General features: G+C 47.3%; 1 protein-coding gene across 1 annotated transcript; it reads right to left on the minus strand.

The window, feature by feature from the left end:
* Nucleotides 1-12,051: 12,051 nt before the first annotated feature.
* On the minus strand, nt 12,052-60,309 carry LOC144668504 (polyunsaturated fatty acid 5-lipoxygenase-like). The gene is made up of 14 exons (XM_078530541.1): nt 60,139-60,309; nt 53,855-54,053; nt 49,173-49,254; nt 46,855-46,977; nt 42,022-42,128; nt 40,519-40,691; nt 38,872-39,018; nt 35,148-35,351; nt 32,831-32,917; nt 32,388-32,566; nt 24,761-24,882; nt 16,880-16,980; nt 15,801-15,971; nt 12,052-12,694 (listed from the first exon to the last, which is right to left on the minus strand). The coding sequence occupies exons 1-14, from the start codon at nt 60,286-60,288 to the stop codon at nt 12,515-12,517; spliced, it is 2,025 nt and encodes a 674-aa protein (XP_078386667.1). The 5' UTR covers nt 60,289-60,309; the 3' UTR covers nt 12,052-12,514.
* Between the last annotated feature and the right edge of the window lie 4,766 nt (nt 60,310-65,075).

Below are 65,075 nucleotides of genomic sequence, written 5' to 3' on the forward strand. Positions count from 1 at the left end.
GTGTGAGAGTTGGCTCTCAGCCTCTGCAAGGTAGAGGTCAGTGCGCCAGACAACAACAGCACCACCCTTGTCAGCGGGTTTGATGACAAAATCAGGGTTGGACCTGAGAGAACGGAGTGCAGCAAGTTCAGAGAGAGACAGATTAGAATGGGTGAGAGGAGCAGAGAAATTGAGACGGCTAATGTCACGCTGACAGTTCTCAATGAAAAGATCAAGAGAAGGTAAGAATCCAGAGGGAGGGGTCCAGGTGGAGGGAGAATATTGGAGGTGGGTAAAAGGATCCGTTGAACGGGGAGAGGACACCTGCCCAAAGAGTGAGCACAGAGACAAAGACGGCGGAAGAAGAGTTCAGCATCGTGCCGAGCCCGAAATTCATTGAGATGAGGACGTAAGGGTATGAAACTGAGTCCTGTGCTGAGCACTGAACGTTCAGCATCGGAGAGGGGAAGGTCAAGGGGTATAGTGAAAAAATGGAGAAGGAATGGGTTGAGAGGGAATGGAAGGGGAGAAAGGATGCAGAGGGGCATTGGTACCAATAAGTTGTGGGAACTTGCATTCCTTAACACCTGAAACGTAGAGAAAAAGTTACTTATTAAAGTGCTGGATGAGATAAAGAATAAAATGAAACCTGGGGCAAGTCCGGCTCTACGGTAGGGTGAGTCGGTGCTGCTGGAGGGTGAGGTCGAGTGTGTTCATATGGCAGTGCATGGCACTGAGTGTGGATCTCAGAATGCGACGGGAACAGCAGTCCGAGGAATGCCGTATGTCCCGGAGATACCTGTAATCCTGGGCGGAATCAAATCATAATGGATGGAACTTCAGTTGGAATCCGTGTGGGGTAAGTCCGAGCTGGAGACAGTTGTGAGGAAGGAGATGTGGCTGTGAAAGTGAATTTTGGACAACAGCTTATCAAACATTGGGAAGGATTTGCAAAAACCATTTGCAACATGGGCTAACATGAAGTGCAGGAGGGGAAGTTGGCTGGTCAGTAGTTTGGTGGGAATAGGGCCAAGGGAGCAGGAGGTGGGTCCCAAGGACAAGATGAGCTCAGAGAGGGCATGAGGGGAGATAGGAGAGAAACCAGAGAAAGCTGTGAGTTCAGTCCTAGGGCAGGGATCGAGGATCATTAAAGAAAGTTTTTGGAGGTGGCGAGTGGCAGGTAGGGACACAGCAGAGACAGCTGGTCTGATTGTCTCAATCTTAGTGACTAAAAGGCCCATGAGCTCCACATACTTGTTGTTCGATGTGAGGGTGTGGGGGACAGGAGAAAGGGGGTTTAAGACATGAAATTTAAACATCCATGTCAATACATCTCTAGTTAAAGTTTCATGTCGATGGCCTCTCTTCAGAACTGATGTCACCGACTTAGAATGTTAACTGTTTCTCTCTCCACAGATGCTGCCAGACCTGCTGAGTATTTCCAGCATTTTTGCTTTTAATTTCAGATTTCCAGCATCTGCAGTCTTTTATTTTTATCCAATTTCTGCCCTCGTGTATTCAGAATGTCACGTGCCAGGGGGTTTTATCAGAGCCACCCTATCAATTGAGGGACATTACTGACCTTACCCATTGGTTTAGAAAGCACAGGGATGATTGAGGGTTTTATAATATTGAACAAATCCTCCAAGAAGTCGATGTGTAAGTCTCTCAAATCCAGCTGTCCAAAAACTGGATTTATCTGAAAACTGGATATTTGAAAAATGTGCCATGCATCAATTTTAATGAAGTTAAATAAGAAATACTTACCAGTTTAGCTAGGCCTTCCATCGGTACAGTGTGATGGCTGGCTGGTTATCCACTTGTGAGCCAGTCTATTCCTGCGCTCCCAACGACCCTTGACCCTACACGACCCAGGTTGACCTGAACTGCCAACCCAAAATCCGGCAAGATCTGAATTCCGGTACGGCCTTAGTCCCAAGGTTACTGGTTTGGAGACACGGTACCTATAAAAGGGAACTCTTGTGCAGCAATCCAGAACAACAGGATGTAAACTTAAAATTATATTGAGGTCAGTTAGCAGGGAAATCAGGAGATACTACCTCACACAAAAGGTCGTGGAAATCTGGAACTCTCACCTCCAACAGGCTGTGGATGCTGCAGGACAATTAGAGCTTTCAATATTGAGATTGATACATTTTTGATAGGTCAAAAAATCAAGGGATATGAGGCAAAGTGGGCAAATGGAGTTAAGATGCAGATCAACCATGATTGAATTGTGGTTTAGGCTTGAGGGGCTGAATGGCCTCCTCCTGTTCCTATGTAATTTCTGCTGTATTTATGCTGGAAGAGTTGAGGGAGTTTCACCCAGTGCTCTAAACTTTGCGATATTTATAAACAGTGATGTGTAAATTCACCCACATTCCCCCTGAAACAATGCCATTTGTGAAAGAAATTTGAAAGCAGCCATTTAAAGTATTGTGTTCTGTTTTATTAGTTATCAACAGCTATCCACGCTTCTTGTATAGGTAACTTCTGCCTTCTGTCATACTTTTGTGTGAACTTTTCCTATTATCATTTCCAATGTCCTCATTAATAATGGAAATTATCCATGTAAACAAACTATAATTGCACCATCTCACCTGTAGTGGTACTGCTTCATCAATGACCTTCCTTCCATCATAAGGTCAGAAGTGGGGATGTTCGCTGATGATTGCACAACGTTCAGCACCATTCGCGACTCCTCAGATACTGAAACAGTCCATGTCCAAATTCAGCAAGACCTCGATAACATTCAGACTTGGGCTGACAAGTGGCAAGTAACATTCGTGCCACACAAGTGCCAGGCAATGACCATCTCCAACAAGGGAGAATCTATCCATCACCCCTTGACGTTCAATGGCATTACCATCGCTGAATCCCCCACTATCAACATCCTGGGGGTTACCATTGACCATAAACTGAACTGGACTAGCCATATAAATACTGTGGATACAAGAGCAGGTCAGAGGCTAGGAATCAAGTGGCGAGTAATTCACCTCCTGACTCCCCAAAGTCTGTCCACAATCTACAATGCGCCAGTCAGGAGTGTGATGGAATACTCCCCACTTGCCTGGATGAGTGCAGCTCCCACAACACTCAAGAAACCTAACACCATCCAGGACAAAGCAGCCCACTTGATTGGCACCACATCCACAAACATTCAGTCGCTCCACCACTGACACACAGTAGCAGCAGTGTGTACCATCTGCATGATGCACTGTAGGAACTCACCAAGGCTTGAGTATTGCTGAAAAAAGAGACATGTCAAAGCTTTTCGTCTTGCACTCATCAGGGCACTTTGTAAGAATACCATTGTAAGGGGAAAACAACAATTTATACTGCATGAGGAGAGAATGCTGATTGGTTGGCAAGTGGACTCTGATTGATAGAGACGTTGCAATGGAGAATGTACCAGTGATGGTGACTGACAGCTAACTGCCAAGCATTGGTTGAAATTTAAATCAGGCAGCTTGATTGGTCAAGCCATTGCCCTGAGAAATGAGTCAGCAAATGGCTGTCACTTATTTTGTTTAGCTGAAACAGGTGCAATGCGTGTACATGTTTTTTCTGCCTGCAAAGAACAGGGCCCTGTGTATTAATATATGTAGCTTCCAGTACACACACACGCACCACATTGCGAGCCCAACTGACAATTTTAAATTGGCTGTCAGTGTAATTCTTAGCACCCTGAGGATTATTTAGCAAATGTTGTTCAATCGCGGAATCACATCTAATATTGGACACTGTTTTGAGTTTTACAAGCAGGGGCTGGTTGGGTCCGGTCTGTACCCTGCCCATTATGAACAGCGGCTGGGACATGCTGTTTCATACAATCTGCCAGTGTTTGGAACTTCCGGCTACATACCTAGCATCACACCGGCACTGAAATTCATATACCACGTTACTCATTTGTGTGATAGGCCGAACATCTTTTTGGCTTGACAGCAGCATCCTGTTAACTCGTGTTGCTACTGCATAGTAGCAACGTGAAACTGATAGCTTCACTGGTTGCTCAAATTTTTGCAATACCTTGCCTTCCCAGGGTAATCTGAAGTAGACTAGGCACTTTTCAGGGCCGAAATTGATGGTCTTAGGCCCGTCCATGAGTTTGCGCGATATACAGCGCGAAATGATCTGATCAGGGTAGCCATTGTCCTGCAGAATGCTTTTGATGCGTCCTGTTTCAGCATCAAGCTTGCATGGCAAGCAAATGGCTCGGGCCCTATTTACACGATTGCCGACAAGACCAATCTCAAAGCGTGTGGAACTGTAAGAATCCAAATGTGTATATTGACCATTGAAGGTAGGCTTGCAGTAGACCGTGGTAGAGAATCCCCTGGCAGATTTCTCAACTAGTGCGTCAAGGAAGGGGAGTTCATTTGACTGCTCCATTTGAGAGCAGGATGGAGCCCATTAAGACGTAAAGAAATTGTTACATGCAGCTGCGGATCTAAATATAGCAAATGTATCAGCCACAAATCGGAAATATGCAAGGAGTAGGAAAGTTAGGTCTAATTCCATTAAAGGTACGTTTTTCATGGAACCCAACAAAGATGTTTGGAGAGCTTGGCCTAGAGGGGATTCCATGGCAACACTATCTATTTGGAGATACATGGCATCATTAAAACTGAACTCAATTGTGCGAGTTGCTGCGTTCATAAGTTCAATGAATATTGATTAATGCAATGGTAGCAGGTCTCGATCACGATGATATAGTGCTGCAGCACAAATATCTATGGCTTCCTTAAGTGACGTTTTAGGGAATAGGCTAGCAATGTCAAATGAGCACATGGACACAACATTGATATCGATATGCAAGTCCTGTAATGTCTTTGCGAATGTGAAGGAATCCTTCACTGTGTATGTGGAAAACCTGCTCAAAACTGGTTGTAACAAATCACCCAACCGTTTGACCAAATCTTGTTGTGCAGAACTGGTCATAGATAAGATAGAGCATGAAGAACAAAGAACAAAGAAAAGTACAGCACAGGAACAGGCCCTTCGGCCCTCCAAGCCTGCGCCGATCATATTGCCCGTCAACTAAAACGTTTTGCACTTCCGGGGTCTGTATCCCTCTATTCCCATCCTATTCATGTATTGGTCAAGCTGTCTCTTAAACACCACTATCGTACCTGCTTCCACCACCTCCTCTGGCACCGAATTCCAGACACTCACTACCCTCTGCGTAAAAAACTTGCCCTGCACATCTCCTCTAAAGTTTTCTCCTCTCACCTTAAATCTATGTCCCCTAGCAATTGACTCTTCCACCCTGGGAAAAAGCTTCTGACTATCTACTCTGTCCATGCCACTCATAATTTTGTAGACTTCTATCAAATCGCCCCTCAATCTCTGTCGCTCTAGTGAGAACAATCCGAGTTTCTCCAACCTCTCCTCATAGCTAATAACCTCCAGACCAGGCAGCATCCTGGTAAACCTCCTCTGCACCCTCTCCAATGCCTCCATATCCTTCTGGTAATGTGGCGACCAGAATTGCACGCAATATTCCAAGTGTGGCCTAACCAAGGTTCTATACAGCTGCAGCATGACTTCCCAGCTTTTATACTCAATACCCCTGCCAATGAAGGCAAGCATGCCATATGCCTTCCTGACTACCTTATCCACCTGCGTTGCCACTTTCAGTGACCTGTGGACCTGTACACCCAGATCCCTCTGCCTGTCGATGCACTTAAGGGTTCTGCCATTTACTGTATAATTCCTGCCTGTATTAGACCTTCCAAAATGCATTACCTCACATTTGTCCGGATTAAACTCCATCTGCCATTTCTCCGCCCATATCTCCAACCGATCTATATCCCGTTGTATCCTTTGACAATCCTCTTCACTACCTGCAACTCCTCCAACCTTAGTGTCGTCTGCAAACTTACTAATTAGCCCAGTTACATTTTCCTCCAAATCATTTATGTATACTACAAACAGCAAAGGTCCCAGCACTGATCCCTGCGGAACACCACTAGTCACTGCTCTCCATTCAGAAAAGCACCCTTCCACTGCTACCCTCTGTCTTCTATGACCAAGCCAATTCTGTAGCCATTTTGCCAGCTCACCTCTGATCCCGTGTGACTTTACCTTCTGTACCAGTCTGCCATGAGGGACCTTGTCAAAGGCCTTACTGAAATCCATGTAGATAACATCCACTGCCCTTCCATCGTCGATCCCCTAAAGGGACATCATTTTTGTGTGTCTTGGGCAGCCCATACATACGCAGACAGGGTGAACCTTGAGGACGAACCCTGTTATATATAACATGCAGCAGCTCATCACTCTTACACAAGTCCAGCAAGCATTTTTTTTTAACTTACTTTCGAGCAAGGTCATGTTGAGCAGCAGGTCCAATGGATACGAATTTGGACCTGCCATTAAGAATGACGTGCATTTTGTTGATATAGTCACACTTGTTAAGGGTGATTATTCCTGTCCCTTTGTCAGGTTTACTGATGTGTATGTCCAGCCTGGTCTTAAGGCCTCCCAATGCTGTAAGACATTCACATTACATGTGAAAATCAGGCAGATCATTCAGAATCCCACAATATGTGTGCACTAGATCAGCTAGACATGCTTTCAAAGATTCAGCACCTTCAGTGGATGCTGTTCTGAGACGGGATAGTTGGGAGTAGAGGAGTTCAAACTCAGCAAGTACCTCTTCCCGTTTGATTTGGGATAAAGGCACACACCAAAATTGAAACCATGCACAACAACAAACTCCTCGATTTCTGAGAGTACTGAGGCTCCTCTGACAGCACCTTCCAAACCTGTGACCTCTCCATTAACATGGGAACACCATCACCTGCAAGTTCCCCCTCCTATCAATGATTTCAAAAGGAAATTGAGAGAAATAAAGATGCAAGGCCAAGAGGATCGAGCAGGGGAAAGGCCTGACTGGACAGCTCTGCAGTGAGCTGGCATGGATTCAAGGGGCTGAATGGCCTCCTTCTATACCATAATGACTCTATGAATAAAAAAAATGCTTTGGTGTTGCATCTCCTGCTGCTCAGCCTGAACAGAACAGAAACTCTATCACTTCAACCAACTCCGCTTCCCACACCACAGCCAGTTTTGCTATTTAACAATAAATTATATAAAAATAAAAACAGAATGTATGACTTTAAAATAGGAATTGAGTCAAGTAACCAAATCCAATTACCTGAACTCCCCTATTCCTCTGTTATCTGTAAAGCACACTTGGTTTTCACTCGCTGGGTGCATTCTGATGGTCACTGGTAAGGATTATATTAACATCCACACTTAATGTCCAGGAGATTAACTTCCTGTCGATATCTATAAGGGGAATTGGTTCTCTGCCCCTGACCACAATTCACTGCCTAATATATTTTGTCTATTTTACATCAGCTCTCCGGACTCTCACTGTCCAGCCTGAATGCGACTGCCCCGCTCCTTATTCACTGACTCCCTCTTTCTATTCACGGGTTTTTAATCCTCCTTTTTGGCCGTTTGGAAATCCCTTTCAGCTCTCTGACCCCGGCTGTGCCTCCTGGTTCTGTTTGAATTCCCACCTGCCCTGTTAGCCCCAGCCTTCTCCTGCTTCTCAGGGCCACAGGAGGTTTCCTCATTTTAAAGTGAATTCTGAGTGTCATTCAATGACTATTAGAAAGTGGTAACGAAAGCAGATGAACCTGCTCTGTCAGGGATGAAGAACATCTTCATTTTCCTTTCGTTTAATGGACTCCATAAGGTCTGGTGCTAAGTTTCTGCTAAACTGCTCTTTCACACCCTGCTGGTAATGAAAGCTTCCTTCCTGTGTCAACTCTCGAGACTCTTGTGTGAAACCAGTCAAAGGAAGGTTTATATTTCTCATGTCCCTTTTGCACGGCCTTAGGGTGTCCCAAAGAGCAGCCTCCTGTTCCATTCCTCACCTACAAAGGACGGCTCAGCTGGCCTGGTCGTGTCGCCTGGCTCCCATAAACACGGCCCACCCATCCGGTCCTGCAGGGGGCTCCTCCCGAACACAGGGGAAGAGGGCGAGCCAGGGTGAGTTGGTGCCAGGCCAGCAGTTGGTACCTCCAGCTGGTCAACCGAGGCTGGAGTGACATGAGAACACTGACTGTGACGGGAGAGAATGCAGAGCTTTGTCCTCCACACGCATCTCCAGACGTCAGAGTTATTGAGCCTAAGATCTTACTTAATAAAGACGTACTTTTACAATGTAGTGAAGCAGCCAAGCTCCCACTGAAAAATGTGGCGGTGATCAGATTATTTGTTTTAATAATTTAGTTTGAGGGACAATTGCAACAATGTCTTAGCTGATCTTTGTCACCATGAACCAGTAGAAAAAAAACCATTAAAAATTTGACATGGTCATCCCACATAGGGGGTGGAATCTTGACCCAGCAACAGGGTCTCAGTCACTGACGAGAGAACCAGAAGGTACAATGTGTCAGCTGACAGGTCAGAAACAGGCCTGACCCCCAGGGGGAGACGCCCCAGGGTCAGGACCCCAGGGTCCGGACCCCAGGGGGAGACGCCCCAGGGTCAGGACCGCAGGGGCAGACGCCCCAGGATCAGGACCCTAGGAGGAGAAGCCCCAGCTGCCCAGAGTTGCCGGCCAGTCAGAGGCCAGCAGCTCTTTTGAACGGAGGCTCTACTGGGGAGGCAGTGTCTGCACCCGAGGCCCAGGACCCAGGCCTGAGACGAGCGATAGCAGGAGGGAGTTCACAGGGTCATGGGGGAGGAGCTGGAGGACAGTTGGGGGCAAGAGCAGGGGTATGGCTCTCAATGGCCCCCCCTCCCACATCCCGATGCTGAGTGCCTTTGAACCAGGGACCCCGACTCACCCAGGAGTGGGTAATCAAACCCGCTTTGTTTGGTCATACTCTGCATGTGGTGAGCCCGCCGTGGACTTAACCAGGCTGGAAGTGGGCAGGTGGCGGAGTCCCACCTCCGGCACCCTCCCACCTTAAAAATTGCTCATCCCCCCCACCCCCCCGTCCAGCCTCAAACTCATCCCGGGAGAGGGCACAAGATTCTGCCCAGAAGATGCTGGAGTAAAGGGCTGGGAAATGAAGCAATGAGAAACGTGTTCATTCCTGTGAGGTTTTGATTCCGATTCACAACAAGGCAGTTGTGCTATCTCACCCCACCCCACCCCCTCCCCATTCCCTGTGAGTGTGTGAGCTGACAGGACCCAGCAATCAGAAATAACACTTCATTTCCCTATGATTTAAGAAGCACATTACATGAAGCAGAAAATATAAAGGCATCTTTTAATAAAGAATTATATGTTTTAGGAGCTTGCAATATCACAAAGAATTATCAAAAGTGTTGCACTATGATTCGTAAGGGTGAGAAACAAAGGCTTCAAGTTTATTACAGAGATACCAGTCCAGTAGCTGCATCACTGGAGTTCGCACTACCTGGTTCAAGGGTTCACAGAGATGAGCTTCCTCTTGTTGCATCAGAAGATGTTAAACTGTTTTTTGTGTCATTAACTGACTCCTTGTGATAAATACTGGGCAGTAGCCAGACCAGAGTCGAGAGTTCCCTGTGCTGACTTATCGCTGTGTTACAGGACATCAGGCGATGAGATGAATTGCAATCTTCATCATTGAAGCTCCCACTGGAAAGAGGCAGAGGGTCCCTCTGTACATTCCCACTCCGCAAGGAGAACCGAGGAGATTGTAGATGCTCCTTCAAAAACTCTCCCAATTCCAGGATTGTTCCCTCAGATTGGAAAATTGCCAATGCCACTGCATTCTCTAAGGGTAGGAGATAAACTGGGGAATTATGACCCTATTAGTCTAGCGCTTGTTGTGGGCAGTTTTATTTTAATTTTGTAATCAGAATCAAAACATTTACAGTCATCAACAACTTGCCACACAAAGGATACTGGAAACCTGGGACTCTCTCCCCTAAAGCACTGTGGCTGATGGGGGGTCAGTTGGATCTTTCAAGGCAAGGCAGGCAGCCCCAGGATGGTTTAAGAAGCATATCTTGGTTGGCTAGATGGCAAGTGGTTTGTCCAGTGTCTGATTTTTAATATGATAGAATTCCCTCATCTTGCGATATCTATCAGTGAGGGCAAACACAGCAGTGTCATGGGAAGACCATCACCCCCAAGTCTCCCTCCAGACTACATGCTACCCCGACTTGGGTATACATCACTGTTCCTTTATTGTCGCTGGGTCTACATAACAGGAAGCACTTTCACCACATGGGCTGCAGCGGTTCAAGAAGGCAGCTCACCACCACCTTCTCAAAGGCAATTAGGGATGGGTAATAAATGTTGGCCTGGCCAGCGACACCCACATCCCAAAAATAAAACAATTTAACAAGTTATAAAGCACGATACAAATTAGAACAGCCAGACCCAGATTTTCCTCATCAGTGCTCAGGAAAATCGGCCAGGACTTACCCCAATCGGGAGGGTTCAGGGGTTGAAGAGGGAAATCAAAGAGAGGGCATGAAAAAAGATTCGCAAGTAAAGTTAAAGATAACCCAAAGGTGTTTTACCAATACAATAATGTTAAAAGGTTTGTTGAGGAAAAAGTGGGACCTATCAGAGATGAAGATGGAAACTTGTGAGTAGATGCAGAGGCTGTGGGAAGGGTTTTGAATGAATATTTTGTCTCCGTGTTTACAAAGGAAAGGGAGGATGTAGATATAGTAGTCCAGGAGGAACACTGAGAGATATTGGACGGGATAGTCATAAAGAGAGAGGAAGTACTCGAAGGGTTGAAATCCTTGAAAGTGGATAAGTCACCAGGGCCAGATGGATTGTTCCCGAGGCTGCTGAAGGAAGTCAGGGAGGAGATAGCAGATGCTCTGAGGATGATTTTCCAATCTTCACTAGATACAGGGGAGGTACCGGAGGACTGGAGAAATGCAAAGGTAGTTCCATTGTTTAAAAAGGGATCAAAGGAAATGCCAAACAATTATAGGTCAGTTAGTCTTACATCGGTGGTGAGCAAATTAGTAGAATCAGTTCGGAGAGATAGGATTAACTGTCATGTGGAAAGGCATGGACTAGTCAGGGATGGTCAGCATGGATTTGTTACAGGAAGGTCTTGCCTCACAAATTTGATTGAATTCTTTGAGGAAGTGACAAGAAGGGTTGATGAAGGTAGTGCAGTGGATGTTGTGTACATAGATTTTAGCAAGGCATTTGACAAGGTCCCACATGGCAGATTGGTCAGGAAAGTAAAAGCCCATGGGATTCAGGGTAATGTGGCAAACTGGATAAAAGGTTGGCTTTGTAACAGGAAACAAAGGGTAATGGTCGATGGATGCCCTTGCGAATGGAAAGTTGTCTCAAGTGGTGTTCCACAGGGCTCAGTGTTGGGACCCTTGTTGTTTGTGTTATATATTAACGATTTGGACATGAATGTGGGGGGCACGATTGGGAAATTTGCAGATGACACAAAGATTGGCCGAGTAGTGGATAGTGTAGAGGATAGCCATAATCTCCAAAATGATATAGATGGGTTGGTGGAGTGGGCGGTAAAGTGGCAGATGGATTTTAACATAGAGAAGTGTGAGGTCATACATTTAGGGAGGTCAAACAGTTACAGGTATTACACAATAAATGGGAATATACTAAGAGGGGTAGATGAAGTGAGAGATCTTGGTGTACAAGTACACAGGTCCCTGAAGGCAGCAGTGCAAGTAGACAAGGTTGTAAAGAAGGCATATGGAATGCTGTCCTTCATTGGCAAAGGTATAGAATATAAAAGTAAGGATATAATGTTGGAATTGTATAAAACACTGGTGAGGCCACAACTGGAGTATTGTGTGCAGTTCTGGTCACCACATTACAGGAAGGACGTAATAGCTCTGGAGAGAGTGGAGAGGAGGTTTACAAGAATGTTGCCAGGGTTAGAAAAGTGTAGCTATCAGGAGAGATTGGATAGGTTGGGGTTATTTTCCTTAGAACAAAGAAGGCTGAGAGGTGACTTGATTGAGGTGTACAAAATTATGAGGGGAATAGATAGAGTGGACAGGATAAAATTGTTTCCCTTGATGGAGAATTCTAGAACCAGGGGACATAGATTCAAGATAAGTGGCAGAAGGTGTAGGGGGGACATGAGGAAGAACTTTTTTACATAGAGGGGAGTGGGTGTCTGGAATTCGCTGCCCAAGTTGGTGGTAGAGGCAGAAACTCTAAACTCTTTTAAAAAGTACCTGGATCTGCACCTTAAGCGCTGTAAACTGCAGGGATATGGGCCGGGTGCAGGAAGGTGGGATTAGAAAGGGCACCTGGGTGTCCTCGGACTGGCATGGACAAGATGGGCCGAATGGCCTCCTTCTGTGCTGTAACTTTTCTATGGCTCTATGGTTTCTATCTGGACCCAGTGCAGCCGAATCTAACAGAGCTAAAGCTTCACTTGTCACACAATCTTATTATTGCTTTAAGCTGAAGTTGGTTCAAAAATCTAAATCAATGATTTTCCACCCAAGCTGCTGATTGCAAAAGCACAAAGCCGGAAGGAGTGACCCTGCATCAGATTCACTGCCGCTTCCATTTGGCCAGACTGGGTTCCTCTCTGTGTCGGGTGCCTCTGACTCACACTGCGACACTGTTGGGGATTCTGTCTGGAGAGAAGTAGTAATATGGGAGCTTCTTGTCTTTATTGCGTTCTGTGATACGCTGCGTAATTCCCTGAAGACATGTTTGGAATTTCTCGATCGCTTCCTTGACAGGTTTTTCTATGAAGTGTTCATGTGGGTACATTCCGAGGAATAGCTGCAGAGATAGAAATCATCATTGATCAATATTTCAATCTCATTTATATAAATCATCTGTTATATTGTTATATTATTCCAATATGAGTTAGGGGCTGAGCGCTGGGAGTGAGTGCGAACCCGATTGGCGCCTACGATCGGGTGCACGCTGCCATTTTACGTGGGTGGGCCAATTAAGGCCCGCCCAGCGAGTCAATCGCCCGGAAGCACTGGACGCTCCTTGTGCGGGCGGAGGGGTGGGGTGGGATTCCCGGAGTCCGGGCATGCGCGTGATAGAGCACAGAAATCTCCCAGAGGCACAGAGATGCCTCAGGGAGACTTGTTTAAGGTTCAAACATTTAAATGAAGAATTGAAAACATTTTAAGACATGTCCCCTCGTGTGACAGTGTCACATGACCTGGGACATGTCGAGGAACATTGATTTAAAAATTTATTTAGTTTATAAACACTTCGTGAAACCTCACCCCGCCCGTGGATGAGGTTCCATGAAAAATATGAAGGCCGCCTGGGCTCTTCGCCTGCCCCCCGCCGCCAACCTTAATGTTGGACGGGCAGCTGAGTTAATTGGTTTAATTAGGCCTTAATAGGCCTTTGACAGTTCAGTGGGCCGAACTGAAAATCTAAATGATGCGCGGTGATGTTGGGACGCCCGCCCGAGATCACCATGCACCATTTTACACGTCGGCGAGTGAGTCTCGCTGATCGGAAATTTCCCCCCTATATGTTCATGTGCAGGTGTACATATAGGTATCCAGAGCGCCACATCGCCCGCTACTACACCACAGTAAAGGTGCTGCACACATGGTGCGATCTGAGAGACACATTCGATGAAGCTCCAGCGTTTCATTTTAAAAATGTGCTTACGTTCAACTTCTGGGGAGCACAGAACATAACGTGGTGGCCGCTGGTGCCCCTGAGTGAAACCCAAACATTTTAAATGGAATTAATGCTGAACTAGATGCGAATGGGAAGGTCATAGAGGCATTTGTGAAGTTTAAACAAAAGTGCAGATTGACATTCAGTAGCTTGGTGGACAGGAGAGAAAGGGTTACATTTATTTAACAGCTGGGATACGAGTGAGGACAACAGTTAAAACCCAGACAACATTTTTGAAAAATTCAGAACACTGTTCCAGACACGGTCAAATCGTCAGATCCATCAATATGAGTTTCAAAGCCAGAGGCAGGAACCAGGCAAGCCTGTCGACAATTTCTTAATGAGGTTGAAAATGAAGCCATTAAGTGTAAATTGAAAGAAACGGAAGAAAGTCCTGCTGGAGCAGCTCCTCTGGGGCTCTGCACACCCTGATGGATAAAGCTCACAACCTCACAAGTTGTAGAAACTGCCAGGGCACATGAAACCACAAGTAGACAGATGAAGTCACTGACTACCGGAACAGCTAGCCTTCAGTTAAGACAGCTAACCAATAAGACAAGATCAACAACACAACATTCGCAAAATCAACCACAACTCAAATGACACCAGGGAGCCCAACGTTGCCTGTGCAGTGTACCATCTCAGTGTGCCATCTCAGTGTACCATCTCAGTGTACCATCTCAGTGTACCATCAACATTGCCTGTGCAGTGTACCATCTCAGTGTACCATCTCAGTGTACCATCAACATTGCCTGTGCAGTGTACCACCATCTCAGCGCTGAGAGTGATAAATACTAAATCCACAAGATAAGCGATACAGAGAATAACGTTTTTTTGAGAAAAGGAAACAGGCTTTAAAGGTGTTCAATTTAATTATAAAAGTCGATCCTTAATCTTGTGCTTAGATGTAATAAAATGTCAATGATTGTAACAGTTTTATTGATATAAAAGTATTTTTTAAAGAAAGAGGGATGTTATGTTATATTATTACTATATGATTTAGGAACTATATGATCATCCGTATGTATATATAATTATCTAGGGTGTCAGGGTACCGAGCAACAGTGCATCAGCCCGTAGCACATGGTGTGATCGGAGAAACAGATGCTGGAGCTTTTTTAAATGTGAGTTTAAAGTGTGACTATTTCAAACATCATTGATCAATATTTAAAGAGGAGGAAGATTTGTAGGGATGTGGGGAAAGAGCAGAGGATTGGGATTAACTGAATGGGGCTTTGAAAGAGCTGGCACTGACTAGATGGGCCAAATGACCTCCTTCAGGGCTGTACTGCTCTATGATTTTATAAAAATGATCAAACAATAACTCAATGCAATTTATAAATCATTTAAACATCAATTATACAAACCCTTGATCAACATCGCAATACAATTAATGGAAATTGTAACATTACAACGCTGAACTACAAAGTTAAATACTAAAGATGACGAAGTGGAGAGAGATCTTAAACCTGAGGAGCAGGGAGGGGGCACAGGAGTGGAAAAAGGAGTGAGGGCAGATGGGGACTGAGAGAGAGAATGGGGGGTGGGGGGAGGTGCTGGTGGAGTGGGTTACATCACGTTTGGGGATGTGGGGTATGGGGGTGATCACATGCCCATGGGGTTGGGGAGGAAGAGAGTGTCTGTCCGCGATGGTGGGGAGAATGGGGGCACACACATGATGGGGGAGAGCCTAAGGGCGGATGAGGCAAAGGGAAAAATGGAAGGGAAGAGAGAGAGAGCGATGGGTGGGTGGGAGGCCAAGGAAAGGAGAGAGGAATGGTTCCTAGTTTGATTTTTACTTCTGAATGTCTACACGTTGAGTGGTTGTGAATAAAATTTGCCAATATCTGTGATTTGCCCTGATACAACTACACAGATCAATATGGAGAACAGCCTGAAACATAGATGAGTTACTGGCTTCAGTATCCCAGGTGAGGAAGTCAAGATTCATGTTCCAATTGCTATCCAGACTCGAAGAAACTTGTTCTGGGCGAGCAGGAGATTTTTTGGTTGAGCTGTCGGTCACTGAGGGTGAAAGGTCAGCAAGGAGACTGTTAAAATGGTCTGAAATGGGTTACAAAGGCAATGGTGGGAATTTCAGCAGCAGTTTGTAGATGGTCAGAGAGTGGGCCCTGGGCTATGTGACACCAAACCATCCTCCCTGGGGAGTCTCCTGCAGTCTGATCCCTGGCCTGAGCTAAGCTTCAGGTACTGGCAATCTGAATCCTACCTCATTGTCCTGGAACTGGCTGAGTGCCCACACAGCCCCCAGGTGCCAACATGACCGGCCTCTGTCTGGTAAGCTCTCGATGATGAACTCCACACTCACAACCCCTTTCTCGGAGGGTGGGGGCTGTCTCATTGTGGGGGGAGAGTTGGGAATCCACGAGCACCAGTCATACTGTAATTAAAAGAAAATACAATAAGAATTCACAAAAACTCAAAAAAGGATGAAGACCCTTTGGTTTCTTCTTTCTAGTTGTCTCCTCACTAATGGGAATGTGGTTTCACTGCTCTAGGTAGCTGTGTTGAGTTCTCAGCCAACAGAAGGTCTTTACTTTATAATCATTAACTCCCACCCTCCCTCACTGCCCGTGAGCGGGGGGAATATCGTTGAGGCGTTGGGGGTTTTGTCGGCTGGAGAGTCAGCGAGAAACCCCAGCTGCCTCTTTTTGGGAAGGCAGCCAAGCCAGAAGCCAATCGGGCAGTGGCCAGGCCATGGGCAGGCCTTCCTCTGTTGCCTAAGCTGGTTGTTCTCTTGTTCAGGATTTCCCCAGCGGACAAAGCACCGTCCCCTATCTACCCTGCTGGTTCCCTCCATATGTTAAACACCCGCAACCCTCCCAATCTCCAGAAGCCTCATCAACGCCCCCCTCCCATCATAAAACCGAAACTCAACACCAAATTGGCCTTTGCCAGAGGTTTAGAATGGGCGATCATGAATCCTGGGTCATTACACAGCTTGTTCCAATATCCTTTCCAGTGACATCAGTAGGGCAGGGTGTAAAATAAGCTATTGTCAAAGTCCAATTTCACCCCAACATTGTGCTGAGTCTATCACCAGCAGCAATGTGCTGCCTTTAGACTTTAATCCCAGCTCTTCAACTGACCTTTAGACATGTTCCCACTCCTGGGGGCCAGCTTCTGCTCTGTATTTCTCTTGAACACAAGGTGTGGTGTTTTTCTAGCTTGTATGTCTCTCAGTGCCACACCGGGGCTGCATTTACCCACTGGGCCAGAGACCCCACAGACGGTACAAAATAGACATAACCCAGAGAGGAAATCTGTGAATTATTATTAATCCAATACCTGCCCAAAGTTGACAGCAGCATGTTGAGCAGAAGTGGTGAAGATTACTACGGTCAGATACTCTATCAGCTTCTGAATTGTTCTGATTGTTTTGGGGAAACCTGCAAATAAGAAAGATGCTTTTTTGTAAAATGTGTTGGCCTATTGTAACAGAGAATCCTTGCACAGACATTTCACCTGCACAGGTTTGGAGTCAGGTGCCCGCACCATTCCATCAATCCAAGATCCTCATTACACATATACAGTGTGTGACCCCACTGTGCCAGAGTGAGAAAGGACAGTGTGTGATCCATTGTCCCAAACTGGGAAAGGATCGTGTGTGACCCAGTGTGCAAAAGGGCAATTTGTGACCCAGTGTCCCAGTGTGGGAAAGGACAGTGTGTGACCAAGTGTGAGAAAGGGCAGTGAGTGATCCAGTATCGCAGCGTGGGAAAAGGCAATGGGTGACCCAGCGTCCCAGCATTCAAAAGGACCATGCATGATCCAGTGTAGGAAGTGTGTGTGGACCAGTGCCCCAGCATGGGTAAGGGACAGTGTGTGACCCAGTGTGGGAAAGGGACAGTGTATGACCCAGTGTGGGAAAGGAACAGTGTGTGACCCAGTGTGGGAAAGGGACAGTGTATGACCCAGTGTGGGAAAGGAACAGTGTGTGACCCAGTGTGGGAAAGGGACAGTGTATGACCCAATGTGGGAAAGGAACAGTGCGTGACCCAGTGTGGGAAAGGGACAGTGTATGACCCAGTGTGGGAAAGGAACAGTGTGTAATCTAGTGTCCCAGTATGGGAAAGGGACAGTGTGTGACCCAGTGTGGGAAAGGGACAGTGTGTGACCCAGTGTGGGAAAGGGACAGTGTGTGACCCAGTGTGGGAAAGGAACAGTGTGTAATCTAGTGTCCCAGTATGGGAAAGGGACAGTGTGTGACCCAGTGTGGGAAAGGAACAGTGTGTAATCTAGTGTCCCAGTGTGGGAAAGGACAGTGTGTGATCCAGTGTCCCAGTGTGGGGAAGTGGACAATGTGTGATCCAGTGTCCCAGTGCGGGACTGTGACAGTGTGTGACCCAGTGCGGGACTGTGACAGTGTGTGATCCAGTGTGGGAAAGGGACAGTGTGTGACCCAGTGTGGGAAAGGAACAGTGTGTGACCCAGTGTGGGAAAGGAACAGTGTGTGACCCAGTGTGGGAAAGGGACAGTGTGTGACCCAGTGTGGGAAAGGGACAGTGTGTGACCCAGTGTGGGAAAGGGACAGTGTGTGACCCAGTGTGGGAAAGGGACAGTGTGTGATCCAGTGTGGGAAAGGGACAGTGTGTGATCCAGTGTGGGAAAGGAACAGTGTGTGACCCAGTGTGGGAAAGGAACAGTGTGTGATCCAGTGTGGGAAAGGAACAGTGTGTGACCCAGTGTGGGAAAGGGACAGTGTGTGACCCAGTGTGGGAAAGGAACAGTGTGTGACCCAGTGTGGGAAAGGAACAGTGTGTGACCCAGTGTGGGAAAGGAACAGTGTGTGACCCAGTGTGGGAAAGGAACAGTGTGTGACCCAGTGTGGGAAAGGAACAGTGTGTGACCCAGTGTGGGAAAGGAACAGTGTGTGACCCAGTGTGGGAAAGGAACAGTGTGTGACCCAGTGTGGGAAAGGAACAGTGTGTGATCCAGTGTCCCAGTGTGGGGAAGTGGACAATGTGTGATCCAGTGTCCCAGTGCGGGACTGTGACAGTGTGTGACCCAGTGTGGGAAAGGACAGTGTGTGATCCAGTGTGGGAAAGGGAGTGTGTGACCCAGTGTGGGAAAGGGACAGTGTGTGACCCAGTGTGGGAAATGGACAGTGACCCAGTGTGGGAAAGGGACAGTGTGTGACCCAGTGTGGGAAAGGGACAGTGTGTGACCCAGTGTGGGAAAGGGACAGTGTGTGACCCAGTGTGGGAAAGGGACAGTGTGTGACCCAGTGTGGGAAAGGGACAGTGTGTGACCCAGTGTGGGAAAGGGACAGTGTGTGACCCAGTGTGGGAAATGGACAATGTGTGATCCAGTGTCCCAGTGCGGGACTGTGACAGTGTGTGACCCAGTGACCCAGTGTCCCAGTGTGGGAAAGGGGCAGTGTTTGATCACACTGAGTTGGGGCTTGAGTGAAAACCTATCTGGACGTCAATGATGTGGAAATTTCAACAGCTGAAATGCAGAAGGAAAATGATAATAGTAAGCTGAGTAACATTGCATATTACACTGGGAGTGGGGGGGCAGGACTTCAGCAGGGAGGAGAGTCAATAAATGCAAACCCAATCCTGATTTATATACTTTTTTATGCACTTGTTCAATGTGGGCTTCGCTGGCTGGGCCAGCATTTATTGCCCATCCCTAATTGCCCTTGAGAAGGTGGTGATGAGCTGCCTTCTTGAACCACTGCAGTCCATGTGGTGTAGGTACACCCACCGTGCTGTTAGGAAGGGAGTTCCAGGATTTTGACCCAACGACAGTGAAGGAACGGTGATAGATTTCCAAGTCAGAACGGTGAGTGACTTGGACAGGAACTTCCAGGTGGTGGTGTTCCCATGTGTCTGCTGCCCTTATCCTTCAATATGGTAATGATCGTGAGTTTGGAAGGTGCTGCCTAAGAAGCCTTGGTGAGTTCCTGCAGTGCATTTTGTAGATGGTACACACTGCTGCTACTGTGCATCGGACAGGAGGGAGTGAATGTTGGTGCTTGGGGCGCCAATCAAGCGGTTGCTTTATCCTGGATGGTGTCGAGCTTCTTGAGTGTTGCTGGAGCTGCACTCATCCAGGCAAGCGGAGAGTATTCCATCACACTCCTGACTTGTGCCTTGTAGATTGCGGACAGGTTTTGGGGAGTCAGGAGGTGAGTTACTCGTCACAGGATTCCTAGCCTCTTAACCTCACTTTTCACCCCACCAGCCTCTGCATTCAAAAGGATCATCCTCCGCCATTTCCGCCAACTCCAGCATGATGCCACCACCAAACACATCTTCCCCTCAACATCCTGTTAGCATTCTGTAGGGACCATTCCCTCGGGACACCCTGGTCCACTCCTCCATCACCCCCAAAACCTCATCTGCTTTGTATGGCACCTCCCCATTCAATCGCAGAAGGTGCAACATCTGCCCCTTTACCTCCCCCCTCCTCACCATCCAAGGGCCCAAACACTCCTTTCAAGTGAAGCAGCATTTCACTTGCACTTCCCTCAATTTAGTCTACTGCATTCACTGCTCCCAATGCGGTTTCCTCTACATTGGAGAGACCAAACGGAGGCTGGGTGACCGCTTTGCAGAACACCTTCGGTCTGTCCGCAAGCATTACCCAGACCTCCCTGTCGCTTGCCATTTTAACACTCCACCCTGCTCTCATGCCCACATGTCCATCCTTGGCCTGCTCCATTGTTCCAGTGAAGCTCAACGCAAACTGGAGGAACAGCACCTCATCTTCCGACTAGGCACTTTACAGCCTTCTGGACTGAATATTGAGTTTAACTTCAGACCATGAACTCTCTCCTCCATCCCCACCCTTTTTTAATCCCCTTTTTCCCACATTCATTTTTATTTTTTATCCACTTATTTTTATTTCATTATCCGTGATTTCATCCCCCCTTCTATCCCATTTTCTATCCTTTTGTTTCCCCACCACTGCCACCCAATCCCCTACAGGACCATCTGTTACTTGTTCCATGTTGTTTTTTCACACAATGCTACCCTTGTTCTGCTCTAGTTACATTGTGCTTTCTTATCTTTATGCCACTATTAGCACCTTTTTGAACACTAACCACTACCATTAACATTCCCTTAGTCCTTTAGTTCATTGCACCTTTGTCAATCTCTCCTTTGTTCCCATCTATCACTGGCCTTCTATCCAGCACCATCTGCCCACACCCCTTAAAACTGTATGAATTTGATCACATTTCCACTTCTCTTCAGCTCTGAGGAAGGGTCATACGGACTCGAAACGTTAACTCTGTTTCTCTCTTCACAGATGCTGTTACACTTGCTGAGTTTTTCCAGCATTTTCTGTTTTTCTTTCTAGCCTCTGACCTGCTCTTGTAGTCACAGTAGTTATATGACTGGTCCAGTTCCATTTCTGATCAGTGGTAACCCCAAGATGTTGATAGTGGGGGATTCAGTGATGGTAATGCCATTGAATGTCAAAGGGTGATGGTTAGATTCTCTCTTGTTGGAGATGGTCATTGCCTGGCACTTGTGAATGTTACTTGCCACTTGTCAGCCCAAACTTGGATATTGCCCAGATCTTGCTGCATTTGGACATGGACTGCTTCAGTATCTGAGGAGTCGTGAATGGGGCTGAACATTGTGCAATCATCAGCGAACATCCCCACTTCTGACCTTATGGTGGAAGGAAGGTCATTGATGAAACAGCTGAAGATGGTTGGGCCTAGGACACTACCCTGAGGAACTCCTGCAGTGATGTCCTGGAGCTGAGATGATTGACCTCTAACAACCAAACCATCTTATGCTAGGTATGACTCCAACCAGTGGAGGGTTTTCCCCAATTTTCCCATTGACTTTCACTAGGAATCCTTGATGCCACACCATGTCCATGTTTGAACCAAGGCTGTAATGAGGTCAGGAGCTGAGAGACCCTGGTGGAACCCAAACTGGGCATCAGTGAGCAGGTTATTGCTAAGCAAGTGCCACTTGATAGCACTGTTGGTGTCCCCTTCCGTTACTTTACTGATGATGGAGAGTAGACTGATGGGGCGGTAATTGGCCGGGTTGGATTTGTCCTGCTTTTTGTGTACAGGACATACCTGGGCAATTTTCCATATAGCCGGGTAGATGCCAGTGTTGTAGCTGTACTGGAACAGCTTGGCTAGGGGCGCGGCAAGTTATGGAGCACAAGTCTTCAGTACTGTTGCTGGAATATTGTCGGGGCCCATAACTGTTGTAGTATCCAGTGCCTTCAGCTGTTTCTTGATATCACGTGGAGTGAATTGAATTGGCTGAAGACTGGCGCCTGTGATGCTGGGGACCTCTGGAGGAGGCAGAGATGGATCATCCACTCGGCACTTCTGGCTGAAGATTGTAGCAAATGCTTCAGCTTTATCTTTTGCACTGATGTGCTGGGCTCCTCCATCATTGAGGATGGGGATATTTATTGAGCCTCCTCCTCCAGTGAATTGTTTAATTTTCCACCACCATTCACAACTGGATGTGGCAGGACTGCAGAGCTTACATCTGATCCGTTGGTTGTGGGATCTCAGCTCTGCCTATCACTTGCTGCTTATGCTGTTTGGATGCAAGTAGTCCTGTGTTATAGCTTCACCAGGTTGACGCCTCATTTTTAGGTGTGCCTGGTGCTGCTCCTGGCATGCCCTCCTGCACTCTTCATTGAACCAGGGTTGATCCCCTGGTTTGATGGTAATGGTGGAGTGGGGGATATGCCGGGCCATGAGGTTACAGATTGTGGTTGAGTACAATTCTGCTGCTGCTGATGGTCCACAGCACCTCCTGGAAACCAGTCTTCAGTTACTAGATCTTTTTGAAATCTATCCCATTTAGCACGGTGGTAGTGCCACACAACACGATGGAGGGTATCCTCAATGTGAAGGTGGGACTTCATCTCCACAACGACTGTGCGGTGGTCACTCCTACCGATACTGTCATGGACAGACACATCTGCGACAGGCAGGTGGGTGAGGATGAGGTCAAGTAAGTTTTTCCCTCTTGTTGGCTCACTCGTTACCTGCCGCAGACCCAGTCTAGCAGCTATGTCATTTAGGACTTGGCCAGCTCGGTCAGTAGTGGTGCTACCGAGCCACTCTTGGTGATGGACATTGAAGTCCCCCACCCAGAGTACATTCTGCACCCTTGCCACCCTCAGTGCTTCCTCCAAGTGTTGCTCCACATGGAGGAGCACTGATTCATCAGCTGAGGGAGGGCGGTACGTGGTCATCAGCAGGAGGTTTCCTTGCCCATGTTTGACCTGATGCCATGAGACTTCATGGGGTCCAGAGTCGATGTTGAGGACTCCCAGGGCAACTCCCTCCCGACTGTATACCACTGTGCCGCCACCTCTGCTGGGTCTGTCCTGCCGGTGGGACAGGACATACCCAGGGATGGTGGTGGTGGTGTCTGGGACATTATCTGTAAGGTATGATTCCCTGAGTAAGACTATGTCAGGCTGTTGCGATACTGACTCAGTCACTGGTGCCCTGGTGTACTTCACCAATGACCATTCTTCATATACAAACTTTGACACTGAACTTTGGGTGCTATTTAAATGTGGAAAGCCTCACAGCTGAGTCAGACCCTGTCCTCCTCTTAACTCTACCAGCTAGTAATCCAGCACAGACCCCTGGATAGTCACGGCCACCATATGTCAGAGCGACTGTAGCCTTTGAGCTTGTGTGTGACCTGCAATTTAATTATCAGACTGCCCGGCACTGCGCATTTCCTGTTCATTACTGTAACTGTGATCATGGCACCCAATTTTGGCACCAGCCCCCAGATGTTAGTAAGGACGACTTTGCAGGGTTGACAGGGCTGAGATTGCCGCTGTCATTTCCTGTACCAAGGTCGATGCTGGGTGGTCCATCCCATTTCATTCCCTTTTTGTGTCTTTGTCATTTTTGTAGTTACAACTGAGTGGCTTGCTAGGCTATTTCAGAGGGCATTTAAGAGTCAACCATATTTCTTTGGGTCTGGAGTCACATGTAGGCCAGATCAGATGAGGACAACAGATTTCCTTCCCTAAAGGGCATTAGTGAACCAGATGGGCTTTTACAACAATCGACAATGGTTTCATGGTCACCATTAGACTTTTAATTCCAGATTTTTATTGAACTCAAATTTCACCATCTGCCGTGGTGGGATTCGAACCTGGGTCCCCAGAGCATTACCCTGGGTCTCTGAATTCTTAGTCCAGTGACAATATCACTAGGCCATCACCTCCCCATAGTTAGGTCAGTGCATGTAATCAGAAGGAATCATACTGAAAATGTAGATAGCTGGTCAGACTGTACCTGCACACTGGGTTCAGTTCGATCTAGGAACGATATACAGAAGGGAACAACACTGACTAGAGGCTGAGTGATGAGGGTAGACTGAAGAAACTGGAACTCTTCAACCTTGAGAAGAGGTGACTGAGGGAATCATGTTGAAACCCCGGGAAAGGCAGGGGAAGGGAATGTTTAGCACAGATCTCAGAAAAAGTGCTTCAGGGAGAACAGGTGGGATAGCTTGGGAGCAGAGAGTGAGACCGAGAGGTTAGCTTCATCATCTGTTAGTAAGAGCTAGGCAGATGATCTAGACCAGGCTGTGCTCAACTTGTGACCTTGTATTTGGATGATACATGCAGCTAGAATCTGATAAATATGTAAATTGTTGCAAATCTGATATAATTTTCTCTAAATACTTGCTATAATTTCCTGTCATATACCACTATCTCTACTGCTTTCAGGCTATCCTCCTCCATATCACAGGGTTAAGATTGGCCATGACCACAGTTACAGTAATGAACAGGAAATGTGCAGTGCCGGGTAGTCTGATGATTAAATTGCAGGTCACACACAAGCTCAAAGGCTACAGTCACTCTGACATATGGTGGCCGTGACTATCCAGGGGTCTGTGCTGGATTACTAGCTGGTGGAGTTAAGAGGAGGACAGGGTCTGACTCAGCTGTGAGGCTTTCCATATTTAAATAGCTCCCAATGTTCAGTGTCAAGGTTTGTATATGAAGAATGGTCATTGGTGAAGTACACCAGGGCACCAGTGACTGAGTCAGTATCGCAGCTCAAGCCAGCGTTGTCTGGACAGGGAGATGAATCTCTCAATATCAGGAACACCGCCCCAAGGATAAGCCCCCATCCTGAGGCAACCCTGTCAGGCAACAATATTAAAGACAGTTTGGTGAACAGGCAATTACCTGAACTTTTATTGTCCTTCAGCCCATAGACGAACACGTCCTTCACAAAGGCCTGTAGTTCCGTGTCTGTCAGAACAGCCTGGTCGTCATCGTAATATATATTCACTACTTCAGTGACAAAGCTGTCAGAAAAAGAGCAACAGTCAGCACCAATTGGAACCAGAGATGTCAACATTTCAGAAGCACGTCCTTGCCTGCAGTCTACAGCCACCCAATCAGCTCGCTCCAATCTGAAATCTCCAGCCAGCTCCGTGACCCCCTGCTCTGGGTACCAAAGCTGCACCGTGTGCTGCTGGTTGGTAAGCACCATGTTAGAGCCTAGCCTGTGCTGAACTGGTGTGTGAAAACAATGAGATATCGGTCATAAAACTGCTGCACCAGAGTGCGACACTCCATAAAACTGCTGCACCAGAGTGCGACACTCCATAAAACTGCTGCACCAGAGTGCGACACTCCATAAAACTGCTGCACCAGAGTGCGACACTCCATAAAACTGCTGCACCAGAGTGCGACACTCCATAAAACTGCTGCACCAGAGTGCGACACTCCATAAAACTGCTGCACCAGAGTGCGACACTCCATAAAACTGCTGCACCAGAGTGCGACACTCCATAAAACTGCTGCACCAGAGTGCGACACTCCATAAAACTGCTGCACCAGAGTGCGACACTCCATAAAACTGCTGCACCAGAGTGCGACACTCCATAAAACTGCTGCACCAGAGTGCGACACTCCATAAAACTGCTGCACCAGAGTGCGACACTCCATAAAACTGCTGCACCAGAGTGCGACACTCCATAAAACTGCTGCACCAGAGTGCGACACTCCATAAAACTGCTGCACCAGAGTGCGACACTCCATAAAACTGCTGCACCAGAGTGCGACACTCCATAAAACTGCTGCACCAGAGTGCGACACTCCATAAAACTGCTGCACCAGAGTGCGACACTCCATAAAACTGCTGCACCAGAGTGCGACACTCCATAAAACTGCTGCACCAGAGTGCGACACTCCATAAAACTGCTGCACCAGAGTGCGACACTCCATAAAACTGCTGCACCAGAGTGCGACACTCCATAAAACTGCTGCACCAGAGTGCGACACTCCATAAAACTGCTGCACCAGAGCGCGACACTCCATAAAACTGCTGCACCAGAGCGCGACACTCCATAAAACTGCTGCACCAGAGCGCGACACTCCATAAAACTGCTGCACCAGAGCGCGACACTCCATAAAACTGCTGCACCAGAGCGCGACACTCCATAAAACTGCTGCACCAGAGCGCGACACTCCATAAAACTGCTGCACCAGAGCGCGACACTCCATAAAACTGCTGCACCAGAGCGCGACACTCCATAAAACTGCTGCACCAGAGCGCGACACTCCATAAAACTGCTGCACCAGAGCGCGACACTCCATAAAACTGCTGCACCAGAGCGCGACACTCCATAAAACTGCTGCACCAGAGCGCGACACTCCATAAAACTGCTGCACCAGAGCGCGACACTCCATAAAACTGCTGCACCAGAGCGCGACACTCCATAAAACTGCTGCACCAGAGCGTGACACTCCACAAAACTGCTGCACCAGAGTGTGACACTCCACAAAACTGCTGCACCAGAGTGTGACACTCCACAAAACTGCTGCACCAGAGTGTGACACTCCATAAAACTGCTGCACCAGAGTGTAACACTCCATATTTGTCCCCGCGCTTTATCATTTTCTTCTCCAGGAGCTAGAGTTGCCAACTGTGATTAAATGTATTTCTGGAGCTTTCATCACATGACCTGCCCCCACACTCCAGCCATTAGTCGGCCAACACATCCATCTTTGTGACCTATGACCTTCCTAAGCCAAATTGGAAAGCAAAAAGACTCTACCCAATTGGATGATGCTTGACTGTCAGCCAAACAGCCTTTTTATCCCATTTTCACATTTTTATATCTGGTAAAGAGAAATGTTCAAAGAAAATGTTTTAAAAATATATTTTTTAATATCCCAATCATTTTTCTCCAGGGTTGTACACAGCAGTGTCCTGGAGATTGATCTTCAATTCCTGGAGACTCCCGGCCCAACTGGAGGGTTGACATAGCTACCAGGGGCCTTCTCGATTTACCTCCTCCAGCTACCATGCTTGCTGTATTCTTAAGCCACTTATTATAAATCCTCCAATCTTCAAGTGCTATTGCTGTGCCCTATAAATGCCTAAAGATGAGGTCAAGATGCTCAAATTCCACTTCCTTATCCACCCTATTGAGGGAAATTCCATTGGGTTTGGGAATCAGCCCCATGGTTTGTGTTGTGACCATCGATACTGAGAGTCTTCCTAGTATTTACCATTCTTCATCACTGCAAACCAATGCAGGTAATGCTGGAATAGCTCAGCTGATCAGGCAGCATTTGTGGTGAGGAAAGGGTTAATTGTAAGAGAACCCTTCTCAGTTATCATGGGGTGGGGAGAATTAAAACAAAAAACAAAAGTGGAAGAGAGAGATGAAAAACAATGAACATAGCGAGAATAACTCATATTCATATAGCTCCTTTAACGTAATAAAATGCCCAAAGGCACTTTATAGGAGCATTATAAACCAAAGTTAGACATCAAATCACAAGGTAATTTCAGGAAAGTTGATCAAAGATGAACGTTTTAAGGAGCATCTGAAAATAAGAAAGATAGGTAGAGAGGTGGAGGGAGAGGGAGGGAATTCCAGAGCTTGGGACCCAGGCAACTGAACACTGGAGCGATTAAAATCAGGAATACTCAAGAGGCCAGAATTAGCGGAGGGTAGATATTTCGTAGGGTTGTGGAGTTGGAGGAGATAAAGAGAGTGATAGTAAGGGGAAGGCTATGGAGGGATTTGACAATGGTGAGAATGTCAAAATCAAGATGTTTCTTGACCAGGAGTCAATATATGTCAGCGGGCAGAGGGGTGATGGTGAACAGGACTTGGGTGGGGGGTTGATCGGTAAATGGGTTATTTTGGTTTACGGATCCCCACAGGAGTCATAACACCCTGGACAACCAAAACATAATTTCCTCCATTTTGAATTCCAATATTCAATTTCCTACATTTCATGGGATCTATTCTGATACACTACCAGCCAGCCTTTCACATTTTATCCTCCATAAACTTGAGGTCATCCAAAGTTCTGCTGCCTGTGTGCTAATGTACACCAAGTCCCATTCACCACCACCCCTCTGCTCACTGACCTATATTGACTAGAGAAAATTAAAAGGATAGTCTGGCATGGGGCCTGAACAAACAGCGGGGAGGGGTTGGCCTCAAATATGGAAAGATCCCAAAAATAAGGGGCAGGCGTGGTCACCCTGTTCTCTCCCCATGCCAACTGGATCACATGGGCATGTCTCCGAGCAGACATGTTGATTCAAGATTCTCTGTTTCACTTTGAGTTAGAGATACATTTTAAAACATAACCACCTTGTAAAGCTCAGTGTTAATGACACCATCTCCACCCCCCAAAATGAAAATTTCACCACCAGTCAATTCACTTGCTTTCAATACCACAAAAGATCTTTTTTATTTGCATAGCATTTACAGCTTTCCCATGTCCAGGGTTAAAACATTGTACCTTAACTTTATGTTCCTCATATTGCTTTTAACAAAAATCTGTATTGGAATTTGTACAGTCAGGGTCCTGGGTTAGAATTCATGAGGGAGCCATAGGCTTTACGATTTGTTTGGCCAAGTTAACTTTGTCAAGAGTAATATTGTTGGCTTCTAGGTACTGGTGGCTGTGAATTGGAATCAAAGGAGAAACTCCCTCTCATATTGCTTCTTGCTTTCTGGATTCAGTGATTTCCTTTGTTCACCCTTAAAGCCTGACACTAAATTGTCATCAGGGTGGTCATTTTTTTTAAAAACAGGCTCTGAGCCACTCTTCAGTTTTAACTTCTGAGATCCATTTTATTCAATGTCTGCATGTTTCTTAATGTCTAAGTCTTGGAAAAAAGTGTCAACCAACCAAAAATCCAAATTGCCCTTCATAACAAATGAATTCACCTCATCCTGCTAAAATTCTGGATCATTTTTAACTCTAAGTTCTTCTCCAGGATTTAACATTTTGGTTTTCTTTTCCGGGAGATTCAGGTTTAACACTGCCTCCTTTTGTGCAAGCAGTTCATGTGTCTGTTCAGTACAATCTGTTTTAGCTGATTTAAGAACTTTGTTCAGGTCATGTTGATGCTCAGTAAGGAAAGCTCCTTCATGTTTAGTTTTAAAATTTTCTTAATTTCTTTTTGTCCTCCCACTGTGTTTGAGCTTGGTTTGATTCCACTCTGGGCAAGAGCCTTCTTTTGAAGTTTTAATTTACATTCAAGAACACGTATCCTTCCTTACAAAAGAGTCAGCGCTGGATTCAGCTTCTCTACGCTCTTTCTAAGTATGTTTTCCTCTGCTTCATCAGTAGCTGTGAGTCCTGTTGTTACTTTCTTTTGCCTCATCCTGATTATACTTTTCCCGAGATTTTACAGTCTTTTCTAGCTGCCATTAACCTCTCCTTTTCAGCTGATACTCCGGTGTCATTTAACATTAGCAGACCGAATTTCTGACTCTTTGAACATATCTTTAGTCAAAATATCAATTCTTGCAGCAGGTTTGTTGTGGATTCTTTTAAGTCATGCAGGTTTTCCTGTACAATTTCAGTTTCAACAGCCTCAACCAGCTTTCCCGAAACCCTCAGAGATGGTAATACCTTATCCCCAGCCAAATCATTTCCCAATAAAAAATCTGCATGAACAAGACCAACAATTACAGGACCTGTGACTTAGCCACATTTTAAATTAATAAATCTATATAAAGGAATAGGTGAACAATTTCCATCAATACCCCATATTAATATGTTTTTATTTAGCGAACTATCCGGAGATAAATTCCCTCACCTGCCAATAGTAGTGACTATGCTGATCCTGTATCTCCAAGAATAACAATTGACTTCCCTGCTTCACCAGACAAGAATGAAGGTGCTCCACCTTTAAACAGAACATTTCCATAATTTCCTGAACCATGATCCACTTTAGTAGCAAATACACGAGAGCCTGCCGGCTTCTCACAAACTTCCCTCACTGGGGCCGGATATTCTGGAGGGGCATCATACAACCTTACAAATGCTACAGGTCTGCTCTTTAATTTCCAATATTCAGCCTTTGCATGTCATTCCCCTTTAGCTAATCCTGACCTCTGAACCTTCACGCCTACTAACCCAACAAGTGCCCTGGGTCTTTGCCTTCTCCACCTTTCTCAGCAGAGTCTGACCTTGACTCATCATTGACTTTCTGCGCATTTCAGTTACTCTGGAAGATTCCAAAGTGGGGCCTGTTACTCATCACCTTATCAGTTTACTCATAATCGTCTGCCACTACTGAGGTTTCCTTTATTTTACAAACCTTGCGGTCTTCCAGGTGAGACTTTAACCCCAAGGGGGCATTATTTTTGAACACTTCCACCATCATAATTTCCCTAAAGTTATCAAAGTTCTGTTCAACCTTCATCGTCCTGCACCGCCCACTGAACATTTCCTTTTCCCTGGCAAATTCGACATAGGCCGAATAGTTCCCTTTCTCAAATTTCTCAATTTCTGTCTGTGGGCCTCTGTCGCCAACTTGGGAGGGTTGGGTACAGCAACCCTCACTTCCTCATAATCACACAAACGCTCTGCTGAAAGTGATGTGTACACTTTCACCAAGGCTCTTTAGGCAGCACCTTCCAAACCCACAACCATTACCATCTAGAATGATAAGAGCAGCAGACACATGGGAACACCACCACCTGGAAGTTCCCCTCCAAGCCACACATCATCCTGACTTGGAAATATATCGGCCGTCCCTTCACTGTCGCTGGATCAAAATCCTGGAACTCCCTCCCTAACAGCACTGTGGGTGTACCTACACCACATGGACTGCAGCGGCTCAAGAAGGCAGCTCACCACCACCTTCCCAAGGGCAATTAGGGATGGGCAATAAATGCTGGCCCAGCCAGCGAAGCCCATACCCCGTGAATGAATTTTAAAAATGTTCAGTGGTCATGACAAGAGCCTTGGGCACCGTATGTCAGGAAGAATAGATTGTCCTTGGAGAGGGTGTAGCACAGCTTCACAAAGATTAAATTATGAGAACAGCTGGTAAAATCTTGCCTTAAGTTCGCTTTGACAATTGAGGGATGATCTGATCGAGATGTTTAAAATGTGGAAAGAATTTGATAGGATAGAGAAAACTGGGGGAGGGGGTATGGTGAAGCGGGGGGAGGGGGTATGGTGAAGCGGGGGGAGGGGGTATGGTGAAGCGGGGGGAGGGGGTATGGTGAAGCGGGGGGAGGGGGTATGGTGAAGCTGGGGGAGGGGGTATGGTGAAGCTGGGGGAGGGGGTATGGTGAAGCTGGGGGAGGGGGTATGGTGAAGCTGGGGGAGGGGGTATGGTGAAGCTGGGGGAGGGGGTATGGTGAAGCTGGGGGAGGGGGTATGGTGAAGCTGGGGGAGTCCAGAACAAGGGGAATAACCTTCAAATTCAAGTCAAGTTGTTTAGAGCTTATGTCAGGAAGCACTTTTCATGCAAAGGGCTGTGGAATTCTGGAACTTTCTCCAGCTAAAGGCTGCCAAATGCCCTCGACCTTCTCCCAAGGCAAGGCATTGGCTCAATAGGCCCATATTCTCATAGTCTGGAGCCCAATATCAGGAGGGCCTATTTATTCCAGGCCATGGACAGTTTGTGTTGGCAGGGTGATATAGGCCATTGTGTCGCTGTTATCAATGTTTTATGGTGTGGACGGATGTAGCAGTGTGTCCCCATGGTAGTCAGTGTTGGGACCATTGCCCTGCTCAATACAATAAATGGTCTGGGTATAGGGCACATTACCAATATCTATAAAGTCCACCGAAAACGAGAGGGTGGTTAACGGTGAGGAGTACGGTCAGTGATCCAGGATAGAGACAGGTTAGTATACTGCTCAGAGAGACAAGATCTGATCTTTCTTTCCGGACCCTTGTCCGGCTTTTATCACATTCTGCTTTCTATGCTTAATGTCACCATTAGCACCTCCTTTAGTCACCACCACCACCATCAACACCCCTTTGACTTTTCTTTATGACATCTTTGGCAACCTCTCCTTTCCCTCCACCTATCACTGACCTCCTATCCAGCTTCACCTTTCCCGCCTCCTTAAACAGTTTATATTTCACCACATCTCTACTTCCCTTTAGCTCTGAAGAAGAGTCATTCGGACTCGAAACGTTAACTCTGTCTCTCTCTCCACAGATGTTGTCAAACCTGCTAAGATTTTCCAGCATTTTTTGTTTTTATTTCAGATTTCCAGCACCCGCAGTATTTTGCCTTAGACAGGATATGTTGTCAGATTTGGTCTTCTCCCAGGTGTCCGAGAGATCCTGAAGTTTTCTCTGGGCAGTGTCGGTAGCAGTGCTCAGTCCTCTTGCTGGAGTGAGGCGAGAGTTACTGACTAGTCACCAGGTTGAGCCAGCCCATCCTCCCATCCTGTGTGAGGCTCCAGCAGGAGACAGTGAACCTGCCTGGGGCCTACGGTCATCCCCTTCCCTGAACACTCAGGTCCACCCACCCTGAATCTCGGACACTGGGAAAGAGAGCAAGCCTTTAACTTACCTCTGAACAGCATCCCAGACTCTCAGCCCATCATCTCTGAAGAAATAATAAGGAAGATCCTCTGTGCTGTCAACTCCTCGCATCCTGATGCTCTCCGGGAAGCAGAATGATTTGTAGCTGAGCGAGGTCATCGCTTTTTGGACCATGCGGACATGGCCCCCTCCTCCTGTGCCGTTTGCCTGTCCACAATGAGATGCACATCAGATACACGCCCCGCTACACGCCAGGCACACGCCCCGCTACACGCCAGGCACACGCCCCGCTACACGCCAGGCACACGCCCCGCTACACGCCAGGCACACGCCCCGCTACATGCCAGGCACACGCCCCGCTACACGCCAGGCACACGCCCCGCTACACGCCAGGCACACGCCCCGCTACACGCCAGGCACACGCCCCGCTACATATGGGCCAATATGGCAGGTGTTTAAAGCTCGATTTACCTTGTCAAAGAGACCACACTCACATATCAGCTGCTCCCTTGCTTTGGTGTTGATTGCAATTGTAAACCGGACATGAGGCACTAACAGCTGAAGTTATGTACACGGGGAAAAGGAGAAGGATGATATTAATGTGCTAACTAGAGCTGAATACATTTAACTTCAACTTGAAAACAGGAAAAATAAAATATCCAAAACGCTCTTCTCACAGCCTTGTATCAATCCACAATTAATCCTACTGTCCTGCTCTCTCTCCCTATGGACTCTTTACATAATCCCATCAAACACTCCCAGGACAGGTACAGGACGGGGTTAGATACAGAGTAAAGCTCCCTCTACACCGTCCCCATCAAACACTCCCAGGACAGGTACAGCACGGGGTTAGATACAGAGTAAAGCTCCCTCTACACTGTCCCCATCAAACACTCCCAGGACAGGTACAGCACGGGGTTAGATACAGAGTAAAGCTCCCTGTACACTGTCTCCATCAAACACTCCCAGGACAGGTACAGCACGGGGTTAGATACAGAGTAAAGCTCCCTCTGCACCGTCCACATCAAACACTCCCAGGACAGGTACAGCATGGGGTTAGATACAGAGTAAAGCTCCCTGTACACTGTCCCCATCAAACACTCCCAGGACAGGTACAGCACGGGGTTAGATACAGAGTAAAGCTCCCTGTACACTGTCCCCATCAAACACTCCCGGGACAGGTACAGCACGGGGTTAGATACAGAGTAAAGCTCCCTGTACATTGTCCCCATCAAACACTCCCAGGGCAGGTACAGCACGGGGTTAGATACAGAGTAAAGCTCCCTGTACACTGTCTCCATCAAACACTCCCAGGACAGGTACAGCACGGGGTTAGATACAGAGTAAAGCTCCCTCTGCACCGTCCACATCAAACACTCCCAGGACAGGTACAGCATGGGGTTAGATACAGAGTAAAGCTCCCTGTACACTGTCCCCATCAAACACTCCCAGGACAGGTACAGCACGGGGTTAGATACAGAGTAAAGCTCCCTGTACACTGTCCCCATCAAACACTCCCGGGACAGGTACAGCACGGGGTTAGATACAGAGTAAAGCTCCCTGTACATTGTCCCCATCAAACACCCCCAGGACAGGTACAGCACGGGGTTAGATACAGAGTAAAGCTCCCTCTACACCGTCCCCATCAAACACTCCCAGGGCAGGTACAGCACGGGGTTAGATAGGGAGTTAAATTGTCTCAAGAACCTCTCTCAGCCTGATGAGTGAAAGAGCACTCTGTATTTTACCAGCCTCACATTTCTCAATTTCCTGTATCAGCCGTTCTGTGGTCTCCAAATTTGATTGGTAATCTAATGCAAATTCCTGCGGAAAGAGGTATAGTTTTGCCCTTCGAGCCTGAACAGGAGGTGCAGGGGCCTTTCATTCTCTCACTGACAGCTGATTGGAACCTCAGTGAGAGGACAATGTCTGACTGACTGACAATCCTCTCTCCATTTCCAACATTCAGGGCAGATTTGTACTGTCGCCCAGTGCTCACTGGGGACCAGGCCGGAACCGGCCAAACCGACCGGGGACCAGGCTGGGATTGGTCAAACTGGGAATTAGACTGCGACTGGTCAAACTGACTGGGATTGGTCAAACTGACTAGGAACTAGACTGGGATTGGTCAAACTGGGAATCAGACTGCGATTGGTCAAACTGACTGGGATTGGTCAAACTGACTAGGAACTAGACTGGGATTGGTCAAACTGGGAATCAGACTGCGATTGGTCAAACTGACTGGGAACTAGTCTGGGATTGGTCAAACTGACTAGGAACTAGACTGGGATTGGTCAAATTGGGAATTAGACTGCGACTGGTCAATCTGACTGGGATTGGTCAAACTGGGAATTAGACTGCGACTGGTCAATCTGACTGGGATTGGTCAAACTGGGAATTAGACTGCGACTGGTCAATCTGACTGGGAACTAGACTGGGATTGGTCAAACTGGGAGTTAGACTGCGATTGATCAAACTGACTGGGATTGGTCAAAGTGACTAGGAACTAGACTGGGATTGGTCAAACTGGGAATTAGACTGCGATTGGTCAAACTGAATGGGAACTAGATGGTCAACTAGGCTGTGATTGGTCAAGCCGACTGGACACTAGGCTGGGATTGGTCAAGCTTACAGCCAGCAGAAGGAAACAGTTCCCCAGTTTGAGTTGAATTGCAAATCCCAGTGATGAAGCCTCAGATCCTAACCCCGTCTCACCTGGTTGATTTGGAGCAGATGCTTTTGCTAATATCCGATGACAACAGCTCACCGGATTTGACAGAGAGCATACCTTAAACAGAGGGTGAACAGCTGGGAGCTGCCGGTACAGAGCTATACCGAACACTTCCGACATAAGGTGAGTCTTCAGGAGGTGGGTGACAGTCTGATGAATTTGGAAGTCCGCTGACCTCACCCATATTTTTGCCAACAGCCAATCGTACTTATCGTCAGTGGGGAGGAAAATGGGATTATCGGGCCCAGGGATTTGTTTCAGCTGTGGAAAAAAATTCCTCACGTTATAGGGATTCGATCCATAACTTTCACTGGGTCTTAATCAGGCAGCAAAAAATATAGCAAGCAAATCACAAATAAGTCTCAGAACTTGCAGGAGTTGTGGTAATACAACATAGGACATAGTAAAGGAGAGTTACTGATTTAAAGAGCAGGACATAAAGAGTCTTGTCCAGAATGGACTCAACATGGGACTTGTGAAGTCTTGTTAAACGGAGATGTTTGGGTTGTAGGGATACTGGGATGAATATTAGGGGCCGGGAATATTCCTTCGATGGGATGAGTCTTACCTGAATCATCACTGCATAAAATATAACTAAGGCAGTGAGGGAGGAATGAATAGGACAACATGGAAACTCTTTCGAGTTATCAACAGTCACAGATTGCAACTCTTTTGAGTACAATCACAGTTCTTGGTTTCCGGGAGTGGGACATGAACCCGCAACCCTCTGATTCAAAGGCGAGGGTGCTATGAACTGAGCCACAGCTGACACCTCCTAGGACAACATGGAAGGTGGAAAAGAATTAATGGGCCAGCAATTAATTAATTAATAGGGCAATGGGAGAGAATTAAATTAACTTGATAAAAGTGAAGGGGTGACAGAACAGAGCAAAGTCAAGAATAAAAGAGTGAAGCTAGAAAAGACAGGGGCAGGTGTTATAGAACCCAGGGAGGGTGTTAGTGGAGGAGTTTAAATACTTCCATATAAACTTGAGAAGCAGCGTATTTCAGAGTCTTGCAAACTTTTGGAAATATTGAAGGTGAATCTAAAAATCAAAGAATATTTATGGTAATTTTAACTAAAGGACGGGGGAGAGGCCGCAGGAGCTACAGTGACAGGCAGGTCCGAACTCACCAAGAAGCAGACAGAAATATTCTAGAAGGTATAAGGAAATCAAAGGTGGGAACAGTCACAGGATTGACGCTGCAGTTGGAGACAGTTCCAAAAATTATTGTAAAGAGCAGGGGATGCAAATAGAGACACAAATTAGAGACAACGAGAGGTATCAGTAGCGTTTCCCAGGACTGATTTGTACAGGTTATATAGACAGACAGCACCAATAGGAATCTACCCAGCTGGTGGTATCACAGAGAGATGCAGGAACACTGCACAGAACTCTTACACCTCGTTACACTAGAGACTGACGCCATTTCTGGCATGTAGTAAACATCCAGAATAGAATGGAGGTCGCTAATAAATTAATAATATGTAGCAGTTCCTAAAATACTTGAAAAGCAAACAGATTGTGAGCTAATTGGTGTCCATACATTGACCTGTATCTACACACTGACTACCAGCTGCACAGTGAACATGTCATTCAGTTAAGGCCTTGTCCCCTTTCAGGTGAATGTAAAAGATCCCAAGGCACGATCTGAACAACAGTTGGCAAGTTCTTCCCAGTGTTCTGGCCAACATCACTGAATCAGTCAACGTGATCATATTCTCACTGCTCTTTGCGAAAGCTTGCCTTGTGCAAATTGGCTGCCACATTTTCTACATTACAAAAGTGAATATGCTTCAAGAAATATCTCATTGGCTGCAAACACTTTGGCCTGAATTTTCACACAGGCGGAGAGGCCCTCCAATGTAGCAAAAATGGCACTGGAGGCCCGAATCTGCAAGTCCCGCCCCTGAACTTGGCCCCCACCATTTTTGCAGGGCAGGGTTATAAAGGAGCTGGGCGCACATGATTGGTTCATGGAGGCAACTGCACATGGGAGAGTTAAGTTGCCCTTTGGGTTTGTTAAAATTAGACATGAATATGCGTAAAAAGTGGATAAACTCATTGGAACTTTCAAGCTCATTGGAACTGTCAAGCTGCAAAGGACTTAAATATCAAGGCATTTAAATTCAAAGAGAAAGCAGTCTGCAGTTTAAAAACAAAATCGGTGCTTGTTTGTTGACATACACCTGAGGGGTAGCATTATAGGATTTGTGCTACATGACTGATTTCACAATTTATCATTATCACAGTGGGATGCCTGTCAGTTCACAATTTGATTGACAGCTCCAAGTGCTTATATAGTCTTTGATGTGGGACTGTGATTACAAATGCTTATTGTTATAAGGGATTAAGGAACTTAAATTTAGTGAATGGGATTTAAAAAAAAATAATAATGTGTGTTTCTTTTAAAATAGTGAATTAATCAAAAGACATATGGAACTTTATTTTATTTCCTCTCAGCTTGGGTCCTGAGGTCTGCCCATGGTGGATCCTGGGTGAGTTGGCATGGTAGGTATGAGGAAAGGGTGGATGGTGGGGAGATATGTTGGCATGAGTTGGCACAGGAGCTATAAAGGGCCATGGGGGCAGAGGATGACATGGATGGGTAAGGGGGTGTCAGGGTTGAGAGCTAGAGGGCTGTTTTATTGGGGGTTTTTTTGCAGCCAGGCCAAAGTGCTGGTATATCGAGGCTGGCCTTTCGCCCAGTCCACCCCTGTACCCGGCAGCCTCCGAACTGTGCCCGGGGGGGGGGTGCCGGGCCCAACTCCCATTGTACCCTGCGCCCACCCTCCTCCCCACCGGCTTCCCGGGATGAAAATCAGAACTTCCGGAGCAGCTCTTCAGGAGCCTGGTCCATGGAGCCAGGAATTCTCTCTCCCGAGCCGGGAGTGAACATTCAGGCCTGTGAGTCTTCCTGAGCTTGTGGAAGGTGTGACATAATACAAGTCTTTCTTTGACTCTCTCTTCTCTGTTGTAACCTTTACCCATCTATCTAATCTATAGATAGGACTCTAATTGTTTCCCTCTGAAGTGTCTGGCACGGTGTGGTGAACCTGTGTAAATCATTGGCGTATTGTGTCGAACCCTGGACACCGCGCTTTAAGAAGGATGTCAGGGCCTTGGAGGAGATACCGAGGAGATTTCCTGAACGGAATTGGGGATGGGGGAACTTCAGTTGCTTGGAGAGGCTGGAGAAGCCGGGGTCGTTGTCTTTAGAGCAGGGAAGGTTGAGAGATTGAATAGAGGTGCTCACAATGATGGGGTTTTTGGTAGAGTAGCCGGGGAGAAACAGTCTCCACTGGCAGGGGTCACTGGACATGGACAGCAGGGGTCACTGATTTTCAAAATGTTAAAAACTGAAGGGGCGATTCGGAGAATTCCCTCTCGGGAATGAGTTGCTCTGATCTGGAAGCAGATTCAATAGCTACTTCCAAAAGGAAACTGGTTAAACATTTGATGGGCTGCGGGGATGAGCCGTGTGAGTGGAACTAACTGGATAGCACTTTCAAAGAGCTGGCCCAGGCAGGATGGGCTGAATGGTCTCCTGTGCTGTATAATTCTATGATCACCTTCCTCCTACAAATATTGAAGCCTCACTGAGGTCCCTGGCTCAACTCCCTCCCTCAGTGAGCCTGGAAATTAAACTTTTGTTGCCCCACCTCAGTCTTTCCCTCCCCTCACGTTCACCCACTAAGTAATTACTGACCCCCCACCCCCCATCCATCTTGGTACCGTTTTGCTCTGTGTTTGTTTTCTCGATTAAAGAGCCCGCCTACCTGGATTGCAATGGGAACTAATTTATTCCTGGCGTTATTATACAGCAGGCACAGGGGCGCTGTCAGGTACTGCAAGGTGCAGGGGTCAGTGGCATTGGCAGGAATTCCGTCCATTATCTCGTAGTCCGCCAGGTAAATGTTGCCTCTCTGTCCCAGAATAAAAAAAAACACAATAGAATTAGAATTAAAATTGTTTCTTTGCAAATTCCCATGCTGGAGTCTGTTCTGGGGCACTGAATTGTGCTTGGGGTGGGTTTCTTGGGGGCTGGTGACCCGTGCTGAGTGGCTGCCTTGTGTCTTGTGCAGGAGCTTTGCACATCTGGCCACCATCAGACCGGAGGTTAGACCAAGCTGCTCCACTCTGGCGGGCTTCATATTCAGGTGAATTCCTGCCCTCCCATGATGTGCACTCGTGAACGTGTGTACTAGTCAACAATTCAGTGCTGAGGGGTAGAGATTGTGGCCAATTGCCTCTTCCTAATGTTGGCTGGGGCCAATTCCCGTGTCGGCTGTGATCACAGCACACGCTGCAGTCAGGCATGAGGATTACTGTGCCCACGGGAATTGGAGCTGAGAGGCACAGTTGCAGCAACACTGCATCATTCCCCCAGACAGCGCTTGCTGAGACGGCCAATCGTCACCGGGGGTGAGGTTTTCCCCAAAGGTCATCAGTTGAAAACCTTGCTGCATAATGTTAACATGGGCTGCTGATCTTTCCCTGTCAGCCCGGAGCCTGTGCAGGAACCCTGTTTCCAAGTGAAGGCTCAGGGGAAATGACAGCTGACTGTTCCCATCTCTTCAAAAGGACTGATTCCCACTGACATTTTCTACGGAGAAATTGAGCAATCTGACAGCAGATTTGATTGCATTTGATGACCTGAGCTGCTCACTGGTCATTTTAATCCTTTCAGCCCTCTTTCCCCTCACCCAGGCCACACCCACAGAGGTTACTCCCTCCACCAGTCAATGCCCACCACAGGCATTCCCTCCCCACCACCCTGCCCACCACAGGTAGCCAGCAAACCACCATTCTGGCCCTTACTTCCTGTTCTTTGTCCTTGTAGAGGCCCAAGGCCTCAGTCATCAATATCCATGAGGTCCCCGTTAGGCTGGTCTCTGGGATGCTCCCCATCAGCCACACTCCCATCAGTCTCGAATAGACTCCATGACTGAGCATCCACAGCTCTCCGGCAGAGTCATAACTCTCAGTGAAGAAATTTCTCCTCAGTCCTAAATGGCCGATTCCTTGTCTCCGAGACTCTGTCTTTGGGTTCTAGACTCCACAGACAGGGAAATATCCTCATGAGTCTGTGTCAGAGTCTATGTCTCTGTGTTCTAGACTCCCCAGGCAGGGAAACATCCTCCCATCACCTTCCCTAGAAATCTGTTTGAGAGCTCCTAGCATGTAGGAGTGTCAGCACGTAAACCAGAGACAGCTACAGCAATATTGGGTTCTCAAAGCCAGTGACCATGGGGGCACCAACATTGAACCACATCCTCTTTGCTCTGGAGGGAAAGGAACAGGTAACCCTGTTCCATATTCGTCACTCATCTTAACGAGGATAACATCACAGTCACGTTCTGTTACCCGTCTGCCAGGCACACCTTGGAACCTCCCCAGTATCGCAGTGTTTAGGATCTCTGTACCTTTATCTCCTCCTCCAAGGTGAGTTGCCGCTCCAGGCAGATCTTCACCATTTCATTCGTGACTGGAAATTTCTCCGGCAGTTTCTTGCATTTCTCGAAGATGACAGGGTTGCATCCGTTGAGAAACTGGTATCCGAACATGAAATCCTCCTGCCAGTGCTGCATAACGTACTCTGCAAGAGTAACACACAACGTGATCGCCGCTAATTCACTCATTCACTACTCTCCTCCTCGGCCAGGCTTCCCCAGTCTTGACAAAGAACAGGAGGAGGCCTGTTTCATCAGTCAGTGAAATCATCAGTGAATTCCAGATCCTTTGATAATCTTACCCAACAAATATCTATCAGTCTCAGCCTTGAAAGCTCCAATTCCCCACCCCCCCCGCCCCACCCCGCCCACCAACGGCAACAGCCTTCTGGGGAGAGAGTTCGAGATTTTCACTATTCTTTATATGAAAATGTTCTTCCTCATTTCACATCTAAAGGGTCTGGATCTTATTTTAAGGTTATACCCCTTGTCCTGGGCTCCCTCAGCAGACAATGTATCTACCCGATAGAACCCTTTTAACAATTTAAACACCTCGATTAGACCGCCCCTCAATCTTCTAAACTCAAGGGATTACAAGCCTAGTCCATGAAACCAGTCCTCAAAATGTAACCCTTTCAGCCCGGTCGGAGACTAATAAATCCTTTCTGGGAACTGAAAGTAGTTACACTGGTTGGGGTCTGACCCAGGTTCTGTACAACGTAAAAATAAGTTTCACCCATTTAGTATTGGAGCCACCTCCAGCCAAGCAACAAACACAATTTTGAGATTTGCTGATGATACCAAACATGGAGACGTGGTTATCAGTGAGGAAGAGAGTAATGGACTTCAAAAATGCAGAGACAGGCAGATGGTGTGGATGAGATCTGTGAGGTGACACCTTTTTAGTAGGGAAGTACGAGCATGAAATGCAAGTTATCTGTTTCTGTATCGGTACAAAAACAGGCAGTGTTTGTGTACCGAGATCTTTATTGTTGATAGAAGCGGTTATAAAGCAGTTAATGCAGCTGATTAATGTACGTCAGTCCCTGTAATTCCAGAGACCACACTTTCGGAAGAATGTGGAGGCTTTGGGGAGGATTTATCAGAATGGTTCCAGGGATGAAAGACTCCAGTTAGGGAGAGACTGGAAGTTAATTCATCTCTAACTTCCTTAGGGACGAGGAAGTTAAGAAGAGATTTGATGCGGGCGTTGAAAATTATGAAGGGTTTATTTAGATGGAGGTTGTTCTCAAGGCTGAAGGGGGCAATGAGCAGGGGGCACAGATTTTAAACTGACTGACTGAAGAACCAGAGACCACCCGAGGAAAATCTTATTTATCCAACAAGAGGGAAAAGCGATGGGCCCCGGAGTGTGTTTACCACCGTCATCGGCCCTGTGTGGGTGAACTTGGGTGGTGGGGGCAGTTATACCTGAGGCTGTTAATGTGTGGAGTAAATGCGGAGGATATGACAAACCTGAAATGGTGTTGCTAATCCGAACAAAGATCTTCTCAAAGTCAGCAAAATCGCTCCATGAAGATTGAAACATGTGCATAAACCGATTCACATACAGATTCTCCATCCTGTAAAAGACACTTTCCTTTAGTTAGCAGCCTCAGTGATAGAGAATTCTCAGCTTTTCTGGGCACATTAGTTGAGCTGGCACAGTGCTGGTGAGTGTGTATGGGCCAGTGAGAAGAGGGGGCGTCTGGGTGCGGTAGGGGAGAAAGGACCACCAGGTCCTGGAAGGGTCTATAGTCCATGTTTTGGAGTTTGATCTAGTGACAGGGCATCTTGTGTTAGCAGAAACCAACAGGGCACCACACTCGACTGGAAACTGCAGGAGGGTGTCTCATTTTCCAAAATACATGGGCAGAGGCCATTGTGAAGGCACTCGGAGAATGTTATGATGATGTCTGGGATCTCCTGGAGAGAGACTGATATGTCATTAACACCATGGACATTATTAAAATATCTTTCCCAGATCAACAATAACATGGAGAATTTGGCCACGCAGCTTGTTTTCTGAGCATTAACTGGCCACCTAGACCCCTCTAACACTGACCACTGTGAAACCCCACCCCCACATGATCACTATCTGACACTCCCATTGTGCTGCTGCTGTCCAAGCCTTTCCTCTTAGCTCAATCTGTCCCCGTCTTTACACAGTTCTCCTGACTCCAGCTCAGCCCCAGTGGAGAAAGGGAAATAAGGTGCTGTTTGGAATATTATGGTATGTGAGGACAAGCGGTGGTTGCTGTGGGTTGTCAAGCTAATTGGTGCGTTTGCCCTTGGACTGTCACTGTGCCCTCTGTCCTGTACTCCCACCCAGACATGGGGAGCTGCCCAGGATGGTCCTCGGCTCTGCTTTTATACCCAGTGAACAGACACCGTGGGCTGAGGGCAGTCTCCCTGTACTTACAGAACTGAAATCTGTTACTTTATCTCAATAGCTGGTTCACAGACCCCCATTTCTATGAGAGAGAGGTGTGATATGAGTCATCCACACTCCAACACTGTCCACACCTTTAGTGTTCCATCTATCATATTCCACCAACTCATGGCTACTTTAGAAATGGAGATACCACCAAGGACACTTGTTGCATTGTTAAAACAGGGTCTGATTCCACTGTTGGTGCAGCCAGTGTTAAAACAGGGTCTGACTCCACTGTTGGTGCAGCCAGTGTTAAACACGGTCTGACTCCACTGTTGCTGCAGCCAGTGTTAAACACGGTCTGACTCCACTGTTGGTGCAGCCAGTGTTAAACACGGTCTGACTCCACTGTTGGTGCAGCCAGTGTTAAACACGGTCTGAATCCACTGTTGGTGCAGCCAGTGTTAAACACGGTCTGACTCCACTGTTGGTGCAGCCAGTGTTAAACAGTGTCTGACTCCACTGTTGGTGCAGCCAGTGTTAAACACGGTCTGACTCCACTGTTGGTGCAGCCAGTGTTAAACAGTGTCTGACTCCACTGTTGATGCAGCCAGTGTTAAAACAGTGTCTGATTCCACTGTTGGTGTAGCCAGTGTTAAAACAGTGTCTGATTCCACTGTTGGTGTAGCCAGTGTTAAAACAGGGTCTGACTCCACTGTTGGTGCAGCCAGTGTTAAACAGGGTCTGACTCCACTGTTGGTGCAGCCAGTGTTAAACAGGGTCTGACTCCACTGTTGGTGCAGCCAGTGTTAAACACGGTCTGACTCCACTGTTGGTGCAGCCAGTGTTAAACACGGTCTGACTCCACTGTTGGTGCAGCCAGTGTTAAACAGTGTCTGACTCCACTGTTGGTGCAGCCAGTGTTAAAACAGTGTCTGATTCCACTGTTGGTGTAGCCAGTGTTAAAACAGGGTCTGACTCCATTGTTGGTGCAGCCAGTGTTAAACACGGTCTGACTCCACTGTTGGTGCAGCCAGTGTCAAACACGGTCTGACTCCACTGTTGGTGCAGCCAGTGTTAAACAGGGTCTGACTCCACTGTTGGTGCAGCCAGTGTTAAACAGGGTCTGACTCCACTGTTGGTGCAGCCAGTGTTAAACAGTGTCTGACTCCACTGTTGGTGCAGCCAGTGTTAAACAGTGTCCGACTCCCTGTTGGTGCAGCCAGTGTTAAACAGTGTCCGACTCCACTGTTGGTGCAGCCAGTGTTAAAACAGGGTCCAACTCCACTGTTGCTGCAGCCAGTGTTAAACAGGGTCCGACTCAACTGTTGGTGCAGCCAGTGTTAAACACGGTCTGACTCCACTGTTGGTGCAGCCAGTGTTAAACACGGTCTGAATCCACTGTTGGTGCAGCCAGTGTTAAACAGGGTCTGACTCCACTGTTGGTGCAGCCAGTGTTAAAACAGGGTCCAACTCCACTGTTGCTGCAGCCAGTGTTAAACAGGGTCCGACTCAACTGTTGGTGCAGCCAGTGTTAAACAGGGTCTGACTCCACTGTTGGTGCAGCCAGTGTTAAACACGGTCTGAATCCACTGTTGGTGCAGCCAGTGTTAAACAGGGTCTGACTCCACTTTTGGTGCAGCCAGTGTTAAACACGGTCTGACTCCACTGTTGGTGCAGCCAGTGTTAAACAGTGTCTGAATCCACTGTTGGTGCAGCCAGTGTTAAACACGGTCTGAATCCACTGTTGGTGCAGCCAGTGTTAAACAGTGTCTGAATCCACTGTTGGTGCAGCCAGTGTTAAACACGGTCTGAATCCACTGTTGGTGCAGCCAGTGTTAAACACGGTCTGACTCCACTGTTGGTGCAGCCAGTGTTAAACACGGTCTGAATCCACTGTTGGTGCAGCCAGTGTTAAACAGGGTCTGAATCCACTGTTGGTGCAGCCAGTGTTAAACACGGTCTGAATCCACTGTTGGTGCAGCCAGTGTTAAACACGGTCTGAATCCACTGTTGGTGCAGCCAGTGTTAAACACGGTCTGAATCCACTGTTGGTGCAGCCAGTGTTAAACACGGTCTGAATCCACTGTTGGTGCAGCCAGTGTTAAACAGGGTCTGAATCCACTGTTGGTGCAGCCAGTGTTAAACAGGGTCTGACTCCACTGTTGGTGCAGCCAGTGTTAAACAGGGTCTGACTCCACTGTTGGTGCAGCCAGTGTTAAACAGTGTCTGAATCCACTGTTGGTGCAGCCAGTGTTAAACAGGGTCTGAATCCACTGTTGAGGTCCTGGAGGGGGGAGGTTGTCCCGCTCACTGCAGTCACCTACATGTTTGCCCCTGGGGTTTTAGCCCCCAGTGGTGGATGGGCCAGAGGGACGGGGACATGTAGGAAAGTAAAAATGTTTAATTCTCAAGCCTGACCCCAACCCACCGACTGCCAGTTTTAATGGGTGGTTTAAGTGACAAGGGGGGAGGGCAGCAAAATATTTGCCAGAGGCGGTGCACCTCCAGGTTAACTGGATTTTAATTTTTAAACACAAGACTGGGATTTCCTGGTCATGGTAAGTTAAAGGAGATGGGAAGGGGTAAGTGCTTGTGGGCCAATAGAGTGAGAATTTTCCTCCCCACTCTCCAAGGCCCAACTGCCTTAACTCCCATTCTGATCTTCCAACCCCCATCCCACACAACACTCCTGATGTCCAATGAAAAAAGCATTTCCAAAAAATATTAGGTCTGGCCCAGCGTCCCCGCTCTGTGTCTCTGTGTTAAGCAGGGCAGGATGCATTTCTCCAGTCAGTGAGGCTAGAAAATGCATTGTACTTTCCACCAGTGAATTCACTGTGTGTCACACTCTACCCCCAACCTGAAACTCCACAGGACTTTCCTCTTCTGCTTTGGAAATTTCCTTAAAACTCTGTCCGTCAAGGTGATTGTTTTAGACACACTCAGTGACTTTTATTATTTTAACACATGTATCACCTGTCTGAAAACAGCAGCGTCATTCAGACTATGTGCAATGTTGTAGCTCCTGGTGGTGTTGGGGTTGGTGGTGGTATAAATCCTCTCCTTTCACATCTCTTCACAAATGATTTCCAGCTTCAATGGGAAGGATGTAAAAAAGCTGCCAACTCAACATCACCTGTTTCACTCCACACAATAGTCAAAATAACCCTCTTCCTCCAGAAACCTTTGTTGGTTTTCTACCCATATTGTGGGCTTTTACTGTGCTATGGGTATTTGAGTGTGAGAGAGAGCGAGAGGGAGCGCGAGAGGGAGCGCGAGAGGGAGCGCGAGAGAGAGCGCGAGAGAGAGCGCGAGAGAGAGCGCGAGAGAGAGCGCGAGAGAGCGAGAGAGAGCGAGAGAGAGAGCGAGAGAGAGAGCGAGAGAGAGAGCGAGAGAGAGAGCGAGAGAGAGAGCGAGAGAGAGCGAGAGTAAGAGTGCGAGAGAGAGTAAGAGCGCGAGAGAGAGTAAGAGCGCGAGAGCGAGAGCGAGAGAGCGAGAGAGCGAGAGCGCGAGAGCGAGAGAGCGAGAGAGAGCGCGAGAGAGAGCGCGAGAGAGAGCGCGAGAGAGAGCGCGAGAGAGAGCGCGAGAGAGAGCGCGAGAGAGAGCGTGTGATTGGGCGGTGGGGTTCAGGTGTCCAGTGTTCACGTGTGAGTCAAAGCTATGAATTCTGGCATGATGACACTGTAACTGAGCCCAGTTCTGTCCCCGCCCACGCTCCATGCACACAGTTGCTAGCAGGGATCCACAGGGACTGGAATATTGACTGATCCCCCTTTCCCAGCCCTGTGTCCAGGTAGGGATCCGCTAACCTGGTTTAGGCTGGAAATAGATTCTGGGGCTGTCGGGTTTTATGCGTAAGTAGGACCCTCGACCAATGATCCATCGGGGGACGGGACTGGAGTCAGCGAGTCACTGGCAGAGTCTTTACTCACGCTTTGGTGTAGTTCAGGACAAAGTCAACTCCTTTTTCACTGTCAAACTGAATGTCACGAGGTAAGTCGCTGTGAAACTTTGCATCAATGCTCAGTGGGAAACCTGGATGCCATTCCTTCCATCTACAATACACAAAACATTCTGATTCAGCAGCGTAAAGCAGCTCAGTTTGTTAGGGAGCATGACCAGAGGCGTTATAAAATAAACGGTACAATTTTAAAGGGTGTGCACGAGGTGAGAGTACAAGAGATGGAGAAACCTTTGAAGGCCACATGGTAAATTGAGACGGCTGTTAAAACACACACAGAATTCTCGGTTTATAAGCGTAGAATACAAAAGAAAAGCACAAGTTAAAGTATAACGTGTTTTAACAAATTCCCAGCTGGAGATCTGTATCCAGTTCTGGGCACCACATTTCAGGAAGGATATCGAGACCTTGGAGAGGAGATTCACTGGGATGGTCTCTAACTGAGACCATCCCAGTGAATGTGAAGAGACCAGAGGAGCCGGGATTGTTCTCCTTAGAGCAGAGAAGGTTAAAGGGAGATTTAATTGAAATGCTCAAAATTAAGAATGGTTTGGATTTGCTAGATTAAACACAGAAATAACCTGAAAGGGCGGCAGGGACAGAGTTAATAATGACTTTCAAAAGGGAATTGGATAAATATTTGGAGGAGAGACGTTTGCAGGAGAATAGGGAGGGAGTGGGGGATGGGACTGATTGGACAGAACCGACACTCAAAACTTGGCTAGTCAGGTGAAGGATAGAACACTGGAGTTAAACAAGCTTTTAGACACAAAGTGACACAGTGCAGGTCACGCGCCTCAGACAAGATAACAGAGCAGGGAGGCTGTGATCTCTAGGAGATAAAAGATGATGCAAAGGCCTGGAGAAATATGGAGCAATTAAAGAGAGGTCTGGTGGAGAAGAGGTCATCTGCATCTACTGGAGCCTGAAGTGATAATGAGCTGTAAAAGGAACTCGAGTCACTATGATGTATTGAACTTATGTCACCGTGATGCACAGAAGACAGGTCACAAGGCCAGAGGCAGAGATTGGGAATGAGTGGGTTAAAAATCAACTCTCAATCCAAAGCAAGTGAACAATTTCAGTCTGTGCTGTTGGTGTGTGACCAGCGCAGACCGACACACACTCTGTTATAACACACCCAGGGACCTGAACTCTGGGGAGATCAGTTGCAGACGAACAGAACCAAGGCTCAGGGAATCCTGACAATGCATAGGGTACAGGAGGTCAATCATATAAACCCAGCGCAGGGTACAGGCAAGCTCAACTTGACAGGGCCGCCTGTTATTGGCTAAAAGGGTCACCGAGCCAAGAGGAAATAACCACTGGGCCAGCAGTGTGAGGAGGTGACTCCTCCAGTCTCCAGGGCTGTGTGCCATGTCCATCCTCATGCTGAGTGAGGAGACTGAACAGGGGGTGTGCCTTGGGCAGAGAGTGAAGGAAAATGGCTGCAGGTCTCAGCTGCTGCATCACAGGCAGAAGACAGGTCACCAGCAAAGAACAATTCAAATCATCTAACCACAAAAACGAGATTACCAGAGAATTCATGAGGCTCATTTGACTTATCCACAGCTGTGGTGAAAGTGCAGGCAAATTATTGGAGGAGTTTGTTGTTTCTGTTGAGGGAGCTTTTGAATGGGGAACCACAAAGTTCAGAGTGGGAGAGATGGTGCTGCAGTTTCCCCCAGAACGTCCAATGTCCAGGTACCTGCAGTGACTCACTGTCAGGATGATAGGCTTTCCTGCAGCTGGTCAATCGAGTGTAGACAGGCAATGTGGAGAACAGGCCCCTCAAGCAACAGGCAAAACAATGAGGAATATTTGGCTATTTGTTTGACCTCCCCCATTCTAGGGGTGAAGGGACCCCCCTGTGATTTGGAGACTCCAGCCTCACATTTACCAAGCAAGCTCCCGGCAGCCAATCAGGTGCCCTGATCAAATTTCCCCAAATTCAGCAGGGAAATGGGTCAGAGCACAAACTAGCAACTGAACTTGGTCAGGCAGCGAGGGATGGAGTGTGTTGGGATTGTGAGTGGTGGGGTCAAGGGACAGCAACAGCAGTTCAGATTGCTTTTGAGGCTCCTATAGTGTCCTCCCTCGTCCACTGCGAACTCAGTGACAGCCCAGGACCCTGGAGTAACCACGACACTCCCTGTGACAAACTCCTGCCTCAGCTAAGCCAACAAGAGCAGGGACTCAACTGGTCTGTTTCAGTCAGGTAGGTATGGATAGCCTTCCACTGTTAGAAACACAGCGACCTAACCTATTCCATGGACATCATGACTTTACCTGTAGAGTTTCTGCCTCTCCTCCAATTCCCGATGCCGGTGTTGTCTGGCAATCTGAGTCTGGTCATCACGTGCTAATCTTGCTGCAGAAAGACATTTCAGACAGAGTTACAGAGCGTGTGTGTCCTGGGGCAGTGTTTAGACAGAGTTACAGAGCGTGTGTGTCCTGGGGCAGTGTTCAGACAGAGTTACAGAGCGTGTGTGTCCTGGGGCAGTGTTCAGACAGAGTTACAGAGCGTGTGTGTCCTGGGGCAGTGTTCAGACAGAATTACAGAGCGTGTGTGTCCTGGGGCAGTGTTCGGACAGAGTTACAGAGCGTGTGTGTCCTGGGGCAGTGTTAGGACAGAGTTACAGAGCGTGTGTGTCCTGGGGCAGTGTTTGGACAGAGTTACAGAGCGTGTGTGTCCTGGGGCAGTGTTTGGACAGAGTTACAGAGCGTGTGTGTCCTGGGGCAGTGTTTGGACAGAGTTACAGAGCGTGTGTGCCCTGGGGCAGTGTTTGGACAGAGTTACAGAGCGTGTGTGTCCTGGGGCAGTGGTGGACAGAGTTACAGAGCGTGTGTGTCCCGGGGCAGTGTTCAGACAGAGTTACAGAGCGTGTGTGTCCCGGGGCAGTGTTCAGACAGAGTTACAGAGCATCTGTGTCCTGGGGCAGTGTTAGGACAGAGTTACAGAGCGTGTGTGTCCCAGGGCAGTGTTAGGACAGAGTTACAGAGCGTGTGTGTCCCGGGGCAGTGTTAGGACAGAGTTACAGAGCGTGTGTGTCCTGGGGCAGTGTTTGGACAGAGTTACAGAGCGTGTGTGTCCCGGGGCAGTGTTTAGACAGAGTTACAGAGCGTGTGTGTCCTGGGGCAGTGTTTAGACAGAGTTACAGAGCGTGTGTGTCCCGGGGCAGTGTTTAGACAGAGTTACAGAGCGTTTGTGTCCTGGGGCAGTGTTTAGACAGAGTTACAGAGCGTGTGTGTCCTGGGGCAGTGTTCGGACAGAGTTACAGAGCGTGTGTGTCCCGGGGCAGTGTTTAGACAGAGTTACAGAGTGTGTGTGTCCCGGGGCAGTGTTTAGACAGAGTTACAGAGCGTGTGTGTCCCAGGGCAGTGTTTAGACAGAGTTACAGAGCGTGTGTGTCCCAGGGCAGTGTTTAGACAGAGTTACAGAGCGTGTGTGTCCTGGGGCAGTGTTCGGACAGAGTTACAGAGCGTGTGTGTTGTGGGGCAGTGTCCGGACAGAGTTACAGAGCGTGTGTGTTGTGGGGCAGTGTTTAGACAGAGTTACAGAGCGTGTGTGTCCTGGGGCAGTGTTTAGACAGAGTTACAGAGCGTGTGTGTCCTGGGGCAGTGTTCAGACAGAGTTAGAGCGTGTGTGTCCTGGGGCAGTGTTCAGACAGAGTTACAGAGCGTGTGTGTCCTGGGGCAATGTTTAGACAGAATTATAGAGCGTGTGTGTCCTGGGGCAGTGTTCAGACAGAGTTAGAGCGTGTGTGTCCTGGGGCAGTGTTCAGACAGAGTTACAGAGCGTGTGTGTCCTGGGGCAGTGTTCAGACAGAGTTACAGAGTGTGTGTGTCCTGGGGCAATGTTTAGACAGAGTTACAGAGCGTGTGTGTCCTGGGGCAATGTTTAGACAGAGTTACAGAGCGTGTGTGTCCTGGGGCAGTGTTTAGACAGAGTTACAGAGCGTGTGTGTCCTGGGGCAATGTTTAGACAGAGTTACAGAGCGTGTGTGTCCTGGGGCAATGTTTAGACAGAGTTACAGAGCGTGTGTGTCCTGGGGCAGTGTTCAGACAGAGTTAGAGCGTGTGTGTCCCGGGGCAGTGTTCAGACAGAGTTACAGAGTGTGTGTGTCCTGAGGCAGTGTTTAGACAGAGTTACAGAGTGTGTGTGTCCTGGGGCAGTGTTTAGACAGAGTTACAGAGCGTGTGTGTCCTGGGGCAGTGTTCAGACAGAGTTACAGAGCGTGTGTGTCCTGGGGCAGTGTTCAGACAGAGTTACAGAGTGTGTGTGTCCCAACACACTGTCGAATGGACCCTCATTCCACAGGCTTGGTCAATCACTGTCCAGAGACATGTTAACTGGAGATTTTGTTCTCTGTTCTGATAAAATATTAATTCATGTGGGTTTTTTTTCTTTCTTCACCTTTGAAAAATTAGTGGTGAATTTTTTTGTGCTCATCAATATCAAGGCTGTGAGCACAGTGAATAGAAATCCTCTCATTTCAGACAGCCAGCACATCAAACACTCCCCATGACAGGTACAAGATGGGACTGCTTAGAGTTTCCTCTGGGCGTTAGTTAGCTCACTTCATTAGATGGCTAGTGTGTGGTTCAGAATAATACCAACATCACAACTTCAATTCCCATCTGGCTGTGGTAGACTTGGGACCTGCTTCTTCACCTTAACCCCAATGCTGGATGCAGAGAGTGTCCCTCTCTAATGGCGAGAGGTGTCTACTGTCCCTCATGAACTACGGTTAATTACCTACTTAGCTAAAGTTCCCTCTACACCATCCCCATCAAACACTCCCAGGACAGGTACAGCACGGGGTTAGATACAGAGTAAAGCTCCCTCTACACTGTCCCCATCAAACACTCCCAGGACAGGTACAGCACAGGGTTAGATACAGAGTAAAGCTCCCTCTACACTGTCCCCATCAAACACTCCCAGGACAGGTACAGCACGGGGTTAGATACAGAGTAAAGCTCCCTCTACACTGTCCCCATCAAACACCCCCAGGACAGGTACAGCACAGGGTTAGATACAGAGTAAAGCTCCCTCTACACTGTCCCCATCAAACACTCCCAGGACAGGTACAGCACGGGGTTAGATACAGAGTAAAGCTCCCTCTACACTGTCCCCATCAAACACTCCCAGGACAGGTACAGCATGGGGTTAGATACAGAGTAAAGCTCCCTCTACACTGTCCCCATCAAACACTCCCAGGCACGGAGTTAGATTTGTCCTCAATCTATGAATGCTGATATTAGTAATGAGTCTATTATGTGGAGCCTTATCAAAGGCTTATTGGAAATCAACATATTTTACTTCTGCATTACCCTTGTCTCCTCTTTATTACTCCTTTTAAGAATTCAGTATAGTTGTTCAAACAAGACCTTCCTTTTTGAATTCCCCCCTGGCTATTCTTTATTCTATCTCTGGTATTTAAATGTTTACCATTTATTTTTGAGTACAGATTCCATTATCTCTCCTCTCAGAGCACAATGTGAAGGAGTCTTGGCTGCTGCCAGGGTAACAGGTAACGACCTGCATGATGCAAACCACTTGTGCATTGTAGGTAAGTTCAAACCCCACCAGAGCATCTGGGAAATTTAAATTTAATATTTTCAGGTTGAGTTAGATTTTTGATCTACAAGAGAGAGTTAAGGGTTCATCGGGGTCAGGCGGGAAAGTGCATTTGATGCCGCAATTAGATCAGCCATTATAGGGCAGCGCAGGATCAAGGGGCCAAATCAACTCCTCCTGCTCCTAACTCTTGTCTTACGCTGTCAGGCTGGTCATAGGGGTCACTCAGGACAATGCGTGAGCCTTATACCTTAGACCAGCAACAAGCCTGTCATTAGGGCATAGCCTAATACTGTCTTGTCCTGCTTCACCCTGTCTACAAGGAAGGAGATGTTGCTGTCTGTTCTGGTGTAAGAGTCTCAGTGACCTCCCTCTTACAGCAGTGCACTGTAAACTTGGAAATATTGCTGATGTTAACAGTTGTTGCCTGAAAGGGAGCCTGTGTTGTGAAGGTTAAGGGCCATGCTGCTCTTGACAGACACCTGTTAAGCTTTGCTGATTTTCATTTGGCGATGTTGAGATATACGATGGACATGCTGACTCAATGTCATACATTTCCCATTGTCAGCTACAGTCACAATTACCCCATGCAGTTGTCAACTGTTTAGCATCTTTACCAACCTTTCCTACAAGATTATTAATCTCCAGGATCACACCTCACCGCCCATTTCGGCCTATCAGAGGCCTATTAAAAATGGGTGGAGGAGGACAATGTTGGAATTGTTGACATAGCCTGGCCCAGCAGCACCCCCACAGCAGGGCCCCCTCCCCCCACAGCAGGGCCCCCTCCCCCCACAGCAGGGCCCCCTCCCCCCACAGCAGGGCCCCCTCCCCCCACAGCAGGGCCCCCTCCCCCCACAGCAGGGCCCCCTCCCCCCACAGCAGGGCCCCCTCCCCCCAGAGCAGGGCCCCTCCCCCACCAACAGCAAGGTCTCCCCCACCCGGGTCACGAACGCAGCAGAGAATCTGGCCTGTTTCTGGAAATGTATTATTGTCAATGGGATCAATAAAACCAGCTGCTTCCATCACCAAGTGACTTTATCTTCCCCACTGTTCAATGCACTTGGTGATTTCCAAGCATTTTTTCACCCTAATTTCATCTGCTCGTCTCCTGAAGCCACTGACTCATCTTCGTTCATGGGTTCCAGAGTGTTCCGGCCTCATACATGTGGATTAACACATTAATGGCAGGCTGTTTGGCCATGAAGGGCATCACTGTAGAGCCTGCCATCCACACTTAACACTGTTGACCAAGGGGTCAGAGTGTGGGTGGGTTGTCTTATTGACATTTCCTCCCTCTAGCCCAGGGACCTGAAGGTCAACTGTAACCCGCCAGGTGTCCCAGCGCCACACCTTCTCTCACATTCATTGTCCAGGGTTTGGTACTAACCGTGTCCGTCTCGTAGCTCGATTTCCTTGTGGTCAGTAATCCATCGGTAACACGGAAACTCCATGTACTCTCCTGCGGGCGTTTTGATTGTGATGTATTTACAGTACCAGTCATCGTGAACCCAGTACTTGCGTTTCTCAATCTTCAACAACAGGATCTGCCCGATATCATTCGTCACTGTCACATCATATGAGTCCACCTACACGAAGTGAAGGGGAACATTAGTGTTGTGTTGAGTGTAAAGAGCAGGCACTGAGCCACAACATGATGCCTTTACATGCTGTCATCATAAAGGGAAAATATCAAGACTTGACCATCAGGGCTGTCCCTCTTATTCTGGTCGAAAATCAGGGTCGGACACTTTTTAAACAGACAAACATAAAACGATTGTCTCTCACATGTGCACAACAGGAGTTATCCTACCAAGAACAAAAACTGAAAGTACTGGAAAAACTCAAGCAGGTTTGGCAGCATCTGTGGAGAGAGAAACAGAGTTAACATTTCGAGTCCCTGTGACTCTTCTACAGTTATCCTATCAGGCCCTTTCTCTTCACATTTCAACCTTAAATATGAGTCATGACAAACTGGGCAGTGCTTCTCCTAAACATTAAAATTGCCTCTTCTATTTACCCCCGTGTTTAGCTCCCAATTTACTTTGGACACTCGCCTCCATCACTCATTCCAGTGATAAAGTATGAAGACTACTTCTTACTCCTCACAGGATTTTCAAATAGTTTGAGGCAAACCAGAATCTGGTTTCCTTTACCATAAATCCAAGGCAATGCTGGAGTAATCCAGAGTTCCAGGCTCTGGGGACAGGGGTTCGAATCCTACCATGGCAGCTGGTCGAATTTAAATTCAGTTAATAAATCTGGAATTCAAAAAAAAAAAGCTGGTCTTGGTAATAGTGACCATGAAACCATTGTCAATTGTTGCAAGAACCCATCTAGTTCATTAATGCCGTCCTTACCTGGTCTGGCCTACATGGGACTCCAGACCCACAGCAATGTGGTTGACTCTTAACTGCCCTGAAATGGCCCGAGCAAGACACCCAGTTGTATCAATCTGCTACAAAATCTTCCCTCCCTAACTGCACTGTGGGCGTACCTACACCACAGACACCGCAGCGGTTCAAGAAGGCACCTCACCACCACCTTCTCAAGGGCAATTAGGGATGGGCAATAGAAAATGTGAGGTCGACATCCTGTGAAAGAATTGTTAAAAATCAAGCAGACTGGACCAAGTTGTTTCATTGGGCGTTTCTATGGAAAGGGATGTTTTTTGCTCCAGGTATTAATTAAACTGAAGATGCTGAAGAAGTATTAAGGAGTCCGTGGAGTCTAGCTGATGAACAATCCATGTAAAGTCTACAGCACTGTGTCTTCAATCAGGCAGGATTGACAGCTTTTAGACAAAATTAGGAACACAAAGGGTGGGATTTCCCAGGACCACCCACTGCTGGGATCGTCCGGTCCCACCGAAAGTCAATGGGCCACATATCCCCCCGTGACTGGCCGTGCTACAGTGGGGCTGGAAAACCCTGGCCAAAGATTTTAAAAAGCAAATCAAGGGGAAGAGCTCATCAGATTTAATTTTAAAAGGAGTTAAAGATAGTATTAAGTCAAAGGAAGAGGCCTCTAATAAAAAGAGCACTGAGTGTAATGATTGGGAGACTTTTACCATTACACAAAGGACCACCATGAAACTGATAAAGAAAGAGTATATGAGAGTAAAGTGGTAAGTGACCTAAAAGCAGATAATGGAAGTCTATTGGGATATTAAAAAGGAAGAGGTTAAACATGAGTTCCCAACCCAAAGGGCAGAGACATGAGAGAGTGGATGATTCATGTCGACCTCCTCTGGAGGTCCCCAGCATCACAGGCGCCAGTCTTCAGCCAATTCGATTCACTCCATGTGATATCAAGAAATGGCGGAAGGCACTGGATGCTGCAAAGGCTATGGGCCCTGACAATATTCCTGCAATAGTACTGAAGACTTATGCTCTAGAACTTGCCGCGCCCCTAGCCAAGCTGTTCCAGTACAGCTACAACACTGGCATCTACCCGGCTATGTGGAAAATTGCCCAGGTACATCCTGTACACAAAAAAACAGGACAAATCCAACCCGGCCAATTACTGCCCCATCAGTCTACTCTTCATCATCAGTAAAGTAATGGAAGGGGTCATCAACAGTGCTATCAAGCGGCACTTGCTTAGCAATAACCTGCTCACTGACGCCCAGTTTGGGTTCTGACAGGGCCACTCAGCTCCTGACCTCATTACAGCCTTGGTTCAAACATGGACAAAACAGCTGAACTCCCGAGGTGAGGTGAGTGACTGCCCTTGACACCAAGGCAGCATTTGATCGAGTGTGACATCAAGGAGCCCTGGCAAAACTGGAGTCAATGGGAATCACAGGGAAAACTCTCCGCTGGTTGGAGTCATACCTAGCACAAAGGAAGATGGTTGTGGTTATTGGAGGTCAGTCATCTCACTGCAGGAGTTCCTCAGGGTAGTGTCCTCGGCCCAACCACCTTCAGCTACTTCATCAATGACCTTCCTTCCATCATAAGGTCAGAAGTGGGGATGTTCGTTGATGATTGCACAATGTTCAGCACCATTCGCAACTCCTCAAATACTGAAGCAGTCCATGTCCAAATGCAGCAAGAACTGGATAATATCAATGCTTGAGCTGACAAGTTCCAGGCAATGATCATCTCATGGGAGAATCTATCCATCGCCCCTTGATGTTCAATGGCATTAGCATCACTGAATCCCCCACTATCAACATCCTGAGGGTTACCATTGACCAGAAACTGAACTGGACTAGCCATATAAATACTGTGGCTACAAGAGCAGGTCAGAGGCTAGGAATCCTGCGATGAGTAACTCACCTCCTGACTCCCCAAAGCCTGTCCACAATCTACAAGGCACAAGTCAGGAGTGTGATGGAGTACTCTCCGCTTGCCTGGATGAGTGCAGCTCCAGCAACACTCAAGAAGCTTGACACCATCCAGGATAAAGCAACCGCTTGATTGGCACCCCATCCACCAACATTCACTCCCTCCACCACCGACGCACAATAGCAGCAGTGTATACCATCTACAAAATGCACTGCAGGAACTCACCAAGGCTTCTTAGGCAGCACCTTCCAAACTCACGATCATTACCATATTGAAGGACAAGGGCAGCAGATACATGGGAACACCACCACCTGGAAGTTCCACTCCAAGTCACTCACCATCCTGACTTGGAAATATATCACTGTTCCTTCGCTGTCACTGGGTCCTGGAACTCCCTTCCTAACAGCACTGTGGGTGTACCTACCCCACATGGACTGCAGCGGTTCAAGAAGGCAGCTCACCACCACCTTCTCAAGGGGCAATTAGGGATGGGCAGTAAATGCTGGCCCAGCCAGTGACACCCACACCCCATGAATGAATTTTAAAAATGGTGAATAAGGATATGGTAGAGATGTTTTATTTGTTTTCACAGTCGGAGACACACAACCAATTCCAGAAATAACGGGTAACCAAATGTCTGATGAAAATGAGGAACTTAAATAAATAAACATTCTGAAGAAACAGTGTTAGGGAAATTGTGACTGAAAGTTGCCAAATCCTCTGGACCTACATTCTGGACGTCAGTGCAGAGAGAGTGGATGCATTCCTTCTGATTGCCTCGATTCTAGAATAATCCTCATGCTTTAAAAGGTAACAAACCAAACTCTGCTATTCAAGAAAGGAGGGAGAGAGAAAACAGGGAGCTGCGGTTTGGTTAATCTAACATCAGCGGTAGTCAAAACACCTGAATCTATTATTAGGGACGGGGTAACATGTAGAAAATGATAATGATGAAGCAGAGTTAATATGGATTTGGAAAAGAGTTGTGTTTGATAAATCTGCTAGAGGTTTTAGGAGGATGTAACTGTCACCTTGTATAAGGGATGATGTAGTGCATTTGGATTTTCAAAAAGCATTTTATAAGATGTCACACAAGAGGTTAATGCACAAAATGAAGATTCACGGGATTTGGGACAATATGGGATCAGCATGGATTGAGGATTGGCTATCGGACAGAGAACAGAGTAGGAATAAACCCTAAGATAAAAGCAAAATACTGCGGATGCTGGAAATCTGAAACAGAAACAAAAATAGCTGTAAAAACCCAGCAGGTCTGACAGCATCTGCGGAGAGGAACACAGTTAACGTTTCGAGTCCGTATGACTCTTCTTCAGAACTAAGGAAAAATAGAAATGAGGTGGAATATAAACTGGTTTAAGGGGGGGTGGGACAGGTAGAGCTGGATGATAGGTGATAGGTGGAGATAGCCAAAAGATGTCATAGACAAAAGAACAAAGAGGTGTTGAAGGTGGTGATATTATCTAAGGAATGTGCTAATTAAGGGTAGAAAGCAGGACGAGCAAAGTACAGATAGCCCTAGTGGGGGTGGGGTAGGGGGAAGGGATCAAAATAGGCTAAAAGGTAGAGATAAAACAATGGATGGAAATACATTTAAAAATAATGGAAATAGGTGAGAAAATAAAAATATATACATATATAAAATTAAAAAACCCTATAGTTCTGTGCCTCTCATTAGGACACATGCTGTTACTAGTCAGGCACACATATCTCCGTCAAGAGGCGATATATCTCAGCGGGGTAAAGCGGACTGCCTCACGAACCAGGGCCTGGCTTTGCTGTGCTCTCAATACTGACTGCGTACTGACTGGACCAGCTTCCTTCCAATGAACTAGCTTCTCATTTTCCAGAGATCTAGACCATATCAGGAAATCCAGGAGGTTGGATACGTCCAGCAGTTCTTTACCGAATGGTGGAATAGGGAACCTCTCCGCACACCCAAACCATTTCTTTTAATGCGGCCTCCAACTGACTTGGCTTTTCTGTTAAAAATTTTAAGAAAGTCGCTTCTGGCTTTCACAGTATACGCAACTCGACACAATCGCGCAGTGTGGAGCTCGAGGGGTGTAATGAGTCACCAAACCATGGACAGGGATTAGTCAACCTTGCACTAGCCACAAGCTTAGAACATCATCTGCTGTCATGCTGAACCTTTGAACAGGTTTGCTTCTAGCCATTCTTTCCTTTGCACTCCCCCTACACGTGCTCATTTACTGGAATATAGTGGCAGCAACTCTCAGTGTAAACCTGGACATCAAGTGTTTATTGCTTATTGACCTAGGGAGGGCATGGCAACTGACCTCATGCCTGTCCACTAAAGCAGCGACTACACTTCAGAAATACCCTGAACAAGCAAATTATCAAAATAAGTGCATCCGCCATTAAAGGAATTTGGAATGGATCCTATAGTGATGGGGCTGGGGACAACCACGTTTGGAGCAGGGAGTTGAGTAAAATGGATTGAATTATTGCTGAAACATTGGCTGTAGTTCCAGTCCAGCTCTGACCCATGAGATATGGTGGGCGCAGAGTGTTTTCCCAGCAGCAGTGTCCTCAGGACCGTTCTGCTGAGGGGTGCAAGTCCGAGTTAGCAGATGTTGCAGGGACACTGGGTGAATGCATGAAGGCTGCACAATACAGTGAACCCTGGAGCAACGAGGGACTGAATATAGACCAGCATAGCTCTCGCATGCAGAGTGACTGGCGCCACTGCGGCATCTCCTTCTACAGGAGAATGAAGCCTCTGTCGGGATGTATCGAGAGGCTTTTCCACAACAGACAGCGATAGGGGTCACTCTCAGCACCTGCTGTCTGTCTGGAAGGTGATAGCGTTTATTCAGTATCACCAGCACATCTGTAATTCCAGTGGGAACGGGTATACACTGGCAGGCACTGTGCCAGAGCAGACCCCAGCTGTTAGAGGGGGGGGAGGAGAGAGGGAGGGGGTGGGGGTGAGGGGAGTGGGGGAGTTGCCGGGGGGGTGGGGGGGGGGAGAGGGGGGGAGTTGCCGGGGGGGTGGGGGGGGGTTGGGGGGGGGGGAGAGGGAGAGGGGGGGAGGGGGGAGTTGCCGGGGGGTTGGGGGGGGGGGGGGGCGAGAGGGGGGGGGGTTGCCGGGGGGTTGGGGGGGGGGGGGAGAGGGGGGGGGGTTGCCGGGGGGTTGGGGAGGGGGGGGAGTTGCCGGGGGGGGGGGGGGGGGAGTTGCCGGGGGGGGGGGGGGAGAGGGGGGGAGTTGCCGGGGGGTTGGGGGGGGGGGGGGGGGAGTTGCCGGGGGGGTGGGGGGAGGGGGGGAGTTGCCGGGGGGGTGGGGGGAGGGGGGGAGTTGCCGGGGGGGGTGGGGGGGGTTAAACAGGAGGTTTATTCTCACCGCTCCCCGTTCGAAGTCATTGTAAAGCGGTTTGTCCAGGAGGGTCTTCTCGCTGCTGCCATCAGCTCCCACCAGGGTCAGGTAAATATAATCATCCGTGCCCGCGAACCACTGGCCGCCAGTCGCCACTGTCACAGTGAAGGAGAACATCCCGCTGGAGAGGGTTCAGCCCCAGTGTCTGGCCCCAGTGTCTGGCCCCAGTGTCTGGCCCCAGCACATCGCCAGCCTCCCAGTCTGTCAGCTCCCCGCCCACATCACTCGCTCTCCGCTTTATTCCCACCTCTGCTTCCGCCCACTTTCCTCTCTCGATGAAGCAGCAAAAGAGACAAGTTCCCAAACCCCGAACCCTCCCCGCCGCCTGTCTCCAATCCGACTGCCGCTCTCACACTGTCTGCTTTAAACTTCGTGCAGAGAAGGTGTAGCTGGTATTTCTAGTGTCTATTTGCAAATTATCCTTCCGAACACACACACACAGACAGACACAGACAGACACACACAGACACAGACACAGACAGACACACAGACACACACACAGACAGACACAGACACACAGACAGACACAGAGACACACACACACACAGACACAGACACACACACACAGACACACACAGACAGACACAGAGACACACACACACAGACAGACACAGACACACAGACAGACACAGAGACACACACACACACAGACACAGACACACACACACAGACACAGACACACACACACAGACACACACAGACATACAGATACACACACAGCAGCTCCACTGGTCAGGAACCCACTTTCACAGTTTGACATGGGACCTGGTGCCTGGGAGCAGGGGGTAGCTTGGCAGAATGCTCACAGCACACAAGGAGGCCATTCGGCCCGTCATATCCTGGCAGCCCTCTGTAAGAACTCAGCTCGTCCCACTCCCTGACCCCAAGCCTGTAAGCCCTGCAAAATAGTTCCCTTCCACATCACCCCGATCTCTATTTTTAAGATAAAAGCATGATTAAATCCGCCTCCAGCCGCACAGTGTGAGGCAGCGGACATTCTTCCCTGCTAACCCAGCCCGTCACCTCTCCCAAATAAAGGGGCAGATCGATTTGTACAGTACAGGAGCCCCAGGCAAGAATGTTGTAAATCTCTTGCTGTGAAAGGGTTTGCAAAGTCAGCCTAATTTAGCAGAGTGCACAGCTCAGAGGTTAGTGTGCGGTATAACTCCAGTCCTGGAGGAGGGGACTGGAGTTATACCGCTAAGTATTGCGGGCGGTATTGACGGCCCGGGGGGGAGGTGTTAAAGGAATGCTGAGGGTATCTCGGCTGGATAAACAATGTCAGAGTGTGCAGGAGAGAGAGAGAGAGTAACAGAGCACAGGACAATCCCGGGGCAGAGAACTCAGGAGCATCACCTTCCCATTAAAAGCTGGCTTTCCACAGCAAAGAACCTGAACCATAGTCAGGAATATACAATCACAGAGCTATGGGGGCAGAGGTTAATTCCTTCTTTTGAATAATGTTTTGAATAATAATGTTATGATTAAATAATGTTATTATTAATGTTATAATTAAATAAAGTTATTATTAATGTTGTCATTAAATAATGTTATTATTAATGTTATAATTAAATAAAGTTATTATTAATGTTGTCTTTTAATAATGTTATTATTAATGTTATAATTAAATAAAGTTATTATTAATGTTGTCATTTAATAATGTTATTATTAATGTTATAATTAAATAAAGTTATTATTAATGTTGTCATTTAATAATGTTATTATTAATGTTATAATTAAATAAAGTTATTATTAATGTTGTCATTTAATAATGTTATTATTAATGTTATAATTAAATAAAGTTATTATTAATGTTGTCATTTAATAATGTTATTATTAATGTTATAATTAAATAAAGTTATTATTAATGTTGTCATTTAATAATGTTATTATTAATGTTATAATTAAATAAAGTTATTATTAATGTTGTCATTTAATAATGTTATTATTAATGTTATAATTAAATAAAGTTATTATTAATGTTGTCATTTAATAATGTTATTATTAATGTTATCATTAAATAATGTTATTATTAACTAATGTTATTATTAATGTTATTATCAATGTTATTATTAATGTTATTATTAATGCTCTCAGTAAGGAGCTCCTCACTCCTATTTCAGGGGAGGGCTGGAGTGATGTTTCTGTGGTGTATTTTTCCAAACTGCCTGTTGTGTGGTTCACAGTAACCAACCCAAGCGCCTGGGATTTTCCAGCTGCAGGGAGTTCCTCTGTGCCTGTGGCACTGACCTCAAACCAGAGGGTCCTGGGAACACTGGACAGCCACTGCTAAAGTTTTGCCCTTCCTAAACAGTGCCGGGTTTAACCTGCTGATGCCTTTTACTAGCTCAAAACGTGACTAGCTCCTGCCCCTACTGTTAGACTCTTAGCTCCTGCAGGCTGACCCTGGGCGTGCTGAATTGTGAGAGGTGTTATTTTGTGTTTGAATTGTTATCCGGCCCATTCAGATGAATCTCACAGAATTATTCAAAACAGAACAGAGCAGTTCCTGGGTCCATTAGCAGGTTTTTGGTCTCATTTGCTGTTTGTTTGAGTCTGTGTGTATTTGAGTCTGTGTGTGTTTGTGTTTGTAAGTTTGTGTGTGTGAGTCTGTGTGTATTTGTGTATGTGAGTCTGTATGCTTGAGTCTGTGTGTGTGTTTGTGTATTTGAGCCTGTGTGTGTGTTTGAGTTTGTGTAAATGGGTCTGTGCATGTGAGGGTCTGTGTGTGTTTGTGTATTTGAGCCCATGCCTGTTTGCGTATTTGAGCCCGTGCATATTTGTGTATTTAAGCCTGTGTGTGTCTGTGTGTTTGAATTTGTATATTTGAGTCTGTGCGCATGTGTGAAGGTCTGTGTGCATTTGTGTATGTGTCTATTTATGTGTTTGTGTATTTGAGCCTGTGTGGGGGTCTGTGCATATGGGGGTCTGTGCGTGCATGTGTATTTGAGTCTGTGCATGTTTTTATGTGTGACTCTGTGTTTGTAATGTGAGTTTGTGTGTTTGAGTCTGTGTTTTTAAGCCTGTGTGTGTTTGTGTATTTGAGCCTGTGTGGGGGTCTGTGCGTGTGGGGGTCTGTGTGTGCGTGTGTATTTGAGCCCGTGCGTGTTTTTATGTGTGACTCTGTGTTTTTATGTGTGACTCTGTGTTTGTGTATGTGAGTCTGTTTTTGAGCCTGTGTGTGTTTGTGAATTTGAGCCTGTGTGTGATTCTGTGTGTGTTTGTGTATGTGTTTATATATGTGTTTGTGTATTTGAGCCTGCGCGTGTGTGTGGGTCTGTGCCTGTGTGTGAGCCTGTGCGTGTGCATGTATTTAAGCCTGTGCAGGTTTGTGTATTTAAGTCTGTGTGTGTGATGGTCTGTGCGTGTTTGTGTATTTCAGTCTGTGCATGAGTGTGAGCATCTGTGCGTGTGAACCTGTGTGTGAGTATTTGAGTCTGTGTTTATGTGTCTGTTTGTGTATTTGAGCCTCTGTGTGAGTGTTTGAGTCTGTGGTTATGTGTGTGTTTGTGCATTTGAGCCTTGATGTGAATGTGAGCCTGTGTGTGTTTGAGCCTGTGTGTGTATTTGTGTCTGTGTATTTGAGTATTTGAGTCTGTGTGTGTTCTTGAGTTTGTGTATTTGAGTCTCTGTGTGAGAGCCTGTGTGCGTGTGAGAGACTCTGTGTGTGTGAGCCTGTGTGTGAGTATTTGAGTTTGTCTTTGAGTCTGTGAATGTGTGTGTGTGAGAGCTGGGGATGGGGTGGGGGTGTGTGCGTGTGTGAGGGTCCGTGAGTGTGCACGGATGAGTGAGTTTGTGTTTGAGTCCGTGAGCTTGTGTCTGTGGTTATTTGTGTATTTGAGCCCCTGTGTGTTTTTGAGTTTGTGTACTTGAGTGTGTGTGTGAGTCTGTGTGTGAGTATTTGAGTCTCTGTTTTTGAGTCTGTGTTTGTGTGTATATTTGTGTATTTCAGCCTGTGTCTGTGTTTGTGTTTGAGTGTGTGTGTGTGTGCGAGAGTCGGGGAGGTGGTGGTGTGCGTGTGTGCGCGGGGCTGTGCGTGTGCACGTGAGAGTCCGTACATGCGCTCGTGTGAGTGAGCCTGTGTTTATCTGTGTGTTTGTGTCTGTGGTTATGTATGCGTTTTATGTATTTGAGTCTGTGTGTGTGTTTGTGCATTTGAGTCTGCGCATGTGAGAATCTGTGCATGTGTGCGAGTCTGTGCGTGTGTGTTAGTCTCTGCGCGTTTGTATATTTGAGTCTGTGTGTGTGTGTGAGAGAGAGTGAGAGGCTGTGTGTTGTTGTGTACTAGAGGCTGTGTGTGGTTGTGTATTAGAAGCTGTGTGTAGTTGTGTACTAGATGCTGTGTGTGGTTGTGTTTATGTGCGTGTGTGTGTGTGTGTGTGTGTGTGGTTGTGTATTAGTGGCTGTGTGTAGTTCTGTATTAGAGGTTGTGTGTGGTTGTGTATTAGAGGCTGTCTCTGTGTTTGAGCCTGTCTGTGTTTGTGTATTTAAGTCTGTGTTTATGTGCGGGTGTGTGTGTGCGTTTGTGTATTTAAGTCTGTGTTTATGTGGGTGTGCGTGTGTGTGTTTGTGTATTTAAGTCTGTGTTTGTGTGTGTGTGTTTGTGTATTTAAGTCTGTGTTTGTGTGCGTGTGTGTTTGTGTACTTAAGTCTGTGTTTGTGTGTGTGTGCGTGTGTGTTTGTGTATTTAAGTCTGTGTTTGTGTGCGTGTGTGTTTGTGTATTTAAGTCTGTGTTTGTGTGTGTGTGTGTGCGTGTGTGTGTTTGTGTATTTAAGTCTGTGTTTGTGTGCGTGTGTGTTTGTGTATTTAAGTCTGTGTTTGTGTGTCTGTGCATGTGTGTTTGTCTATTTAAGTCTGTGTTTGTGTGCGTGTGTGTTTGTGTATTTAAGTCTGTGTTTGTGTG

Source organism: Cetorhinus maximus, chromosome 27, assembly GCF_964194155.1.
Source record: "Cetorhinus maximus chromosome 27, sCetMax3.hap1.1, whole genome shotgun sequence".
In the NCBI taxonomy this organism is placed as follows: domain Eukaryota; kingdom Metazoa; phylum Chordata; class Chondrichthyes; order Lamniformes; family Cetorhinidae; genus Cetorhinus; species Cetorhinus maximus.

Bases quoted from the DNA above. Each gene is read 5' to 3' on its own strand.
- LOC144668504 (XM_078530541.1), bottom strand. From the start codon at position 60,288: ATGTTCTCCTTCACTGTGACAGTGGCGACTGGCGGCCAGTGGTTCGCG. The intron at 24,883-32,387 runs GTAAGTTAAAGG...TTTTTCTGACAG, and splicing joins GTCTGGGATGCTGTTCAGAG to CTTTGTCACTGAAGTAGTGA. The intron at 15,972-16,879 runs GTATTGGATTAA...TTTTAATTACAG, and splicing joins CTGCTGTCAACTTTGGGCAG to TATGACTGGTGCTCGTGGAT.